Source organism: Phyllostomus discolor, chromosome 2, assembly GCF_004126475.2.
Source record: "Phyllostomus discolor isolate MPI-MPIP mPhyDis1 chromosome 2, mPhyDis1.pri.v3, whole genome shotgun sequence".
NCBI lineage: Eukaryota > Metazoa > Chordata > Mammalia > Chiroptera > Phyllostomidae > Phyllostomus > Phyllostomus discolor.
The window spans coordinates 62513771-62585859 of NC_040904.2; the positions used below are offsets into that span (position 1 = coordinate 62513771).

The window sequence follows — 72089 nt, forward strand, 5'->3', positions numbered from 1 at the left end:
ACTAAAGGCAGAAGTAGTGATACAGTTGTCTGGGGAGAAGTGTATTATAGTCCGAGGCCTGTGGACAGAGTAGGGTGCATGAAGGGGAGTCACAGGAAGTGAGGTCAGAGTAGGGAGCTACTAGGCAGTTTTGAGCAGAGGGCTGACCGAGTATAACATTTTCAGAATCACTTTGGTTGTTATGTTAAAAATGGAAGTAAGGAAAGCAGGAGGGAAAAATTGCATATTAAATATATATTCTTTGAATCAATGTGTCATTTTTAAAGCCCCAAACCTTGTTCAAGATATCCATACCTATACACCAAAAGGTTGCAGGTTCAATTCTTGGTCACAGCAAATTCCCAGGTTGTGGTTCAGTCCCTGGTGGGGGCATGCATGTGACAACCATTCGATGTTTTTCACATCAATGTTTTTCTCTCTTTCTCTGTTTCTTTTGCTCTTCCCCTATACTTCTCTCCTTCTCCTTCCACTCTCTCTCTCTAAAACCAATAATCGTATCCTCGGGTAAGGGTTAAAAAAAAGAAAAAGAAATACATAACAAGGATGGATGGTGTAGGTTTAGTTCATGTCCATTTCCAAGACCATGTGACATGATCTTTCTGTAGGGCATGTGTTGTTGACAACTACCGTAAATTTCTTCACCTCAACTTCTTCAGTGTTGTGAAGCCTGTAGTTAATGCTCAAGCATATCATTCAGTAGCAATCTAAGCCAAGAGAAAGAATCACTACAATATATCTTATGTGATACATAGGTATATATGATGAGTCTGTTCAGAAAGTATCCAGCCATGTACTATGAAAAATAGAGGCATTTATTGAAGAAGATACAAGATACAGGAAACACTGTACATTGAACAATGATGCTTCAGTCCCCTTCAAAGTAGGTACCTTGGGACCTCACACAGGTCTCCCAGTGTCTCTTCTACTGTTCAAAACACTCTGCAAAATCGATTCTTAGAATCAACATCAGCTGCCCCATTGTATTTTCCTGAATCTCATTTATGGTCTGAAAGCTCTTCTATTTCAAATGTAATTTTAGTTTTGTGTAAAGCCAGAAGTCACAGGGTGCCAAATCTGGGCTGTAGTGGGGCTGAGTCGCCTGAGTGATTTGATGTTTTGCCAAAACATCTCTGAAGGAGATGAGATGTGTGAGCATGGGTGTTGTCATGATGAAGAAGCCAATCACCAGTTGCCCATAGCTGTGGCCATTTCATCATATTGCATCTCTTAACCAATGAAGAACATTGGGTAGTACTACTTATTAATTGTTTGGCCTGGAGGGGTATACTCACGATGGACAACACCTTCCCAATAAAAAACACAGTTAACATGGTCTTGATCTTGGTGAGACTTTGCCACGCCCTCTTTGGGCCTGGAGAACCTGGCACCTTCCATTGGGACTACTGGGCCTTCCTTTCCAGATCATAGCTATAAATCCAAATTCATCTCCGGTTATGACCTCCTTAAAGAAATTTAGTTCATTGGTAGCTATTTGAATCAAGTATCAGCAACTGCAGCACGAGGATGCAAAACAAATTTTGCCATGACACGTTTCATGCCAAGATCCTGCATCAAAATCTAGAACACAGTATTTGGAACCACCAGATCAGCTTCTAGTTCTAGCACTGTCCGTCGCTGATCTTTGTTGATCAGCATTCAACATTCTCAGGTGTTCTGCTTGTTGCAGGCCTTCCAGAACATGGATCCCTTTCAAAAGATTCTTGACCATCTTTGAAGCATTTGTGCCACACTTTTATTTGTGCTGCACTTATTGCATCATCTGCAAAAGCCTTCTGAATCATCTGAATAGTTTTTGTGAAAGAATGTTCAAGCTTAATGCAAAATTTGGCGCAGATTCATTGCTCTACTCACTCAGTTATTTTGAATGAGACAGCCACACAGTACACGTGCTCTCTCAGCAGTCTGCTGCCCCCATTGACTAGTGCAGAGAACACATGTGCCTTCCAGTCCACTCTCCATGGCTGCCAAGTTATAGTGATGTCGCAGAAACCATTCTAGTTATATTAACAATGGCTGGACTTTTTCAAGACAGACCTTGTATATATAAATACATAATCAGGATGAGTGGCTTTCCTCTTGAAGAGGAATTAGTCTAAGGTACCTTTTAGTCAGATTATTGCACTTGTTTTTATTTAACAAGGATACAACACATAGCTAAGATTTTCAGTGTGTAGTGTACACATAAAATGCTGAGAACACCTCATAAAGTACCTTTCATATTATAGGTACTCAAATATTTAGATAAAAAAAATTTGATTTAGAACATCATTAACATTTCTAACTTAGAATTTTTAAACTATTATCTTGCATGAAGTAGGTATTGCTTGATAATATGTGCCCTACCTATAATGCAAAGTTATTGAGAAAATTGAATTATAATTGTTTTTTCATATAAAAGTACTATTAAATATATGTAAAATTATTTATCGGGCAAATAAATTTTGCTTTTTAAAATGGATTAGGCTTTTCTCATTACACTTTTGCAAGTCAGGGTAAATATATGACTGATGGCCTCTATGACCAATGAGGGGTAACGTTTTTATTTAGTGGAGAAATACTGTTTGTTCAGAACATGAGTTTATTGAGTTACTTCAGTTTGCCTGTTTCTCCTGTTAAGTAATTTTTGCCAAATGACTGTCTCCCATGAGAGAGGTCTGCAAATTTGCAATAATTAAGGAAGCATTTATGCTAGTTTTATTTGAGACCAGATTGATAGTAGATATGAATTAGCCTCATTCTTTGATTGACCAAGCTGTAAGTTTTTATCTATAAGTCTGCTTCAAGTTCTTTGGGGTGTATCTCTATGTACTCCTTTATTTTTATTTTTTAAAAAGTAGAGTTAGGAAAATCTTTTGCCTGACAATTAGCATTTGTTCATGTGTGCAAATTATTCCCTAAACATGTTATTGTCAAACTCTAATTTGCTTCAAGATAGCAGCTTATATTTTATTATAAAACAGTAATATATTTAAATTATTGGAGCACAATATTAAAATGATCTCCCAAGAACCCACCAACCCACATGGAAGCAGAACTCTATGCAGACGGTGTGTGTGCCTCTCCTTGACTGGGCCTTTGCCCGTGCTGCCCTCCCAGACCCCTTACACTTCAGTTTTGTGTTATTTACTTTCTTTTTAGTGATACTGATTTTATCATGTGGGTCTTTAAATAATATGCTGTTTAATTTTACATTTTAAGTTTGTAAAAATTTTAGATTCTGTAAGTAGTCTGAGACTTGCGTTTTAAATTTTTTTTATTTATTTATATCGTATGTAGTTGTAGTTAATCTACCTCACTGCTGAGTAATATTCCACTGTATGAATTTATTTATTCTATTGGTAGATAGCTGGGTTAGTATTGTATTACTTGTTTTATTTCCTTTTGATGTAGCTCTGTTGATGCATTGGTACAAATACCTATGTATGCATGTGTGCATGCGTGTATAGCTACTTTATATTCAGGGTAGGGCAAAAGTAGGTATACAGTTCATATGAAAACTAATACAATAATTAACAAATAATAATACAAGAATAAACTCTGTGTTTTACATATTCACAAACTATAAACCTACTTTTATCCCATACTTTAACAAGCATTGCTAATGTTAGTGTTCTTTTACATGTGTTCTGGTGCACATGTGTAGGGCTCCAGGAAATACATCTAAGAGTAGAAGTGTAGAGAATGTTCAGTTGTATGAGATAATGCCAAATTATTTTCCAAAGTCATTGTATGAATTTACATTCATACATTTCTAATAATATCTCAGAAGCTCATATTGAGCCATTATCATTGGCAAAACATGGAAGTGCCAGGCTTCCTAAGTTTTCTTGATGTAGTGGCTACAAAATGCTGTCTTACTGTGGTCTTAATTTGTTTTTTCGTTATTGTTAGTGAGGTTAAACATCTTCTCATGTGATTACTCACCAGTGGTATTATTCTTTCACAAAATGCTTGTGTATGTCTTTGTCTGTTATGTACCTAAAACTACACATTAAATGAATTCATTTTTATATTTTTAAGTTTTTAAATAACAACACACAGAAAAGTTGCAAGCATGATAAAGAGTAAATTTTCCTTCAAAGATTTGATTTGATGCCCCATCACCTCTGAATAAACAAGTGTATATTTTCTGCAAACAAGGACATTGTCCTATAAACCACAATAAAAACATCAAAATAAGGAAATTAACATTGATGCATTACTACCATCTAATCTTCAGATCTCATTCAGTTTTCACAAGTCATCCCAGTAATGTCCTTTGTAGCACAGTGATCCAGTTTAAAATCACACCTTGCGTTTACTTGCCAACGTCTTTTCATTCACCTTCTGTGTGGAACAGTTCTTCAGTCTTTCTTTGTTTGACTTTCAAGACATTGGCACTTTTCAAGACTTATATAGGCCAATTATTTTGTAGAATGTCTCTTTCTTTTGGGGTGTCTGCTGTTTCCTAATGATTAAATGCAAGTTATGAATATTTATTTGGCACTAATATCACCAGTGTTGTAGTGCGCCTTCTCTTTGTATCTTATCAGGTGCCACACAGCTTTCATTTTGATACATTTCTGTTTGCCATTCACTTGGATTACTTGATTAAGACGGAATCTGCCACGTTTCTCTACTGTGAAATTGCTTACATCTCTTCTGTGTTTTATGTGGAGGTACTTTAAAATTATGTAAATATCCCCTTCCTGCTCAAACTGTCATTTCATTAATTTATTTGTACCAGTATGAGTTTACAATTCAGTATTTTACTCAGAGAACTGTAATCGATTACTGTTGTTACTTGTTTTGATGCTCTTCTTCCCTTGGCTTAGCCACTGGAGTTCCTTTCAAGTTGGCTTCTGTGTTCTTTTGACCTATTATTCATCAGTCATATTGCTACCTCCATTTTTGTTCCCACACTGTAAAGTTACATCACATTTTCTCCCTTTTTGTGTCTCTTCTCTCATGGTAAGAAACCGGGCTATCATTAACCTGATTTTTTTTTTTATTTACTTGATTAGTCTCACTGTATGTAATCAATCTGCCATATCTATTATACCTCCTCCCCTCTAAGTTCTATTGGAGCTTCAAAGACCCTTCATGTGGAAGCCCTCCTCACCCTCCTCGGATACCTACATTGTACAGCATGGTGCATCTTTTTATGGGCACCCTCTTCTCCCTGTTCAGGCTTTGGCAGCCGTTGTTGGACCACTGCTATGCAAAGTCGTGCTCCACCACACACCCCGCCTCATTCTGCCTGGGCGGCTAACACCCCTTATCAGGGATAATCTCTGACCATTTTACCCATTTTTAATATAAATGTTACAGGATACACACAAATAGCACACGTTTCAGATACCAAAATTTTTTCTTGCAGTGTGCTTTGTGATGTTATAATTAATTTTTTCACCTTTCTTTGTTGTACTAGTTGATGAGCGGAAGTTTTTAATTAAAATGTAATTGAATTTATTCATTGTATTCTTTATAGTTAGGCCTTCCCATGTCTTAAGAAAACTTTTCCTATTCTCAATGTACAACAGTATTGTTATACTTTACTTAAAAAAGAAACTAAAGATTTACATCTCTGCCTAAAACTTTAATCCCTCTGAAACTTATTTCATATATGATACAATAGAGATTCCATTTTTTGTCTTCAAATGAATAACCAATTGTTCCAGCACTATTGGACTACTCTTCCTTTCATCAGTGATCTGCGGTAAGCTATTGTCAGATACCACTTTTCATGTGTGTGAAGGTCTTTTTCTGGCCAGCAGTCTGTCTTTTTTTCAGGAACACACTAACTTCCTTGGTGCAGCTTTGTAACAAGTCTCAGTCTCGACAGGCCAAGCTCCCTCATGTCTTCTGGTTTCTGGCTGCATGATTTGTCTGCTAGGGGATTTTTATTCCATTATAACTTTTAGAATCAACTTACAAACTTTGTGGATTTTGATTGGCTTTACTACATTAAGTACTGGTTTAATTTGAGGAGAATTTTCATTTTATGATATTCAGTCTTTCTGTCATGAACATAGTATGTCATCCCACTTATTTGGGTTGCATTTAATGTCTTTCAGTATTTTTTCTGTATAGAATTTGCAGGTTACTTTTATTCTTTATGTATATTTTATTGTTGGATATTTTTAAAGTGTTGTTTTCTCTTTGTTCCTTGTATATAAAAATAATTGATTTTAAAGTTATTGGGGGAATAAATGGTAATGGAAAAAATACAATAAAAAATAAACTATAGAAAAAAAGATATTGGAATTACATAGTGATTCTGTGCTGGTATACAAAAAGATATCAAATCAATAGAATAGAGCCCAGACAAAGATAGCATTTAGATTAGTAAAAAAAGAATGAACCATTCAGTAAAAGATATTAAAACAATTAAATCTTCATATAGGGGAAAACAGTCAACCACATTTTTTTAAAAAGTTGATTTTAAGTGATTTATATTTAGCCACAATAATTGAATAAATATAAGCCCATTCATGTAAATGTGAGATATGCTCAAGAGCAAATAAATAAGAAGTCCAGGTTTTTACCATAAAATTATTTTGATATTTTAATAAGTACAAGGTAAAAAGTTATCTTTTTTACAGCTTTATTCAGATAGACTTCACATACAACAAAATTCACCCATTTAAAAAGCATTATAGTCGTGTAGGTGTGCACCCATCACCACCTAATTTTGAACATGTTTTATGACCTAACAAAGAACCTCATACCCGTTAGCACTCCATTCCCACCCCATCCTCCCCGACTCATGGCTCTAGGCAGCTATCTTACTAAGTTTGCTTTCTGTCTCTGAACTCGCCAGTTCTAGATATTTCACATACGGTAAATGGAATTATATAATGTGTGTGTGTGTGTGTGTGTGTGTGTGTAACTGGTTTCCTTCATTTAGCATAATAATTTTTAAGGTTCATCCGAGTTGCAGCATGTATCAGTACTTCACTCCTTTTTATGGTTAAATAATAATATTCCATTGTGTTGCATATATCACATTTTGTTTATCCATTTATCAGTCAATGGACACGTAGGTTTTTGCAGTTTTGGCCATTATGAGCATGCATCAACATATATTTTCATGTGAATGTTAAGTTTCCATTTCCCTTCTCTTTATACCTAGGAGTAAGAATTCCTGGTTCAAGTGACAACTCTTCATTTAACTTTTTAAGGTACTGCCAAATTGTTTTCTTTAGTGATTGTACCACTTTACATTTCTACCAGCAGTGTGAGAGAGGTGAATAATCATCTTAAATCTATTTTTGCATTCTCCATAAAATAGTTGTTATGTATCTGGTTTATCTTAAATTATGATTATTTTAAATAATGAGAGAAATGACAACTTATTTCATATCAGATTCATTTTAAAACAACTTATGATTCTGCATTGAGCATCTTTTTTATTTTTCACAGTCTTGTTGAGGTGTAATTTATATACTGTACAATTCACCCATTTTAAGTACTTAGTATGACGATTTTGAGTCAGCTTATCTGGATGTGCAGCCACCACCACAGTCCAGTGTTAGAACATTCTCATCTCTCTAAAGAATTCTTTTGTGCTCTTTGCAGTCAATTTCTGTTCTCTTCTGTCCTTGGAGTTGGTCTGCTTTCTTTCCCTGTAAGGTTGGCTTTTCTAGACATTTTATATATAAATGGAATCAGACAAATAATTTGTGTCTAGCTTCTGTCACTAAGATTCATTCTTGTTGCCTGCATTTTTAGTTCATTACTTTTTTCTTTTTTGTTAACCACGTTATGTTTATCCCTTTATCACTGATGGATATTTGGGTTCTTCCTAGTTTTGGGCGGTTATGATTGATGCCGCTATGATCATTTGTTTTCATTTCTTTTGGTTAGATACCCAGGAGTGAAATTGCTAGGTTATATGGTTAAGTGTATGTTTAACATTTTAAGAAACTGCCATACTGTTTTCCAAAGTGGAAAATATATAAGGGTTTCAGTTTCTCCTTGTCTTCCCCAACCTTTGAATTGTTTAATCTTTTTAAAAATGTTTATCTGTTTTAATGGTAGTGTAGTGAAATCTCATTATGGTTTTATTTGCATTTCTGTTAATAGGTAATGACATCCTTTTTGTATGGTATGGCTAAGCATTTAGATATCTTTGGTGAAATGTCTTTAAATCTTTCCACCCACTTTTATTTATTTATTTTTATTTTTTTAGTTCTAAAGTTTTAGTATCCTGGGTACCTTTTCTTTGTCATGTATGTGATTTGCAAGCCTTTCCTCTCATTCTGGGGCTTGTCTTTTATCTAAATAATGTCTTTTGAAGAAGTCAATGAAGTCAATTTTTTAAAAATAATAAACTGCATTTTGTTGTTCATATTTAAGAAATCTTTCCCTAACCTAAGGTCACAAGGTTTTGTTTTCTTTTCCTGTGCCTTCTTCTAAAAGTTTTATAGTTTCACTTCTTACAATTCAAACTAATAGCCATTTTTAGTTATTTTTCTATATTGTGAGAGAATGGTTTACATTTATTTATCTATTTATCTATTGATTTATTTTTTATGTGAATATACAGTTATTCCAGGACCACTTACTGAAAACACTGTTCTTTAACCCATTGAATTGTCATGACACATTTGTTAAAACTCAAATAACCATGAATGTGAGGGCTTATCCTGGGTTCTCTGTGCTGTTTCATTAGCTATATGTCAGTATCACATTCTGTTAGTTATTATAGCTTTATAGTAAGTTTTGGCATTAGGTAGTTTAAGTCCTGTAACTTTAATCTTCTTTTTCAAAACTCTTTTGGGTATTCTAAGGCTTTATACTTTTATATGTATCTTAGGATCAGTTTCTACAAAACAAAAGCACAATGAGATTTTGATAGGTCAGTTTGGGAGAACTGCTACCTTTACAATATTGAATCTTCCAGGCCATGAACATGGAATGTATCTTTATTTAGATCTTCTTTAATTTCTTTTAACAGTGTTTTATAGATTTCAGTATGGGTTTTACACTTTTCTTAAATTTACCCTTAAGTCTTATTTTTTTTGTTACTATTATGAGTAAATTCTTTTCATTTTTATTTTTGTACTATTTTAGTATATAGAAATAGTTCATTTTTGTATATGGGTTTTGTATTCTTCAACTCTTCTAAATTTTCTTATTAATTTTTGTAGCTTTTTTGTAGATTCCTTAGAATTACCTACATTCAAGATAATGTTGCCTGCAAATAAAGACAGTTATAACTTCTTTTTCTTTTTTTATTACATTTATTGGGGTGACATTTGTTTAATAAGATTATATAGGTTTCAAATGTACATTTTTATGATGTATGATCTGTATATTGCATTGTGTGCCCATCACCCAAAGTCACATCATTTTCCGTGACAATATATTTGATTCCTTTACCCTTTACTAACCCTGGGAACCCCCCTTCTCTCTGCTAACCAACAGACTGTTGTCCACGTCTGAGTTTTTGCTTGTTTTCCTCGTTTGTTCATTTGTTGCTTTCAGTTTTATAGCACACATATGAGTGAAATCACATGGTTCTTTTTCTCTTTGATTTACTTCACTAAGCATGATATTCTCAGGGTCTACCCATGTTGTCACAAATGCATATTTTATCTTTTCTTATAGCTGAGTAGTATTCCATTGTATGTATGTACCACATATTTTTTTATACAATCATTTATTGAAGGATACCAGTTGTTGGTGCAGTGAATGTGGAGGGCACATGTCTTTGTGAATAAATGTTTTCAGATTTTTTGAGTATATAGCCAGAAGTAGGGTGGGCCATATGGTAACTTTCTATTCATAATATTTTGAGGAACCTCCATACTGTTTTCCATAGTGGCTATACCAGTTTACATTCCCACCAGCAGTAGCAAATAAGGATTTCTTTTCCCCACAACCTCACCAACACTTACTACTTGTCTTGTTGATAACAGACATTCTAACAGGTGTGAAGCGGTATCTCATTGTGGTTCTGATTTGCATTTTGCTAATAGCTAGTAATGGTGAGCATCTTTTCACATACCTGTTGGCTGTTTGTTCAGGTCCTCTTCCCATTTTTTTATTGGATTGTTTGTTTGGTATTGAGTTATACGAGTTCTTCACATACTTTGGATAATAACCCCTTGTGAGATCTGCTGTTTGCAAATATCTTCTCCCATAACTTTTTTCAATATATATGTCTGTATATTTCTTGCCTGATTGCAGTGAGTAGACTCGCCGGTACAGTGTTTTAATAGTAGTACAGCTGGAGTACACATCCTTACCTTTTTTCCAGTATTACTGGGGAAGGCATTCAGTCTTTCACCATTAAGTATGGTGTTAGTCATAAGCACTTACCTCAGAGAGGAAAAGTTCTTTTCACATTGAAACAATAAATTAATGTAATATACCTTATTAATGAATAAAGACTAAGAACCACATGTGTATGTCAGTAGATGCAGATAAAGATATCAAAGACGTAGAAAATAAAATAAAGAGTTTAAACAAATTAAGATGTAGAGAGGAATCTACTTTACATAAAGTGATGAGGAAAATCATCTCTCAGGAAGTGGCATTTAAGCTGACAACCATGAGGCCTAGTCATGCAGCACTTGGGATTGTGCATGTTTTGTTCACTCTGCAGTTCTAACACCTAGCACAGTGCACAGTCCTGAAAATTTGCTTAACAAATGGATAGTTTAGTATCTTGCTTTCTTAACATCATTGTACCATGTTTGTCATTACATATTATTTGAAAACTTGTATTTTAATGATTGCCTAGTATTCCACAGTGTAATTATAACAAAGTTCTTAAAACATTGTCTTATTCACCCTGCCTGGCGTAGCTCAGTGGATTGAGCACGGGCTGCGAACTAAAGTGTCACAGGTTCGATTCCCAGTCAGGGTACGTGCCTGGGTTGCAGGCCATGACCCCCAGCAACTGCACATTGATGTTTCTCTCTCTCTTTCCCCCTCCCTTCCCTCTCTAAAATAAATAAATAAATAAATAAATAATCTTTAAAAAAAACATTGTCTTATTTGTAGACATGCTTCTGTATTCATGATTTAAAGCACATCTGACATACTCAGTTTCATTGACTTGGACTTAAGGCTAGTTTACCTATTCATTAATATAAGACTTTGTGAATATTAATCTGTGAGAGTATTTTATATTATCTTTTCCTAATTTTTATTTAAATTTTTATTTTTTATGTGATCATACATTATGTTCAAAAGGGTTAAAACTGCTTTAATAGACACCAGTGATTAAAACAATTCTAGAATATGGCAAAAATAAGTCATAAATTGTGGGTTCTGGATATTTTTAACTCTTAACACGGAAAATGTATGCTCGAACTTTATGTACCGTTGTTAAGTGTTTTGCACCCCCGGAACTGAGATTGCTGTAGGTGGGTGCAAGTTGAAAAAAGTCAGGGTTTGTGTTCCAGAGAACTGCCAAGGCACCATCTTTATCTCAAGGAAAATATGCCAGAATTTGAATTCTACTTTAAGCTCATACTAGTGTGATTTGGGGTAACCAAAACTTAGTTTTCTCACCTATAAAATGGGGATGTGATAGCAGTCATCTCATAGGGTTGTTTTAAAAGTCATGTATGTGAAGGCCTTGGCAGAGTACCTGACAACATGGCTGGTGTCTCGTAGTCCTGGCATGTTGGGGGGAGTAGTAGCCCTTGTGTTCTCGACGCTTCACCGCCTCGTTAGCAAATACTGACCAGTTCGATGATAACGTTCTTATGAAGATGTTTATATTGTTGAAAGTTGCTCATTTTCTTCACTGACTATGCCTTATTTGAACACTGTTTCTTATTTGCACACAGGCCAAAAAAGATTTAGCCCAAAAGGTAGTACTTTAAAGTACTGTTACAATAGAGCTTTTGACATCAACTTGTAGGTCACTATTTTCAGCATTCATAAATATAGTTATGGGTACTTTCTTTTTTCAACTCTAAAATAAGAGGTAATACCTTTATTTTTCAATTGCAATTGAAAAACTGAACAATTGAATTCTACTTGAATTTCAGTGGTTTAGTAGTTAATGTCAAGAGACCAGATGGGGTTGCCTTCAGTATAACTTCTGAGATTGGGTACTGGAGATTTAGAAAATTCCCCATGTCCCTGGCACATTCTAATAGGAATATTAATGTAATTGCAAATACGGTTATTTGTAAGTTCACATGTAAATCACTGACTTGTAAATTATCAGGAAAAGTGACCACTCCCCACTCCTCTTAGAATTCCTATCAGAATTTATAGTCAAGGCCCAATTTGAGTCCAAAATCTATCAGTTAGGGTCATGACACTTAACCAGCCCTGCTCATTGTCTGTTTTCTTTCTAGAAAGTGGGGTAACGTGTTCTCTGCTCATTGCACTGAGTGACGAAGATCAAATTAGGTCATGTCCATGAAAACACTTTGGAACTGGTCAAGCATGTAGCTTACTAATTATTACTCCTGTTCATCTTGTCAGACCTGCTCTGTTCTCACTACTGTATGGTAGGGTGTTGATGTGGGGTGACATGGTAGCCCAGAAATCTGTTATGTACCACCACTTAGGGGTGCTTCTTTTATACGTGCACTGAGGTATGGACAGTTGATAGACTGCTGCTAGTTTCATCCTTTATTTCGTTACATGTTTATTGTAAAGAAACTAGAAAAGTCAGTAAAAAGGAAAAATTAAAATTACCATTAAATGTAGAAATAATTGCTATAAATTCAGTTTTACTGGACATAATGTTCTTTTCCTGTTTTTATCACTTAATATGTAACAAGTTACATGGAATGATTTACTATAATATATTTTAGTGGACACATTAGTATCCCACTATAACTTATTTAACTAGTTCCAAACTTTTTATTTTGCCATTTAATGGCTATTTTGAACTTTTTACACTAGAAATAATGTATATGATGACATTCTTATGGCTAAATATTTATACATATCCTCATTTTTTTCCACTAGGATAAATCCCAGTCTTGAAAATGCTACATAAAGGGGCATATAACATTTTAAGAAATTTGATTTTTTTCCTGGCTGGCATAGCTCAGTGGATTGAGTGTGGGCTGCAAACCAAAGTGTCGCAGGTTCGATTCCCAGCCAGGGTACATGCCTGGGTTGGAGGCCATAACCCCCAGCAACCGTACATTGATGTTTCTCTCCCTCCCTTCCCTCTCTAAAAATAAATAAATAAAATCTTAAAAAAAAGAAATTTGATTTTTTTAAAGCTTCATTGAGGTGTCATTGACATGTAATAAACTGCACTTATTTAGAGTTTGATAAGTTTTGACATATGTATATGTACCTGTGAACCATCACAATAATTAAGATAATGCCCTTTCATCCCCACTCCCTTCCCTTCCCTTCTCCCTTCTCCATCCTCACACAACCTCTGTTCTGGTTTCTCTCCCTGTAGATTGATTTGCATTTTCTAAATTTTATGCAAATAGAGTAACTATTGTGTTTCTTTTTGTCTGGCTTTGTGCATTCAGCATAATTACTTTTGAAATTCATCCATGTTGTTTATATCAATGGTGTATCCCTTTTTGTTTCTGAGCAGTAAATATTCCATTGTATGGACATACCATAATTCATTCACCTAGTGATAGGCATTTGAATTGTTTTTCATTTTTGGCTATTAAAAATAAAGTTGCTTCTGTGGACATAAGGCACTTGATATACACTATAAATTTTGTGCTGAAGAAGTTACATAGGCAGTATTTTCAAACAGAAAAAGCTTGATATGAAAGAAACTTTAGTTACTGCTTTTTCTCTCATTTTTTTGAACTGTATTTTGGGGAGGATTTAGAATTTTTAGATTTAATTTCATTTACTTAATTTGACAGAAATTTGAAATTAACAAAGATTAGTAAGTATATCTTAGCAACTATAAACCTGTTTTGTAATTTGTTTTCTTGAAGCACCTACTGTTGTCAAGTTAATGTATTGTTTAGAAAGCAAATATCTGTTCCTTTTAATGAACAGTTTATACCTCATAAACACTCTGTATTTCTCTGTCAAATGACTACTTCAACATTGGAATTGATCGAGAAAAGGTACCAGGAACACTTTACAAAACTTTACAGAACATATTCCAGAATCTGGTTTGGAATAAATGACAAACTATCTTTTTCTCCTCTTAACATGTACCCTAGACTGGAGGAGGAGCAGGAATCTGAAGACTCCAGATGACATCAGAGTTACTTTTCAACAGCCTTCTCAGTTTTCTTTCTCTGAAAGCAGAGGCTCAAACCTTGGGCAACAGACGGTGAGAATATTTTTCCTGAGTTATTAAGGTTTAATCATTGTGATTTTAATATATTTTAGGCAATCTTAGAAAAGATTACAAAGTTATAAATTAGTTTATACTCACCAGCTTTGTATTCTCTGATTTATCTGTGCAAATTATTTCACTAGACAATGTTTTTTAAAGAGTGAGTGAGATACAATTCTATAGTTAAGAAGCTTATAGGGCAAGGATAAGTGTAGATAAATAAATTTAATAAAAGAGTAGAAACAGGTTAAATGCTAAAAATATTCTTGAGAATTCAGAAGTGTATATTACTCCTGAAGAGAAGATTGGGAATGTTGAAATAGTATTTGTGTTTGTGACACTTAATTTGTTTTTACCAAAAACCAGAGAAAAATAGATAGTTGATGCAAAACCTGAAATAGCAATTTGATTTCAAATAAAAAGTTAATTATTGTTTTAAAGAAAAATAGAATCATGTTTGGTTGTTGGTTTATTATAGTCTTAAGTCATTGATTACTTTTTGAATTATATAAAACGGTTACTTTCTTACAAGACAAATAGTATATTAGCATTGCTGAGAAATTTTAAAATAATCTGATTAACACAAGTAGGTAGGCAATACAACAGAGGACTGAGTGGTTAATTCTATTTGGATTAACACTCTTGTTATCTAGGATAGCTACAGCCTATAATGAATTTGTCATATCTTAAGCTCTTGAACTTTATGCTGCTTTTGCCAGGGCAGAAGCCATCCAAGTAAACTGGGAAAAGATACAGTGATTGATTATTGTACTCACCATTAGTCGTGAAGAGTTTACTTTAATTTGCTAACTGAAACATCTGGTCAGAAGAGAGATAGATATCAGATAAAATATCCTAAACTTCACAGTGTTGTAATGGACCATGATGTTTCAAAAGGAGAGTTGGCAGATGGGGTTTTTTTGTTTGTTTGTTTCTTACTGTAGCCACAGTGTGGTTGGCACAGTGGTAATACTCCTTTTTTCTGTACTATTCTGATTATATTCAGAACACCTAGTGATAAAGTTTTTACTATAATCATTCTTCTTTTAATATTTTAATCACTCTGATTATCCTTTCTTGTAAGTTAGGCAAGAAAATCTTTAAAAACGTATTTATTAAGTAAAGACAAACTATTTGATTTTTTTAATTATAAAATTAATTTGGTTTCTAGTCATTCTTCACATATTCATGTATTACTTTATTTTCTAAATTGAGATTTTAAAATTAGTCATTTTTTGTAAATATGTAAATAGCATTATTTCATTCCATAATAGTTACGTGTTTATGACTATTTGATAGACCAAAATCTACTCTTATATTTGATGAAACAATTGATATTGAACCCCAGTTTTCAACTTTTAATTTTGTTAAAATGAAAAGTATAACCACACATACTTTTGTTACCTGCACAAATAATTAGTTTTTGTGTTCTTAATTTGTTAGCACCTTTGTTTTACCAAGTAACCAGTGACTGTAAATAAATTGTAGATAGCCAGCTGGTAAATATACATAACAATAAGTTATCCTTGAAAAATGAACAAATTTAGATCTTTCTCCCAGATAGAAAAGAAGATACAATATTGAGAAGGTATAGTGGACAACTTTGAAAGCATGTAAAAATGAATTATTAGTGATTATATTATTTACATGTGTTTAAAAATATTTTAAGATTTTTAAAAGTGTATGTTTTCTAAAAATGTGTTTGGTTAAACAGTTTTTTCCTTTGAGGAATCCATGGTCACATAAGTTTGGAGAAGTTGAATCATGTGATATATCCTTCATTAGGCTTTTCATCAGCCAGGAGACCATCAGTCTCCAAAGAAATCTTGTCTGTATATCTCAGGGGGCTAGTATTCAATAGAATCTGGTTGAAACTCTGAACTAATGTATTTCATGAGGTTTTACTCTAGTTTGTCATACAACTGCACTCTGAAAGTAGTCACATTATATATTTAAATATAGTCATGTTTATCTGAATTAGAGGCCCAAGAGGATGATTAGGAAAAAAGGACAAGATCTGATGAAATGAATATTGCATACCATGGAAAGCATGAAGTGTTTTTAAAGCTTCTTAGTGTCTTAGGCCAGATTTTCCTTACTCATTTGTTAGCTCCCCTTTTGAAGAAATAGTCATCCCATAATACTCACAAAATAAAATCACCCTTCATTGTATTTTATAGGACCCCATATACTTTCTGCACTGTTTATCTCAGAATGTAACATTCATTAGCTAATTTGGATAAATATTGATAATACAAAGAATGGTGAATAACTCTGAATAACTCCGGTGGAATTAGGTAACTGAGTGTAAATCAGTTTAGCTTAAATACTTGAATATACTCATTTTCTCACTAAATGGAGTTTTTTATTGTTTTAGCTCATGATTTCTCACTGGGAAGAGTTCTTTTATTGTATATTTTTTCTAGTTCAATTAAACTGTTATGACTATTTCAACAGATGTCTTAAGAGTGAAAACTTTTATGTCAGAGATAGAAGTATATATATGAAAAGACAAAACTGGCAGTGACTCCACTGGTTCTGACAAATTGGTTTAGCAGGTTGGTGGAGTAAGGCTAGTATCATCTACATGGAATGCCTTCCCCAAACTTTATAAACACTCCTCAAAATAATGTTTTTAATTTAAGAAATAACACTTTGAAAGTGAGTTTAAACTACACAAAGTTTTCATTGAGAACCTCATGGTACTAGTGAAACAATCCAGATCTATCAAGAATCTTGGTAAATCATTTTAGTTAGAGTTAATTGCTATAAACTAACTTGCCTATTTCATTGATGTTCCCTTGTTTCATGGACAACATCGGCAAGAAACTTTGGATGCTTGGCTCAAATAATCATTGTTAATTTCTAGCATTGTTCCCAAGCACTCTTTAATTCTCTTTCCCATCACTGGCATCTTGGTTCAGAGTTCATTTCTAATCTGGAGTATTTGTGCTGCTAAGCCTCTTTACTATGTCCTCGCCCCATTCTCTCATAGACACCAGATTTTTCTAAAACTCCAACTTGCTAGTGTTACTTTTCTAATCAGAATAACTCAGCAATTTCAATAGCATAATGACCCTCAAAAAGTAATAGGCCTTTCTTAATCAACCCTAATTTACTGTTATAGTGGGAAACATTAATATAATTAACATTATTCTAAATTTGGTGTTTTTAAATAATTGATTTTTCTTAAGTGTTTTAATTAATTAATGTCTTAATTGATATAACTAACATCATTTTGGTGGGGGGAGGGGAGAATTCCCCACTATACTAAGCCTCCATGTCAGATCAGGATTTTTCTCTCCATGAAAGGATTCAAATAAAATAATTCAAATAATTTTAAAATGTGTTGATGAAAGTGTCAGTTCCCCTTCTCTTCTTACACAGACCCTTGTCTTTTTTAACTTAAATTAACTGTGCTGCATTTGATATTCTCCTTGATAATCTGCCAGGGTTGCCCTTCAAACATGTGGCCTGTGGTTTGCGTAACAATTAGAGTGATTCTAACAGTAGAGCTTATTATGCATTTTATTTAGATAATTAGAATTTCCCCATTCTGGATTAGAGATGTGCTAGTAATTGTCAAACACCATTTATTTATTTATTTATTTCTGCACCTACTTACAGAAAGATTGTTGACAATACAGTCTATACAGGCTTCTAGCTTAAAGCTTTCATCTCCTGCTGTCACCATTCCTCCACCCTGCCTTCCTGCTGCAGGTGCCCTGAGCTTCTCAGAGTGTCTGTCAGTCATAAAGGACCAGTTTTTGTTTTCATTTTATTTTTTAAATAAATATCTTTTGTTGTATTTTTAAAAGCGCCTATCTACAACAGATTGAAAATTATGAAAAAGAAATATAAATTATAAGTCATATTGAGAATTATAAAAAAGAAATATAAACTATAAGTCCCCATCTTTTATCATTAAACTCAGCAAACATCAAATTACCTTGTCATATTCTATAAAAGTTTCTAATTACTCACAATTTCTGAGGTGTTTTTTTTTTTTTTTTTTTTTTAGTAGATTACTTTAAACTTTCTACAGTGTACTATTGTGTGCTGCTGTGCATGCCTACTGGGGCTGATGTTGCTCCTACTACCTGAGGAATACCTTTTAGCTACTTTTCCAATGGGCAAAGCCTTGATTATTGCTAGGGTCAATTTACATGTCACCTAGGAGGAGTGCCTTCACTAAGAAAAGTGTTCCCTGCCTGTTCGCTTACCTCCTTCCCCAGAATTTGCCCTTCTGTGCCTTTTTCACTTGTTCATGCCTCTTCTTATAGTATCTACTGCATTGATGATCATATTTTTCCTGAGGATTCTGAGCTCACTAAGGGCTAGTTTATCACCTAGTGATCTTTCTGTCTTCAGCTTTTAACACAAGGTGGCTTTTTTCCTTTTTTTTTTTTTTTTTGAACTTATTGGAGTGATACTGGTTACTAAAATTGTATAGGTTTCAGGTGTACAATTTTATAATATATGACCTATATAAGGTCAGCTTTTTTAATAAATATTTGTGGGTTTGTTAATTGTTGTGTTAAATTTAGAGTAGTAGTGACTATACAGATATGGGAGATATTCCATATCCCCTATAGTCATAGCCTACTCATCTTTTTAAAAAGATCTTTTTTTCTTTTGCCTGGAGAGATATCTGCACAGAGGAGCGTATTTGTCTGGCATAGTTAGTTTGAATTTGTGACAATTAAAAACTGGAAATTTTGTGTGTTGCCCAAAATCAATATTGCATTTCTTGATGGTTTATTCCAGGAGACTAACAGCAGTTTTCACTTTCTGGTCTCAGGGCTCTTTTGTATTCTGAAATTATCGAGGACTCAGGAGAGCTCTTGTTTATGGCAACCGTATCAACTACTATTTACCATATTAGAACTTTTAAAGGAAAAAAATTGTAAACACAGGAATGCATAGGGCTGTATTCCATTAGCCACCAGTACAGTGACATACACCATGTAGCCCCTGGACAACTTCACTGCACTTACGAGAGAAAAGGATAAAAGAGGAGATGACAGTTCAGTGTTGTGAAACCAGTCGACCTCGTGTGCCCCCTGCATGGGTCCCGGGGACCTCTGAGGTCTGTGGACCACACTTTGAGGAGAACTGCTTTCAGAAATTTACTCGTCTAATTACCAATAGAATATTAATAATGTTTTAACCCAGCTCATGTGTTTGTGGATTAGTAAATTGTTAGGTTTTTAAAATATCTACACAGCTTATCACATTACCTACTCTTCTATTAATGTCTAGACATAAAATGTGCTGGAACTTGTTGCTGTTGTTGGCTGGGCAGCTATGAGACAGAGATGCTTACTCAAGGAGAAGTCATTTTATTTGTGGATACTTGGTAAGGTCATTTCTCGTTGTGCCCTGTCAGTACCCTGGCTTTCAAGTGCTAGCCCTTTTAATGACTTGTGAACCTCTTTACTTCTCCTGTGATGATTCTTCATACTCCATGGGGCTTGGAGGTCTGCTCATTTTGTTAATGATTTTTCAGAGTGAAGTTTACTTCTTCTGGGGAGCAAGAAGTCCTCCCTTGGAAGTCTTTGCTGCTTCTCTCCTTTGTTTCACCTTCCCCTCCACTTACTTCAACCTGATCCCTGAGGCTGGCTCTCCTTTTCTGGGAGTACAGTCTGCTCTCTGGCAGATAGTTACTTGGCCCTAGTGACTCCTGTTCTTTTTCATTCCCACCCTCTTACCTTGGCTGATACTCTGTTAAATTCTTTCTGAGGTCTTAGCAGGACAGTCAGTCTCTAGAGTATTTGATGACTCTCTTCAAATTGCATGAGTACTGGGTCTTCCCAGAGAGTTCTGGGACTATATTGTGTGTCTGTCAGTGGCATGGGAACGCCAAGATGGCTGCTGGTTCAGACTCTTCATTCACTGACAGCTCAATATTAGTTTTACTCGTCATCTTTGTATTGTGTACTGGTGTCATGGCGTGAGCTGTAATTTAGCAACTTTAGGACCAAATCTGATCAAATCTTGTTTTTTTTTTTAATTTTTAATGCTGTATGTTCTAACATAGTAGGCACTCAGCTAGTGACTGAGTTTATCTTATTCTTATTAGTGTTTGTAGATGAAGATCTTAGCCCCAGCAACCACATTGTGGTTTAAGCCCGACCTCTCTCTTGTAGCCAAGGGAAGTATGCCATCACAGCATTCTGAAGAGGTACATGTTGATGCCTTCCTAAGCAAAATCCTTACCTGATACTTCATGGAAGTTGTTACTTGAAATGTACAAAATTCAAATCTCTAACAATCTGATTCTGACTCTGTTGAATACCTCTATAGAGTTCTTTTGAAACTTTGTACATCATGTCAACTGTTTCACAGTTTCGAGATATAATGATTATGTTTATTATTTTTGATTTAATGAATTTACTAGGGTAAATTTAGGGTATTTAAAATACCCTATTTTATAGCACCATTTTTATTGTACAAACTGCTTTATAAATATTCAAACCAGTCTTCACTGTTTTTCAGTTGTCTTTCTCTTCAACTCTCCTGCCCTTACCTTATTTTGCCTTTTTTCTGCTGTGCACTAAATTGTCTCGGTTTCTTCTGTCTTTCAAAGTCATCAACAATTTTTTTTGTTTTTATTTTTAACATGCATTTAATCATATCATTGCTTGTAAACCTTCTACTGCCTACCCAATAAGGCCAGCTCCTTGGCATAGCCTTGATTCAAAGTCCTTGGTCCCACTTGCATTTCCAGCCTAATCTCTAGTCACATTGGACCATACCCCCTTCCTAGATCGGACTGTCGAACCTGCCTGTGGGTACTACTTCTGCAGCCTACAGTGGCTGCTATTCTCTGCTGTCCTTTCTCATTGTTTGTAACCATCACTGATTACCCTCTAGGGCACATACACACAGGTGCTGAAAACCTAGTTACTGCCCACTCTGTTCCTGGAGCACTTCTAACAGACTTTTTTTTGCATGGTGACTGAATGAGAAATTCATATGTACTGTCACTCTCATATGTTATCTTACTTACTAAGTAGTACTTTTAGTACTTGACTTTTTTCTTGTTCCATTCAGGAAAGCATATCTGAATTCAAGTGAGTGAAAGTATGGTTGTTAGCAGCATAATCTTGAATTTACTTCTTTTTCTAAAAGGGCATAATTTGCAATCTACCAGCCTTTAATGAATTCTTATACCTTACACTAAATAACTTTACAACACTGTTCATGACATATCTTATATCTGCTGATGACAAACTAACATGTAAGAGGTGAGGATACACTGATTTTACAACATTGCATTGCAAGTATTACAGCTATTTGCTCTCCCAGTTTATTTCTCAAGAGCTGTAGCTACTAAATTAAACTTTGAGTGCATTGCCAGGGAATACTCACACTCTTCTGGCATTGATACACCCTCTTTGGGCCCCTGCATTGGAAATAGTACAACACAGGACCAGAACATCATGCTGATTTCTTGTAACAAGACTGAGATCGTTTTATCTTGCTCTACTTAATGTTCACTTTCACTGTTCTGATTCTTTCACCCACTTAACAGTATATCCATCAAGTTAGGAATAAGGCATTGACTAAACATGAGGTACAATTTACCTGTTACAATTTTAGTGAACTATGTAATATGCCTGAAGTTTGTACTTAATAGGCTAAAAGCTATTCTTTAAAAAATTCCAGAGATTGATGTTGATGGAAACATTTCTTTATCTTAACCTATTACTGTTATGCAAATCTTAAAGGTAACAAATAAGAGCTTTAGGATTTACATTCCCTACACTAAAACATGGTCAAGAAAAAAGTCCACCTGATTTCTTTAATAAGCGCAATGGGAGGGTTTAGTTTTGAGGTCGAATAGCGGGCCCCATTTTTTGTGATTGCTTGTTTACATAATTTGTTAGGAAAGAATGCTCCTAGGTAAACTCTCTCTCCAGAATGCTTGTGATTTGTTCTATTCTGCTTGGGAAGGGTTAAGAGGAGACAACATCCTGTCAAAGACCTTGTTTTTAATTTTGCTTCTCTCACTGGCACAGATCCTGCTAGGAGCAGCCCAGATTAGTTCAGAAAACCTTTGAAGAGATTTAAGATGTCCTTCAGCCAGTTTGAAGGTTTTTGTCTTGCAAATCCAGTACAAGGGCGCCTGCAGGCATCTCGACCCTTGCTGTGCTGCTGATGCAGCTCAAGGTCACACTAACCCGCCCTGTGACATTCAACAACAAAAAAAAATTATGCAGTGAAACTGCTTCAGCATTCAGCCAACCAACAACTTCCTTTAGTGAGGAACTAGGAAGAAGTCTTTCCCCCCGCCTTTTTTTCTTTTTGGGGGGACTCTGTGAATTTTTGCTGTAGGAAATAATCCTGGATTTCTGGTGTATGTGATGACAAGGTCATTTCTTAATTAGAACACATGTAAAGAACAAAGCTAAATGGCTTCAAAACAGCTTTGTAGTTGATGGAGAGGATTTAAATTATTTAAAGAGATAGTCACCCATGTATGATGGCAGCTGAATTCTGAAAGCATTAACTCCTTCATTTCTGTCTGCTTGCTATTTCTTCTTTGAATTCCTTATGTATGACTTTAGAAGGTTGGCTTCTAAATTTAAGAAAGTTTATAGATGCCCATTTTTTAAAAGGGTGAAACATTATTTATAAATCAAATTCTCAGATAAACTTTTAATAATGTTTTCTTCCCATAATATTTATCTCCTAGAAATTTTATCAAATGGCTTGACTGGAAACTAGGAATTATAAACTTTTCCCTCTGGTAATTGTAATTTATTTATAATGTGTTGGAGAAAAATGAGTAAAGTGCATCTTTACGTCCTCTCCTCCTCACTTTTATCCTTTTGTGACTTAAAATTGTAGTTGAGCAATTTACCCCTGTTTCTTTAGAGATTGTACCGCATGTCATTCAGGTTTCTCAACTAGCAGAGAAACGGTGTTGAAAAACACATGCTTTTTTTTTTTAGGGAAAAATGTAAATTTATTTTAAAATGGACTTTAAGAAAGTTGTTTCTGAACATATGTAACTTTGTTAAGGCACAAGGAAACCATGTCCGTAAACACTGAACAGCCACTGGGTTTTTTCCTCCTCTGTGGAGCGTGTTTCCCCATTTTGTTCCTCTGCTGCCTGTGGTGCTGACCACCAAAGGCATTAGTTGGACTGAGTCCAAGTGAACTGGCTTTTCTGCACTTGGGACAGTGCATATCACCTCTGTAGGATTAGAATAATCTAGGAGAGAAATTTTATAGTTAACAGTTTATATATACAGGGTCTGGCACAAATAACGCCCCTAGTTATTACAAAATCATAAGCATGTAGTTCTGTAACATAATATCACAGTCAGGCACACCATATAACATTTTAGGTGAAATATTCAAATTAAAACTATAAATTATTACTCCCATCTTATTATCCTACCAACCACACTCAGGCAGGGGTTACTTCTGCCAGACCCTGCATATCAATATGAAAGCACACACCGCAGTTATTTCTGTGTACACAGAGTCACGTGTAGATAATTACGGTATTAGCAGTTTTCTCAGAATTCATATCTAGTTGCTTTCTTTAAAAGATGTTTCCCTTAAGTGTGACTAAAGTAGAATCAGAGCAAGTATTCTGTGAGGTAGATAATATTTTCAATGTGAGTATTTGAACTTATATTTTGAATTTTTGTGGACACACTTAATTTTGTGGGATAACAGTATGGATTGCATAAGAACAATTTAGAATTAACAATGTATTAGTCTGAAAGATTTTCCTCCTATCAAGGAACAATTTATTTGGGTTTCTGTGAAAAGTAAAAAGGTATGTACACTTTAGGTTGTGGGTATTTTAAAGGATTTAGGTTTGCAAAAAGAAAATGCTGGAGGGGAAATCTGTTTGCGAGGCACTGGATGGTGTGATTCTGTACGTCCCTGCCCTTGCCTGCAGTCTGGTGTGCCCTTATGTCGTGTATGACCCAAGCTCACCTGCTAGTAATTTCTAATTTACTGTCCTAATTCATCGATTTGTTATCACTAATTGTTCTTCATTTACTTCTGTGTAGTTTCCAGTACCTAAAGGGTTGAAAGGTTGCTGTAATTGGCACCCACAGCTGCTCTTTCTTTTGACAGGGGATAATTTTGCAGCCTATGCTTTGTGTGACAGCTGCCTAATTGGGCATTCTCCCCTTGTAGCAAGCCTGCCTCCTCCAGCCTCCCTGCTGACAAATGGTGGTGGATTATAGATGAGGACATGCTGACCCATTCGACCTTGCTGAGACAGCGGGGAGGGGCCTCCTGCTACTTGAGGGAGGCTTTAGGTCATTTAGAGGACAAGGTCATGAGCCAGGTGGGGAAATGACATGATATCACATGACAGTAGCCTGATGACATGGTCAGTGTGTCAAGGACAAAAGCATCAGTATCGATTAAACATTATTGCAATACTTTAGTGAAGGCCCTAGTATTTCTTAATTGCTTCTGCTCTTTTTTTTAAAGAAAGAGTACAGAATAAGACGTGTATTTTACCAGTATTAAAGCATTTGCGTACATAAAAAAAGAACTGGTTTAGAAAACTTCCTCATAAGTTTTTCCAGTTATCTAGAGTATTTTGTTCATAATTATTGCTTAGTTCGTAGCCCCTTGGCTGTCAGTGCTGTTCAAGAGTTATTTGAAAATTAAGGCAGGCAAATTAAAATGAGCTAACAAGTGCTGTTAAAAAAATATTTAACAATGCCTGTCATCACTCTACTCAGTGATTGGCATACCTTTTCATATTTTGAATAAAGGAAAAATAAGCCACGTGAAAACGCTTAATTGAAAGGAACCTCAAAACTCTGCACTTACGCAATCAAATATATCATTGTGCTACTATAATTATAGAGCGTTAAAGATGTTTTTAAAATAACTTTCAAGACCTGAAAATATTTTTGAATAGCTTGGGGTTATACTATTTAATGTAAAATCTTCAAGATAAAGGAAAATCTTTTGGACATCTTTTCATTACTGACAATGTACCTGCTTTTCTTGAAGAAGTAGGCTTGAGCTTTTATAGTACCTTTTTAAGTGCAAAATCTTAAGGATCTTTGCTAAGTCTGTTAACCTTATTTTAATACTTGAAACTATAAATCCATGTAAACTCCATTGGGTAGTGTAATTTAGAAAAATGCCATGTTTTAAAAACAGTAAACAGTTTAATGCACAGAATACTGATCATGATTCTAGTTTCTGGAAAAAATATAATTGTTGTTGGGTACTGTTGGATCTAAGTCCACAGTTCAACAGGAGATAATTTTATGTTCCTGAGATTTAAAAAACAAAAACCAAAAAACCTAAAAAAAAAACCTGTCAGTAAAGTGTAATGAATTAGTTCACTGAAGTAGACACATCTGTATTTTCATGGAACGTGCATGGTGAGTGTGTGTGTGTGTATGTGTGTCTGTTTAATTTTGACCCTGCTGTGTATGTATTAGCTGCTCTCAAACCCTGACTCAAGCTTGGTGGAGGTTTAATCCTATGCCCTCATACACGTAGACTTGATTAGTAGTTGTGGTTATCTCAGCAGAAGACATACCGCCCTCCTCCTTGTATTGGTCGGGACCCGGGCATTGGGGAGTCAAGGCAAAGGAGAAAGAAAAGAGATTTTACATTAGTATTCCATGAAAGCCTTACTGTCTGCAGAACAAATTGATTGCTCCGGTGTACCTGTGATTGGCACCACTGCTGTGAAAGAAAGGTAGGGTTGTAATCTGTTTTATTGTATTACATATCGTGACACTCCAGGAATGTTTAACATGTGCTCTTTCTATGGCACGTGCTATAAGTGAAGAAAAAGGATATAAATGAATGGAAAGTATGTGAGAGCGGTGGGCTACGGCTTTATTTACTTCAGTCCATGAGAGTTCATTCTAATAAGATAATTTTGCTGAAAGCGATAACGAAACCCTGTAAAGTGTTCTGAGGCACTAATCTGCATCACTGCTTGAAATGTGTCAGGCAGAGGTGAAATTCAAGCTAATTTTGTAAGATTTTTAACCACAAGATGAATGGGAGAAGTCATAGAGGTGGAAATGGTTTAGTTTAGGGAATGGTTTATAATTATTTTTAAATACATTTTATTGTTAAAGGTCCTACATAACATGATTCAGAGAACAGGAAAGAGATTTTCATTTTAAAAAAATGTAGAGGTAGCTACTACCTTACCTTAAACTATATTAAGGAAATTTTAAAATGTGTGATTTACTTTATATTTTACTAGTTCCATTTGTGTAAACATTGTGCTGATTCTGCTGGGGGAAAGGAAATTGCAATATTTTTTCTAGTTTTTTTTTCTTTTTCTGTGAATTTTTTTTTTTTAGGTAGAGACGTGCTCAGTATGAATTGAATAAACATTTTAACATTTCACAAAGTGATTGAAATATCTGTAATTGGGATTTGCCCCCTTGCCATTTTCAGGCATTCTTGAAATGTTGTCATAGCTGCACTTTTTAGGCTATGTATCAATCTGTACCATGAGGGGAGAGGAGAAATTCCTCCTGTGCAAAGCCTCTAGCCACGTGTGAACTGCAGGTGCCCTTTGCCTCCTCCATCCCCATCCTGATCCTCTGATTATAATCAGAGCACTTGATTTAGGAGAGAGGAGGCAAAATAGCTCACTGATGACACTGAAGGTTACTATTGTTTACTTTTAAATGCTTGAAATTAGTGCTATATAGCTTTACATGTTTTAGATTACATTTCACTTTCCATTTAAATTGTGTGAATGATTGTTCTGTGTATACTAATTATGTATTATAAAAACATCCTGATACAGAAGATCGACATAATCTGAGGCCATGGGCATTGGTTTAGACTTGCTTCCAGATAAATTTATAGAAAATGGGTGAATGGGGACCCATTTTAAAGCATTTTTAAAATAACAAATGCAAATACACCAAATCCTAACCTAAACACTCATTAAAATTAACTATTTGAGCTCATGTTTTTATAAAGGAAAGAGGGTGTTTTTAAAGAACTTTTTAACTTCATGGCAAATTCAAGACTATTAAATACGTTTTCAGTTGAATAGAGGCATCAAAATGATTAGTACCATATTCTTACATATTTACTTGTGTAGGAGATTTTTCTTATTGAATAAAAATATATAAATTGAGAAAATGTGGAGAAAAAATAAGCCATAGAACTAAAAATCAGACTATTTAATTTTCCACAATAAAATATTCTAATCTTTTTCTAGTTTTATTTTTAGTTTTTAATTTTATAATTACTTTACAAATTTGAAAGTTAAAAATCTTTAAACTTTTCAAATGAAGACCCTGGTCTCATATATTTAATATTTAGCAAATTCAAAATGGGAAGACAAGGAGGGAATACCAAGTAAAGGAAATTGATCATTGTTCTCTTGTTGTTGTCCTCCTTTTCTGTTGGTGTGGAGGTTGTTTTTTGTTTATCAAAGTATCCACAATGCTTATCACTGTTACCTGGCACATAATAACTGCTCAATAAATATTTGTTGATCTGGTGAGTAAAGAATACTCAACCTTGCCTTGGCTGGGTAGCTCAGTTGCTTAGAGCATCTTCCTGATACGTCAAGGTTGCAGGCTCAACACACACAAGAATCAACCAATGAATACATGAATAAGTTGAAAACAAATAAATGTTTCTCTCTCTCACTCTCTCTCCATCCTTCCCTCTCTCTCTCTAAAATCAGTAAATTTTAAAAAAATAAAGTACTCAACCAGTCCTCTCACATACACACATACCTTGTTTTTTCTGTCTTGTCACTTTACCATTTTCATTTGTGCTCAGCTCATGGTAGTAAGATTATACACCAGCTTCTCTTCTGAAAATATTCTGTGTTGCAGGAATAAGAATGTAGTCCTGGCCTTAAATTGTTCTTTCTCTGAACATGGACCAACATGTATAGACAAACACGCCTGGAGTTCTTCACCTGACATCGCCTCCATTTTTTTCCTCAAATGCTGACTTACTGTGATGTTGAATTTTTAAAGCTGTGCAGTCTATTTATTAGATTCATTTTGTGAATCTAGGTACATTATATTAACCAATATCAACAAATTACTCTGAAAATTTAACAAAACTGCACACTAACTTTAATCAAAGAGATCTAGGTGTAGTGAATCTGTGGAGAAGACCAACATGTTTGGCCTGTCATTATGACTGTTAAGTCATGCGATGAAAGCCGTCCATGAGGACAACTTTAAATATGTGGGCTACACTTCTTTCGCACAGGTAACGGGTAGATGTTTTTATTATTTGGTGTCCAATATTAGCTTGGCTTGGACCAGAGTTTTTGAGCAGTAAGATCCTTAGAAATTGGTTATATAAATAATACATTTAACAAATGAGAAAATTGGGCTTTAGAAGGTTGCTTACTTGCTCACTGTTATGAAACTATTTAGTAGCTGAACTGGGACTAAAACATAAATTGCCTAGCTTTATAAAAGTGGTCTTTTTTATATAATATCAACTTTTTTACTCAATTTTAATCTTCTAAACTAGTAATTGTTATGTTGATGCTAGCCAAATCTCATACAGCCATAGTAAAATTTAATTTATACCCAAATTGGATGTAAATTAAACTGATATTATATTTTTATATCAGAAAAAGTGACAAAATATTGGGTATCGCTGAGGATAAAAACTAAGAAAAAAACATTGTATAAAGTTATAGTGTTTACAAAAGAAAAAATCAATAGTACAATCACAAATAAATACACTGTAGTCTATTGACATTTAAGACATTTGGCAGTGTTTGTTTTCTTTAATAGTGTAGATGTTGCTGAGCATAGAAAGGCAGGCAACTGAGTCTCAGCCAACTGAGACTCTTGCTGGGTGAGGACCTCCATGGGGAGATACTAGTCAGGCATGGCCTTCTTCAGGCATGTTTAAATACTGAATTGCCAAATACAAGAAATAATCTAATTCAGATTGTTCATGGAGAGATTAAACTCCAGGGGATGGAGTTGAGGTTTGCAGATAGGTCCCAGAAGTACATGTCACTGGGGATCCAAGGCAAAGACTGAGAAGTCCCATCCAGAAATTATTGCCTGATGAGATTAGACTTGTCTTCATCTAGCTGGGCTGAGATCCATAACTAGGTTTTATTTCCAGCAGAGAAATGAACAAGAGCTAGAGACATTGTCAGGAAACCAAATTGACCAAACATTTAGGCAGTGGAGAATCCAGTGGGCAAAAGTGTGGTTTAAGGACTTGGCTATTTATACCCAATTTGTGTATAAATTAAATTTTACTATGGCTGTATTTAAAAAATGAAATTTTTTTGAACAGTAAACTGTTTTTAAGCCTTTCCCTTCAATTAGTGAGGAAAAAAACTTCACACCTATCTCTTTGGTTCAAAAGTTGGGCAGAGCAAAGTTTGTGCACAGACTATTTAATTTCTCTAAGCCTCAGTTTGCCCACCTTCAGAAACAGGATTATTATAATATCTGCCTGTTTACATAATTTAGAAAATTAAATGAGAAAACACGTGTGTATTGCATGGATCTTTACATATATCTGACAAATGTTTGTGGGTTTATGTGTGTGAAGATAAGACAGCTATGCCCTGTGCAGATGTATTCTTTACACCACCACTGATGACAGAAGATTTGACTAGGTAACCGTAATGTCTGTGGTAGAGTGGTTTGGTATTTCAAAATGCATGATAGAGTCTTTCCACTTTTTTATATGCAGTATGGTGAAGCTGTGTATAATTCTTATTCATACTTTTTACCTGTCAATTTAGTCTATTTCAGCCTAAAAAAATAGCCTGTAATTTTAATGATTCCCTCTCAAAAGTACATACTTTTTGTCTTGATCAGTTATATGATTTTTATTTGTATTAACTTTATGAAAATATGTATTAAGAACTGTACATAATTTTCAATGACAACCTTCCATTTAACAGTGTAAAATGCCTAAGTGAATCATTGATCTCGCTTTATCTTTTAATTATATTTTATTATTTATGCTATTACAGTTGTCCCAGATATTCCCCTCTTGTCCCATCTACTGGACACCTCCCACTCCCTCAAGCAATCCCCCACACTATTGTCCATGTCCATGGGTCCTGCATATGTGTTCTTTGACTACTTTATTCCTTATGCTGTGTTTCACATCCCCATGATGATTCTGTAATTACCAATTTGTACTTCTTAATCCCTCACTTTTTTACCCATGCTCCTGACCTCACCTCCCATATGGCTACCATTAAAACACTCTCTGTATCTATGATTCTATTTATGTTCTGCTTGTTTCTTTTGTTTTTTATATTTAATTGTTGATATGTATTGTCATTTTATTGTTCATATTTTTTCTTCTTCTTGCAGAAGACCCTTTAACATTTCATATAATATTCGTTTGGCGATGATGAGTTCCTTTAGCTTTTTCTTGTCTGGGAAGTTCTTTATCTGTCCTTTGATTCTAAATGATGGCTTTACTCAATAGAGTAATCTTAGTTGTAGGTCCTTGCTTTCATAACTTTGAATATTTCTTGCCAATCCTTTCTAGCCTGCAAAGTTTCTTTTGAGAAATCAGCTGCCAGTTTTATGGGGGCTCCCTTGTAGGTAACTAACAGCTTTTCTGTTGCTGCTTTTAAAATTCTCTTTTTGTATTTAGCCTTTGGCATTTTAATTATGATGTGTCTTGGAGTGGGCCTCTCTGGGTCCATCTCATTTGGGGCCCTCTGTGCTTCCTGGCTTGATGTCTATTTTCTTCACCAAGTTAGGCAAGTTTTCTCTCATTATTTTTTTCAAATAGATTTCCAATTTCTTGCTCTTTCTCTTCTCTTTCTGGCACCCCTATGATGTGAATGTTGGTATGCTTGAAGTTGTCCCAGAGGCTCCTTACACTATCCTCACTTTTTTGGATTCTTTTTTCTCTTCTTGTTGTTCTGATTGGTTCTTTTTTTCACTTTATAATTATAGTAAATAATTTGGAAAATGAGAAGCTAGAGCAGGTAAGTTCAGTTTGTTTAAATCTTAGCTATAAAAATGAAGACTTTTTCAACTACTACTCATACTTTTCTCCCTTTAACTAAAAAGATTACTTAGCAATTATAGACTTCTTTAGATCTTTAAGAGATTGAGGTGATCTGAGTTTACAAATGTGAGTGCCAAATAAACAGCAATTAACAGTTTTTACTGTAAGGCACAGAAAAAAAAAGAGAAATGAGTTGTGATGTAACCTGAGTTTAAATAAAGTCTTACTTTTTTAGATAGTACTTATAATTTTAAATGAAGTGATTATTCTTTTAATCTTTATAAAATCAGGAGTTCCTAGAGTTATATCTTATAAGCATCTTTACTTGACTTACATGATAAATTTAAATAATTGTATCTATATTTCTTATGCTTCCTATTGCTTTTCAGTATTATGTATAGAATTAAGAATGAAGAAAAACAAACTACATATAGACATCCACTTATTCAGCAAAAAGTATCTCAATTATGCCTGCAGCAAACAGAATAAAACTAATTCTAGTCCTTATGAAGCAAAAATTACAGTGTAGTGGTGGAAAACAGGCAATAAACAAGTACAAAAATAGAAATAAAGTAAAAAAAAAAAAGATACAAGGAAAACCAAGCAAAAACAATTACAGAGTGAAAGGAATCCTGAAACACCTGTAATCTCTTAGGTACTGTGCTAGGGGAAAAAATGGAAAGACCCATTTACAAAGGCCTTTGAGAGATGACATTTAACCTGAGTTGGAGAAGGAGGCAGGCACTGCCAAAAGAAGAGTCTTCCAGGCAGAGGGATCCATGCATGCAATAACTGATTACTGTGTAGGGCCATTGTGTGAGTGGAGTTTGCATGTCTGTGTGGGTTTTCTCTGGGCGCTCTGGTTTCCTCTCACCTCCCAAAGGTTTATTTGAGGTCAGTGAGCATGTCTGCATTGTCCTACCTGACAATGTGGGGGTATGTGAGTGAGCCCTGTGATGGAAGGGCTTCCTGTCCAGGGTGTGTTCTGCCTTGTGCCGAGCTGCAGGGAGAGGCTTTGACCATCCACCACCCTGAACTGGAATAATTCTTTTGCTCCTTTTCACATCATATTTGTTAAATGTATGTATAGCTTATAGTTACTTCAATATTTAATATTAGAAGTGTCTTTGGATTTTTATTTAGAAGTTTGGCAATGTTTTGTAGCCAGAAATAGGCCTTACAAACTTACTCTTGTTTTATCACTTTGCTTATGGTGAAATTGGTTCATTCTATGTCATTCTGCCTGAAGTCACAATTTCAAAGAATCTATTGACAATGTTAAGGACCTCACTTGTAGTTTAGTTTTTTTTGTTTGTTGTTTTGTTTTGTTTTTGCTTTAGAGGGAAAAATACAGTTTATTTGCTATAAAATCTGCTTCCACTTATGAGCACTTAGAGGATACCAACCACAAGCTATGTACTTTACATGTTTTGTTTTATTAAATCTTTTCTATAGCCCTAGTAAATAGGTAATGTCATCGTCAGACTGTCAGAAAAGATATCCGAACCTAACATGCAAGGCTTGAACTCTTAGCTTCAGTATATATCCAGTCTTAGGTATCTTTTTAAATAAATTAATCCTCATGGCATGCTGTATGGAGCATTCACACTGTCAACAATATTTGCACTGCTTTTTAATACAAAAGCAAAGGTCATTTGAAAATTTGGTTTTTAAAATTTGAATTTTCAAGTATTTAAAAATCACATTATTTAGTGAAGTTAAATTTGATCCCTGTCTCATCACTAACAAGGCTGATACTGTCAGTAAACTGTTTTATTTTCTTCTAGTTAAATGAAAAATAAGGAAAAACAGGTAGTACTCAAGGGTACTCTATTGTACAGGATAAAGGTCCAGTACTTTGCTTTTAATGATGTTCTTACAAACAATGGACAGTGGAATAGTGGAATCTAAACTGTTGTGTCTGAGCAGTGTCATAACTTAACTGACAAGTCATCGTGAAATATGAATATATAGTTCTACGTTAGATTTTTAGCTTCTGTAAGTTAAGAATTAAAAATGCCACATACTTAGTATATGGTATTATTATATAAATGGTAGTTAAAATACTCAAGTACCAAAGCATTACAGTACCACTTTAGTTTTTGTTATACTTTCTGATTTTGGAAATGGTAGATGTCTAATTAATATAAAATTATATTAAAACAATTATGTAAATTAACCGTCAATGTCTACAAGAGATATAAGCAGCACACAAAGGGGAAAAGTAAATTAACATTTGACTTGCTCTTGGATATTTTCTATATGTAATTCAGTCTTCATAACTGTCCCATTAGATAAGTGGCATCATACATATTAAACTGAGGTTCAGGTAGATTTGCCCAGAGTTGCAGAGCTAGTGTGTGAGCCCCAGTGTTAGTGTTCTTAAGGGTCATAGTCTCTTTTAGAAATGAAAACTGGAATGAATTTTTGATGATACGGTTTGTTGGAAGGTGTAAAAAAGAGCTTTTTAGAAGTGAACTGTGGAAAATCTGACTCCTAGATTTTCTTCATTTTAAATTGTTGAAATTGATAGTTGGTGGATTGGAGTGGTGTCTAGTCCTGTGAGTAGCCTATGCAGTGAAACAGTTTATGAAGTCTGGTTTCTTGATCCTGATTTTTGTTGTTACTGGTCTCAATTTTAGCTGGTTACATCCACCAGTCATCTTTTGTTCCTAGGCTCATCACTGATAATACAAAGATGTAAAAACTCAACACTGCAAAATGCAGATTACCCACTGCAACTGTAGAAGTGTTTTTTTTGTCGGCAATTTTTGAATAACTAAAAACTGATAATTGAACAGATGTAAGAAAGTCTAATCATTTTTATCCCTTCTCAGCCATAAATTTATAAATAAGATTTAACTAGTATGAGGTGACCATTTTTTTGATTATGTGTTAAAAGTAGAGATGCAAAGCATAGTTTTATTTAGTTTTGTTTCATTATGCAGGTCTTAATGTATGATTTTGTTCTTGTATTTGGTGTATTACACGGAACTCCACCTAGCCCTCTCACTCAGTATTGCGTCCCAGCCAGCTCTACTCTGTAATGTTGATGCTACTGAGTAATGTTGAGAACAAAAATATTGCCACATTTGGGGGGACGGGGTTCTTAGTACATTATAGATTTTTTAGTATATGGAAGGTTTTTTCCCTCCTTTTTGTGTCACTCTTTCTGATAATATTTCTGTAGTGTACATACATTTTGGGAGTGAGGGAGATGAATGGTAAATCAACTTAGCTAATAATTAGCTAATTATTTTGTAGCAACTCCATGTACAATAAGACTTAGGGGAAAATAGCGGTTTTTTTTGAAAGTTTGAATGGTATTCTTTTATGTAAATGGAGTATAGAAACCTAACACCATTTTTACTAATACATCATAAACCACAAAACTCAAACTGAACTTGTCGGTTAAATTGTTTCAGTGATATTCTTGCCTCTGTAATTTATTTAAAAAACCGGCTGAGTTCCTTAGCTACGGTAACATTCAGAATAAAAGAGAAAACACTGGTGAGAGAAATGGGGAAAAAGAAAAAATTTCTTAAAGGAAAAGCCATTTTTTAAATCCTGGAATAGGTTTTATACCATCCCAGGTATAAATGGACAACATTTGTAGTCATGTTCCACTTTAATATTGGGAGTAAGTAGTTTGCCAAATCTTTGTCACCTGTCTGGACTGTAAGAATGTCATGGGGAAAGCAAATGGAATAACAAGCAGCATGTTTTCTCTGACTTTTTTTTTTTTCTCATAGAAGAATATATTAATTTTTTGTATTCAGTTTTTTTAAATCTTTTTTTTATGTAGGTACATTTATGTAGGTGCAGTTGATCCTTGAACAACATGGGGGTTGTGGGTGCTGACCCCTGTGCATTTGGACATTTGAGTATAACTTTCAGCTCCTCAGAAACTTAATATACCCTTGGTATCTGCAGGGGATTTGTTTCAGGGCATCCCTTTAAGTCCTGCAGACACCAAAATCTGTAGTCCTTTTAAAGAAGGACTTTAAAATAAGGAGCTAAGATTATTAGAGCCTGGAGAGAAACCATAGAATCCTGCTGAACCTTCTGCTTTTAAATGAGTGAAATGAGGCACAAAGAGGTAATAATAATAACATATGGTCACTTTTTTCTTTCTTCCATATAGCTCATAGTCCGAGAGTTCCAGGTGCTGGTCCACAAGGCTAGATTCATCGTCTTACTTTTGTTGATGCCATCTAGGTCCTGTTGATAAGAAAAGGCGCTTTACATGATAATGCCGGAAGGAATTGAGTGAGTAGTAGTTGTGGAAGTATAGCAGTATAGCCTCCTATCTCTTTCTTCTTGTTTATTCCACCATGGAATAATTGTTACTTCTGACTCCTGCCTTTGGGCATTATTGTCAAAACATTTTGGGCCAAGGCTGTAATCTAGGATCAGAAGCTGCCAAAGTTTATTTCAGAAGAATTGGGGACGGGTAGAAAGAAACCCAATAGTTTATAGTAGCACAGGAAACAAGAGAAGCATTTGGAGCCCTTAGGTACAACCTGGCCTTACCTGACCCAGGGTGACCCTGTATCCCGCACCACTTCACTAATGAACTTTGACTGCAGGCACTGTAACAGTGTGATGCTGCTCACTGGTAGATGCCACGCCCTGCCCATGTCCCATCAGAAACGGGGCACATTTGGTTAGAGATGGTAGACCTGAATCAAGATCCGCTTATCTAATATTGTAGTATCTAGCCTATGAGAAAGAACCATCTGGTCTTTATTTGCTTGTAAACTTCGATATAACCCATTCACCAGCCCTTTGTGCTAGGACATTCATTTTCTGGAATCACTCACACATATAGTTTGAATATCAGTGTCTCCCTTAAGATTTCATTCCCTCTTGTCTGATTCCTGCTATAGTTCCTTAATGGACCCTTATCCTCTTCAAATTAATGGGCTTAGTACCTAGCTTGTATATTGGTTAAAAGTGTTCTTCTAAGCTGGACTTTCTTCCATCCATCTATCCATTCATTCTCAAGGTATTAAAACTTGCTCAAAGCTTGTCATCTAGGGCTTGGACAAGTCTAGTTTGACCCACAGTTGGACATTAATTCTTGTATTATTAAGTATTAATAACCCACTCCATCCCACCCCTATACACAATTCCCAATGTAGGAAACGTGGCCTTCATACCAGTATCAGGAGACTTCGTAGTTCTGAATACCAGCAGCATTCATGAGTAACACCAGTAGAATTAATTTAAGACTTAAGAATTGAAAGATGTAAAAAAAAAGAGGAAGAGTAAATAATTTGGGAGAAGGGAGTGGTAAAGCAAGGCAGGAAGAGAGAAGGAATGGGGGTACATGCTGAACCTTAGTCCATGGCAGGGTTAGAGTCAGGATTTGAACCCACTCGATGGTTATGAATCTGACTCTGAGGTCTTAGGACAGGGGTGTCAAACTGACTTTCACTGGGGCCACATCAGCCTTGTGGTTGCCTTCACGGAGCCAAAGTAATTTTACTACTATATAAATGTAACTACTAGTTAACTGTTAAGGAGTCGAAATTACATTTGGCCCTTTGAAGGCAATCATGAGGCTTATGTGGCCCCCAGTGAAAATGAGTTTGACACCCCTGTCTTATGAGGTTCTCTTAAATTTAATCTAGATTTGTTTTCATTTTACCAAAATTATAATGTGGAAGAAGTCAGGAATGGACAAGGAAATAGGCTGTTCATAGTTCCTTCTTTCATTGATTGAGAGAAAGATCAAATATTTTGTTTTAATTTTCATGTTCATTAGTGAAGCTGAGTGAGTTATCCTGGGTTAGGTAAGGTCAGGTTGTACCTGAAGGCTCTGACTGCTTCATTTCTTTTCTAGTGGCCATGGTCTAAATGAATTGCCTTCTTTTTAATAGGAGAGATTATTTTTAACATCAGAAAATTTGTTTCTCTGCCCATATACATACACAGAATATATATGTTCATGTAGTCAGTTCAGAATCAGTTAAACTCTTTGGCTAACATGAAAATAAAGATTTCTCTACTTTTAAATTTAATAGAGTAGAAAGAAATGATAAAACAAATTAAACTGTGAAGTTCTTCAACATCAGTGTTTCACACAGCTGCAGGGATAACTTGACGAAAGGACATGTTCATCCAGATGGCCTGTGCTGGCCTGCTTCCCATTCCTGCAAAAGATATGTTATTCACTCCCAGGGTAGCTCAGGGAAAGCTGATTATGGAATTAAAACAACCAATGTCCAATTAACCCCTGTTTTGGTCAATGTTTTCTACACAGTTTGGATAATTGGCATACTTTAGTTCCATCAAGGGAGGCAGCTGGTTTATTGGTTAGTTCAGGCTCCTGGGAATAAGAAATCTGAAATTCTCTTACCAGCTCTGCTCCTACAAACTCACAAGTATGACCTTGGACATTTTATTTACCTCTTTGCGTCATTAGCTTTCCCCATTTGAAAATTGGAGATCTATATTGCTCTTAGACCATACATGAGGCAAAAATACTGTAGGAAGAGTGAGGGAAGCAGTGTTGGTATTTGTAGAGGTCTTTAGGGCCATGGATTAAAAGGTGCAGTTTGTCTTACATATTATCTCTACAATATCTTAATAATAGGGATGCTGTGATTACACAGAAGCCCACTCAACAAAGCTTAAACACAGGGTTTTTTATTAGAGATACACAGTAGGCTCTTTTGGGACCAGTTATAGGAGTACATTGCACCTTCTTAAAACTGGAAAACTATTCAGCCACTCCTTGCTTTCTTTTCTCTCTTCCTTTTGTCTTCCTCATTTCTGCTTCTCTGTAGGCAACTACTTTGTTCTTTCAGCATACTGACACCTCTGCATACTTATCTGTGAGATTGGCCTCATTAAAGCAATCCAAAAATGAAGGATTTAGTTTCTTTGAATTTCAGATCCCAAGAGAGGAAATGAATTGGTCCAGTTTAGTCAGGTTCTCGAAGTTTCTCCATTCCTCTGTGGCTAGTGGACTGGGAATAGGTTCTTTAAGAAAAAGGTATAGGGAGAAAGAAAGATAGGCATCCTTTGTACATGAAATTATTCTTTGGTTTAAGTAAACATGTTTTAAAATTATAAAATCAAAGAATTAACTAGCTCGGTTATTAAATTATTTTATAGATCCAAAGTATTTTTTGTTTTGTTTTTAGGATATATAGAGAATATGTTAAAGCATTCAACAGATAATTTGGAGTGACTCTTAGCTATCCGGCATGGAGATACAAATGCAAAACACAATCCCACATCTCAAGGGACTTTATGTGAGTGCCTGGCAAGAAAAGGATTTGGGGGAGGTGGGGGAAAATCATTTGGTGTGGTGCTATATCCCTGAGTAATAGAATAGTTAACATTAAACAAGTACTTATAAAATGCCAGCTGTTATATATTTTACATGCATATCACATTTAATACAATAGCTTTGTGAGCTAGATACTATTTGATACTATTTTACAGCTAACGTGAGTTCCAGATGGGTAGGTAACTGGACCAAAATCACCCACTGATGAATTTCAGAGTCAGGAATCCAAAGACTGTGTGTTCTCTTAACTACTGAGCTTTGTGGCCTTTCTAATAAAAAAACAAGAGACTTAAAACAGAGACAAGGTTTCAGAAAGTCGGAAAAGCAGTCCAAAGTTTTCAAAGTGCTGCAAAAACATTTGCCTTATCAAATGTTTCCAAATTCACTTTTGTCATAGTCTGTGGCAATGTACTACAGTAAGAAGGGCTAGAACTCACAAGACCCTAATATGGTTTTGATGAGCCTCTTACTGGCCAATTTAACCAATCATTCCATTGCTTTGACCTTTAGTATTCTTGTTTGTTAAAATGTAAATGAGGATAATACAATATTCTGCCAATGTCATGAGGAGAAATGAATTAAATACACCTTTGTATTTTGAGGAGGAAGTATGGCTTAAAGCACTTGGGGGAAAAGCAGGGCTTTTTTAATGTATGGTGAACTCCACAGGAGTCAGCAGTCTGTGGCAGAGAGCTCCCAGGAGCTTTTTGCACATTTTTGACCAGTCAAGAATTTGTATCTTGACTGGTCAAGATACAAATTGTATCAAGAGCTTGTATCAAGAGCTGCATCTTTGCTGCACCCACCACAGACTGGTGCCCAGGAATGTTCCTCTTTGTTTGCCCTTTGCTAGACTATTGTCAACAGTGGAATTTAACTATCTTATCTAGATGTTAACAGTGTGATAGACTTAGTGGAATATAGCAGCTATTTTCTAGTGTTTGAAGGATAACTGAAGGATTAGTTTTGTTTTCTGTGTCCCCAAAAGGACCAGGGAGGGATCAGACTGACAGGAGATAGATTATAGCCCAGTGCAGGGAAGAATTTTATACTGTGGCAGTTGTGCAAATATGGAACAAGTTCTCTGAATAATGGATAATGCTGTTGAGTACCTGATTGGTGTGTAGGCACTCTGCTGAGCATTATGTGAACATTGTCATATTTAATCCTTGAGGCCCATGAAAGAGGATTGGTTTTTGCACGTTTATAAACAAAACTTTCAAGAGCAGTTAACTTGCCTAAGGTCAAACAGCTGGTAACTGGAAGAGCCAGAAATTGAACCCAGAGTCACATGATCCCAAAAAATACCATATTGGGAGATAGTCCAGGGTCATTAGAGGTTTCCAGAAATAAACTATACAACTAGAGTTAGCAAATAGGTTATAAAGGATGATTGGTTAGGCAGATGACCTTTGAACTAAATTTTAACCTTAAAGTCTGTGATCCTACCGTGATTGTAGAATCAGTTTGCAAGATGTACTATGGAATCACTATAGGAAAATAGGTTTCTTTTCATAAAAGGTAGCAGCTGCTCTGCAAGCTTCATCATACAAGTTCTATTAATTTTTATTCCCAGTATTATGGAGGCTAGGATGTTTGTTACTTTAGTTTTTTAAAAAGTCATTATTCCAAGTAACTAAAGTGTCTGCCAAAAAAACAATTATAACGATAGGCAAGGAAATTTGATTTGAATGGTGTATTATCTTTACGCAGATGCCTAAATAAATAGCTTTTATATATAAGATTTGTTTTGTTTTTAATACATATTTAACAATATCTTGCTGTACATTTTAGAAAATTGAGCTTTGAAAATCTTATACATCTACATCAAAGTTAGATATTTCATCAAAGTTAGATATTTCATGGACTCACATGACTTTTTAGTCTTCTTGAACCTGAGAAACATCATTTAGGTTTAATACCACGCCACGAAGCAGGAGGAAACCTGAAGCTTACCCATCAGTGTAGGTCGAAGGAGTGAATGCTGGTGTGGAGAGAGGAGAAAAGGCATGACAGTGACAGGCTGGCTCTTGTGGCACTTTTCAAGAGTTGGTTGGCTGATGTTTCTTTTTGTTGAGTTGGTTTTAGTTTTTCAAGTTTAAAGTATTTAAAAAGCAATTTTACGTAAAAGAGTACTTCTATGTATTCTAATTGAGTCTCTTTATGGTAGCATAATGTTTTTATTTAGCCACACAGTGAAAGCTCATAATTGAAACTCTCCAACAAATACAGCTTCAGATGAAACAGATCATTCAAAGAGTAGCTTTGACCAGCTTGATTTGGTCTATCGCACAATGGATAGGGTTCAGGCTCTCTAGTACAGCATGACTATTTACTCAGTGATTGAGTTTTTAAAATGGGGCTAGGGAAGCAGTGTCTCCATTGTGGTTGACACAGTACAAAGTTAATTCATAAAGGCTTTCTTTCCCCATTTTGTCATAACTGTTTTTGAGGCTGAATTGTATTTATGTGGTTTTAGGGAATAAATATTTTGAGAAAATTTAACAAAATATATGTAAATATGAAATGTTTTGTTCAACTTTTTTAGAGTGAGTTGTTTGAGAGGGAAAGATGCATTTTGAAACATTTGCTCATTCTTGGTATAGACCCTGGGCATATTAGATCTTAGAAACCTTGCCTGGGAGATGCCATTAAAGGAAACTAAATGAATATGATTATTTTTTCCAAACTGATAATAAAACAAAGACCTCTTATAAAAACCTTAAAATCTTCTAAAAATATATATTTCTGAAATGTTTATATCTTGTGTTCTAACAGAATACTAGTCACATGTTTTCCAAACTCACAGAACTGCCTGTGTATGATAAAATACTTTAATTACTCTTGAATTTTGTGATCTTTTTGTTAATTTATATTCGAGGGGGGATATCTTGAATTTAAAACAAAACATTATAAATAACATCATACCATTTTAAATCGCAAGTTACCTTAGAATTATGACAGCCCACCTCTCATTTCACAGACTCAGGAGGCTTCAGAGGTTGACTTGCTGCCTGCACTACGAGGAGTGCTCTCTTCGCCAGGTGCTGGGACGTAAGGATGACAAATACGTAATTTTTGCCTTTAAAGAGTTTACACTGTAGGTAAGGGCCAGGCATAAGCCAAAAAAATTTAATTAATCTAATCTAATTAATTAATTTGTTTTTAGAGACAGGGTAAGGGAAGGAGAAAGAGAGGGAAACATCAAGGTGTGGTGGCCTCTCATGCACCGCCTACTGGGGACCTGGCCTGCAATCCAGCCAGACATGTGCCCTGACTGGAAGTTGAAGCTAGGACCCTTTGGTTCACAGGCTACACTCAATCCACTGAGCCACACCAGCCAGGGCAGCAAAATTTTTAAAAAATATTAATGCAATTATGAAAGATCCACTGAGTCCTGTGGGGTTCCAGAGGTGAAAAACTACCCTAAGCCTGTGGAGTTCAGGGAAGGCTGTCCAAGTAGGTGTGAGTGCTCAGCTGAAACTCAGAATAAAAAAGATTTGTTAGCTTGATTATAGGCAAATGGGGCTTATTATATGATTAAAGTGCATTATATGATGCATTTTTAAGTTTGATGTATTTCATGAAGTGATGATAGTACGGATTGTATGGGGGAATGTGGGGAGGGCACTAAGCAAGAGGTTTACTTTATTCTATACCACATTATTTTTCCCACTGTTAAATCTTAACCTTTATCATTGTATATAATGACAAGAATGTAGAACAAATTATTTATATAAATGCTGCAACTGAAAGCACAGTAAGGATCAAAACAAGAAAGCAATATAGCAACAGTAGGAAATGTTGATGTAAAATGTTAAGTAATTGATACTAGGGCTGAACAAACTATGAAACAGAGAAGTGAAAAGCATACTATTTATGTGCCATTTCACTTATCATTCTGTCTCCAGAAAAACACAAAAAGGCAGGGAAAATGTACATAATAAAAATTGATATTCTTGTAAAGCATTTAATTTTTTAAAAGGTTGCTAATAGTAGATGGTAGTAGTTGTTTTTAATGATTTTAACTGCTAATGTTATTTTAATAAGTCAGAAAAAGCCTGACCTTGTTCCCTAGGCTGTGGTTCTAGTTTCTTCCATAGTTCATAGTGGCCTCTTCTAAAACCTCCTCACTACCGCCCGCCTCTTCAGTCTACATCTGCATCTAAGTGTCAGGTGCCCTGGCACGGGCCACGTGCATGGTCCTGGACAGCAGTGAAGCTGGGCCGCAGATTGTCAGTTACTGGTTGTGGTTGCTGATATGATTACTGCAGACCGTTGCTTATGTGTACAGATGGGCAAAAGAAAGGTCAGGGGGGAAATGTGGTGGTAATTTCTTCATTAAAAACAAAAACATTTAAAGTAAATAGCCTACTGATGGTGTGCCAGTAGCTTTATTTTCCTATTTGAAGAATGTATTTTAAAGTTACCTGTGACTGTTTAAAGACAGAGATTCTCCAGGTACATTGTGAATATTCTTATTTTTTTGATTCTTAGTCCTCTTTCTAGTTTGTTGAATTCATATTGACAGGCATCATCAGTCTCTCTGTCCAGGGATGGTATCGGCAGTGATGTTTCTCTGTGACAATCTGACCAAAATCTTCGAACTAGAAAGCTTTGTGTTCTGGGACATTATGGGCAAGAGTGATGTCAAAGTTCATGTTTTATTCACAACAAGGCAGCATAGCATATAAAGAAGACATTTATTAATTGATAAGTACTCCTTCCAAATACACCTTTAAAGAATTGTTTTGAAATACACCTAAAAAGAATTCTATTTTAAAAGAAAATAAGGCAATAGATTTTGTGATCAAAGGTTGATGTATAAAATTAGTATCCATTACTAGTAATTTTGATATACCCACATTTGGTTGTTCCTGGTCAAGTAGATTCCATTTTCAGCGGTATTTAATTGGAAAACTTGATATAAATATATTTTCTTTTGACTTTGTTATTGAGAATCACCATCAGTATTTCTATGATATATCAGTTCTGTTTTTTTTTTTTATTCGAACCTATTTAATTCATGAAAACATATTTTTACAAAATGGAAAACTGATCATTGAGAAAATTTACAGTTCGTGTATCATAATTTGAAAATTATATAAAAAAAGCTGTTTAAGAAAAAAATGTGAGTTATCAAGGAAAGCTGTTATATTATAAAATGACTTCAAAAGCATTATGTATACTTAAAATGGTTTTTTGATTGGACTACTTAAATAACAAAATTTATCACATAATTTTTAGTTTATTAAATGTAATTTAAGGCAAATTTAATATCTTGTTTGAATAGCTGAAGCAATTTATGGTTTAGTTACATATTGCATTGTTTAGTAATACATCCGTTAAGAATCACTTTTATTGCTGCTGTTGATAACCAGAGTTTTTACTTATATGTATATTTTGGAAAGTCTCATGGAAGATTATGGATACATTATAAAACTTCTGATGAACAAGTTTTTAGCAGTTAAACCTATGTATTTGGGAAGAAGTGGCCCAAGATATTAAGCAATATATAATTAATTTCCATCTTAGCTAATGTAAACGTTTGGATGTGGGGGGGGAGCTTGGTTGATTCAAGGATCTGCAAGTTAAATTAATTTCAAAATTGTCACATGACAGTGATTGGTTTTAATGTAGGTATGCAGACATATACACACATACATACACACATGTAAAACTCATGATTCTAAAACACACGGATATGCTTTATAACAAAAGTACATGAAGATCTTGTCTTCAGAGATGGAGAACATTTTTAAAACAGAGTGTACCCTATGAGTAAATGCGGTGTCTGGTAAGTGTACTAAAAACCCCAGGAGCTTTGATCAAATGCCAGCTGTTACATCAGTTCTGTTGGCAATTTTTCTTCCTGATCTGTGACCTTGACCTTGTGCTGTGCCTGTATGTCAAATGTATTTTAGGGATGGGAGGACCATAGTTGAGTTCAATAGTATTTAGGCCCCAATCTTAAAGAATCTGTGTGTATGTATTTAAATTCCAGAAAGTACAAAAACACATTTTCCATTATAGCTCATATTTTGATAAAGATTGGAAACTGTTATGCTTTTAAAAACTGATAGGAAGCACTAGTCACTTTAAAGAACTATTGGAAGAACTATACCTACTGTTTGTTTTATATTTAAATGTTTTTGTCACACTATGTGATACCAAAATAATTTGTTAATCATAATTTTGTTTCTTCAGAGAAACTATTGTAGAAGGCAGTGAACAGTAGAAGGCAGTGAACAGACATTAGTATTAATGCTAAATAAATATCATATGTATTTTTATCATGTAATAATTCTCTCCCTGTATTGTTACAACTGTAGTTAATTTTATTTAGCAATTTCTAGTTTGCTGTGTATCTAAGACATTGCAACACAGCATCCAGAAGGTACTGAATTTTTGGAATAGAAATTGTGTGGCAGTTAGGTTCTTTCTCTAGTTCCTTTGATTCTGTGAGCCTTTTTAACTTAAAATTTCCAACTTTTTCATCTTAATTTTTATTTGAAATTAATTTTTTAAATAAATTGTAGAGGCAGAGGTAAATAGATGGTGGATTTTATTGAGTCTGATTCATATACCTAAGCCTTCTGACAATAGTTCAGAACAAAGAAGCTCTTATTAATTCTCTGTATCAGCTATAGGGGATATGTGTGTCTGTTGCCAGGAAATTATTTCACCTCTCTCATGAATTTATCTGTTATTAGGGATCCTAAATCCTTACTATTGCATGTTATTCAGTACGTAGTCATTGTGAGGTAAGCAAAAGATCCTGTTTGAATATAAGCTCATATTTAGCTTATAAATAAACATCTTTTTGAAATTTGATGAGTCCATTGAAGAAAGTAGTAGGGATATAACTTTTGGAGATTTCATGTAAAGGGTATGGCTATTTCAAAATCATTTCATTCCCCTAGAATTCACTAAAAAGTTTATAAAGCATATTGGTCACGGCTGTTTATACAACTTTTTGACAACATTTTTTTGGTTAAAATGCATGTCATTTTTATCAACTACAATTTGAAAAATGGAATCATAAAAATAAAATTTTAAATTTGAAGAGGTCTCAAGAGACATAGGTCCTTGTGTTGAACACTGAGTCAGTGAAGCACTTGTGTGACCTAGTGAGTCTCTTTTAATAGGAATGTGAATGACAGTATTTCACTCCTATGGAAGCAGCTGACAGCAAGTTAAAGCTGATGGACCTGGAAGTTTGAAGCAAATTTGGCCTTGAGCAAAAATGTGTAAGTCCCTCAGGTTACAATGGAGAGTCTGGGCCTCTGTTTTATTGCCGTGTCAGTAGTTTCTGTCACCAACCTCTGAAGACCATTTTCATCTAAAATTCAAGCCCCTGGGAGAGGGCAAGAAGCTCTTAAGGTCTAATTGCTAATGTTGAGGCTCTCACTTGAACAAAATGTTTTTAAATAAATTTATTTTCTTGGCACCCATCAAATTGTACAACCACATATCTATCTTTTGGTAAAGATAATACCTCCAAGAAAGTTATTTTCAAAGGCATACAATGATTTTGATAACTTCTTTTTCAAGAATAGAAATATATCTGCTAAATGGAATTTCAGGCTTACTTTTTTACTATGTGCTCATTATTTCCTGCTGTGAAATGGCGACAATTGAGTGTTTGTTTTATTCTTTTTCTTTTTTTTTCAAAAACATATAATTTATGACGATTTACTACAGTCTCTGGTTTTCAGTGAAGCCCTAGAACCCTTATCTGAAGTGTTATTTTTCTTTTCTTATTCTGTGAAATTAAGTATTGGGATTTATTAACTGTTCATTGGTCCTTGGAAAGTTAATCTTACCTATTTTGATAAAATTGTTGTTATATCTTCTTGATTAATTGTTCTTGAGTTTTTGTTTGCTGTTCAACTTTTAAAACTTTCTAAGTCTCACCTTAGAGAACATCAAGAGTTCTTGCTGTAATTTCTCTGCATTTGAATTGCTTAAATAAAAGGATCAATAATTAAAACTGTGTACTAAAATATTTTTTCTAATCTTTAGTAAAACATCATAATGTTTTTCTTATCCTTTGTATCAAAAGCATCTCCTAAATAATCCATAGTGTAATTTAGATAATATTGTTTGATAGGAATTATTCTTGAATGCCACAATTAAATAGCCTTTCAATTACTTCTGCATTTTGAGGAACCAGAGCCAAGAATCCAAAGAATCATTAACACAGCATTGCAGAAATACTTTGAAACTAAATACTCATATAGGTATTACTTGATAATGCAGAAGAAATTGGAGTAGATTTCATGGAAACAATCACAAAACATGAGCTATTCATTAGACACAATTTTAAATAGCATACTAAGTGACTTTGTACAATGTGTTTTTAATGGAGAATTTGATTGCAAGTAAGATAATTTTTTCCTTAAAACAGCTGGAGAAAAACCTTTCTCATTACTTATCGGTCAACTAAAAGTAGTCTCACATATAAGAATCCTACTAGAGGCATTTTTCATTTACCCAAGTAAAATCTTATTACTTGGATTTTTATTTTAAAAAGTGTTTTAAAATGTAGCAAACTTTTCCTTTGCTGAATAAAACATTTTCAAATACATGTCAATGGAAATAGTTTAACTACTTGAGAGAATCAATATAACATTTACTTGGAAACTATTCACTTGTGAAATATTTATAACTGTCTTATTGATTAAAGTTCTGAAGAAAGTTTCAGTTTCAACATAATTTCATATTTTTTAGGTATTTAAAAAAAGAAAATGTAGCTTTTTTAAAAGCTTCATTATGAACCCAAGCATTTGACTAGATATTTCATTAAACTGGTCTTTGCATTGAAATTTGGATCTTTCCTAAAATCTGTAAGTGTATATGGTCAAAATTCCATGGAATTCTTTCATAGTTTAGTTTGATTTTATTAATTTAAAAATAATTCTGCCTGGCCATTAGAGGAATTATTTTTTTACTACATACTAGGACCAGTAAAGTCTCAATGATCTAAAATCTAAGAAGTATTTTTATGTTTGTAAATAATTTTAAATTAATAAAAGGAAGTTTATAACTTGAACACTGTGAAAGTAGTTGAGCATGAATTTTATTAAATTGTCATGGAATACATTAACCTTCAATCTACTATCTAGGTTCTTGGGACCCCAGTGTCAGTTTTTCTTAGTTTTTTTTTTTTATTATTTTTAACGAGTAGGAAGGACTATGTTACATGATATATATTCTTTTTTTAAAAGGTTTTAATGAGTGTGTTTTAATAGAAAAAAATATTGTATCTTGCTATTAGCATATATTTTAAACCTTTTATAAACCAAAGATACATTATGGAATCTCAGTGATCTTACCATTCCTCTATCTTTAAGCATTTTGTAATTTTATCTTGGGAATTAATTTCTTTCGCTGTGTCAAATAAAGACTAAAATAGTAAGTCAACAGAAAAATTTGAAAGTGCCTCGAAGGATGATGTGGTAGTGAAATAAGTTATTATTATTGGTTTTCTTATTGTGTAGCCTATTAATACTATATCATCTTTCAAGAAATGAATTTTTAATGTTCAGTGAAGAAATTTACCTTTACTTTGCCTGTCATATCCACCATCCTAATGTTTGAAGACAAGATTAATATAATTTTTTTAGTTTCTAAATGAAATCTTTTCTTCTAAAATCCCATGAGTTGCAAAATTGATAAGGTGTTCATTTGAATTTTTTTACCCTTTTTTCCCTGCCCCATCCTTACTTTTACTCTCTTTAGTCACACTTACCCTCCATAAACCAAATTTCTTGAATAATTCTATTCCCTTTACACAGAAGTAATTTAACAAGTATATGCCATACAAGTAGAGTCTATGAAGAAAATGAAAAGAATGTTGAGAATCTTTAAATAGACGTGTACACAAACTCCAGTAAAGTTCCTGTTGAAGTTAGGGACAAGCCAGTGGGTCCACTGACAGGCCAGTGAATCACATTATTTTATAAATACTCTAGTTATAAATATATTCCTTGCAAGTTTAAAGTTGGCTAATTCTTTTATTTTTTTATTTGATGTTAACTTTCACATGTTGTTTTGTGTAATATGATTGCTATTGAAGCAATATTTATCATTACATCATTGTAGTACAATAGTGTCTGAATTCATTATACAGTGCAATAGATCTCTATGGCTTCTTTACTGCTGGTTACATGTTTGTACCCTTAAACACCGTCAGTCATATCTCCTCATCCCCTATCCTCTTGCAACCCTATTTTATTCTCAGTTGTTTTTTTTACAAGTTGACTTTTTTAGATTCTGCAAGTCATGCTATATAGTACTTACGTTTCTCTCACTTGCCTCACTTAGCATATGCTCAGGGGTTATCTGTGTTTCCCCGTTTCCCATAGCTGAGTAATATCCATTACATATTACATCTTTTTTATCCCCTTACCCGCGGATGGGCATTCAGGTTGTTTTCGTATCTTGACTGCTGTCAATAACGCTACAGTTAATACAGGCATGCATTTAGATTGGGTATAGAAGAAGCCAAGTCCTTAAATGTGTTAATGTTTGGGTATTTTTAACTGAATATACTCAAGTAGTGTTAAAAACATCAGGTGACATTCTGAAGTAATATGTGTATAAAATCAAGCAAGCGAACTGTATGTTGGTGATTGAGGATAATGTGGTTGTCTTTTTACTAAAAGAAAATGAGTCAGGCTAATCCTAACTTAAAAGTAAATTATTTAATATTAAGTATATTTAATAGGCAGTAGTAATATTTTACATTCTTGATACCCTAATACCTTGTAGGTCCCAATGCACTGTATGTATCCAAGTATTATACCTCCTTTTTTTTCCTGAATTTCTCACTTAAAGTCTGTGCTATCAAACTGAAAAGGCAACACTTAGAAAATATGTAAGGATAATGATTTTTCACACTTTTGTTGTTTAAAGGAAAGAAAAGGAAGTTACCTAAAGAAATTTGGCTCAGTTTCCTGAAGTTTTTAATTGTGCTGAGGCTTGGATCTTTCCTAAGGGTCTGAGTAAATTTAGGCCTAAGCTTAGTCTCAGAATTACAGCTTTCTTAGGCACTGCATTTTCTACTGGAATGGCAGCAGGTGTTGCTGCTGAGTAACACCTGAAGCAGTCTCTTAGGAGAGAGCCTCCTGAAAGTTTGGTTTACTGATTTTTCTGTTAAAAAAAAAACAGGTTCCAGCCCTGGCTGGCGTAGCTCAGTGGATTGAGCGTAGACTGGGAACCAAAGTGTCCCAGGTTCAATTCCCAGCCAGGGTACATGCCTGGGTTGCGGGCCATAACCCCCAGCAACCGCACATTGATGTTTCTCTCTCTCTCTATCTCCCTCCCTTCCCCTCTAAAAATAACAAATAATATCTTTAAAAAAATAAAATAAAAAAATAAATAAGGTTTCTAGGAGAAGCTCTTTTTCTCTGCTACATGTGTTGGTGCTGTTTATAAAATTTCTTTTCAAAGAAATCAGTGAAAAATAACCATCATGACTTAGACAAAATTTTCTGGAAGCTATTATTCATCTTCCCTTCAACTCTGTTTTAAGTTGTTTCTTGCTACTTTTCTACAGGATAATATGCTAGCTTTGTGTAGAGTCATAGTTACATGTGTATGCATTACAGTCACCATATTCTCTAAACTAAAAATTAGTGCAAGCACCCTAAAACATTTTTTAATTGTTTTTCATTTAAAATTTTTTTAAATCACAGATAATATTTTGATTTATTATGCTTATTGATACAGACTCACAAAAAAAGAAATGACATGGGTCGGGAGAAGAGCATTTTATATTAGAAACATCTTACAAAATTATGGTTACAGGTTTACCTGTAACCTGCCTCCTTCCATCTGGTAGGAATGGACCTCACATTAAAATTTCTACATAGAACACATAAAGATTTAAAATTTGACACATTAAACATTTGATAGATCTGAATGATTACATAAATAATCATTCTCTGCTGTTTTTAATGTCATGGTAAAAGGTAAAATTGTGATTATATGTAAATGTTTATGAATATGACTAAGACTGTAAACACTGCAAAGACCTACAAAATAATCTTATAGTTATTAGTGATTTTATTTCTTTGTAAACAGAAATTCTAAATATTACTTAATGGAATATCTGAAGTTTGGAGGATGATGTTAGAAGTTAGTTGGTTCTGAAGGCCTCAGCCCCACATCAGACTCATCAGATGGGTCTGTGTCATGTTCATCTTTTCCCTGTGTCTGCACTTCTGCCTGTGTTCCTTCCTAAGCTCAGGTGAGGTAAGGAAGCTAAATCCAGCTCCCTTATAGAGCTGTATTGCCATAAAGTAAACTTAGTATTCACATTACTTTGCAGAAGTGTGCTTATAAAATTCAAAAACTTGGTGGCCTTTGAAGACAGTTATATAATATTAAAGTATTTAATTGATTTGATCATTTTTTATAGTATGATTTAATTCATAGCATTTCCAGTAGAGATTTCTAATTTAACACATTGTATGCAGGAAACATATTTATATGTTTTACGTTGACTGGTAGTAGAGCGCGCGATAAAAACTACCCACAAACAATGTGTTAATAGGAGTGGCAATAATTACTAAAGAAGTGACAAATGCATTTATATATGTTCTACATATATGTATACATAAAAAATACAAGTACTATTTTTTGCTTATAGTTATCATAGCACAATTCTAATTTTCACCTCCTTTACTTTTTTGTTTTTTTTTTTTAGAACACTGATATTTCCATTTACTGAAGAACAGAAGATGAAAAAGGAGAATCAGGATATTCACTAAGGATTAAATCTGCTTGCTGCTGTACACCTATGTGTTAAGAACTTCTGCTTCTTCTTGCTTAGAAGTCGATCATCTCTGTGGTCAGACTGCATTAGAGTTTGCCTCTTATCTTGTCATTGCCAGAAGAAATCCTGGTCAGAATGGAACAGTACATCACTATTTAATTATTATGGAAGATGATAAACTGACACTCGTTTATTAAAGTTATATCTCTCTCACCCACAGAAAACATTCTTTAAAGTGAATAGAAACCTAGCCCTCGTGAACACTTCTATTGAACATGACTCATGGAGAAGAGCTTGGCTCTGATGTGCACCAGGATTCTATTGTTTTAACTTACCTAGAAGGATTACTAATGCATCAGGCAGCAGAAGGGTCAGGTACGGCCGTTGACAAAAAGTCTGCTGAGCGCAATGAAGAAGATCAGAACTTTAACGTTTCTGGTAATGCATATCCTACCTGTCACAGTAATGGTCCAGTTCTCAATACACATACATATCAGGGATCTGGCATGCTGCATCTCAAAAAAGCTCGACTGTTGCAGTCTTCTGAGGACTGGAATGCAGCAAAGCGGAAAAGGCTGTCTGATTCCATCGTAAATTTAAACGTAAAGAAGGAAGCTTTGCTAGCTGGCATGGTTGACAATGTACCTAAAGGCAAACAGGATAGCACATTACTGGCCTCTTTGCTTCAGTCATTCAGCTCTAGGCTGCAGACTGTTGCTCTGTCACAGCAAATTAGGCAGAGCCTCAAGGAGCAAGGATATGCCCTCAGTCATGATTCTTTAAAAGTAGAGAAAGATTTAAGGTGCTATGGTGTTGCATCAAGTCACTTAAAAACTTTGTTGAAGAAAAGTAAAGCTAAAGATCAAAAGCCTGATACCAATCTTCCTGACGTAACTAAAAGCCTCATCAGAGATAGGTTTGTGGAATCACCTCATCATATTGGACAAAGTGGAGCAAAGGTCATGAGTGAACCCTTATCCTGTGCTGCAAGACTACAGGCCGTTGCAAGCATGGTGGAAAAAAGGGCTAGTCCTGCCACTTCACCCAAACCTAGTGTTGCTTGTAGTCAATTAGCATTACTCTTTCAAGTGAAGCCCATTTACAGCAGTATTCTCGAGAACATGCTTTAAAAACACAAAATGCAAATCAAGCAGCAAGTGAAAGACTTGCTGCTATGGCCAGGTTACAAGAAAATGGCCAGAAGGATGTCAGCAGTTTCCAGCTCTCAAAAGGAATGTCAGGCCATCTTAATGGTCAAGCAAGAACATCATCAAGCAAACTAATGGCTAACAAAAGTACATTTCAAAATCCATGGGTACTGTTCCTTCTTCCCCCAAAAATGCAAGCTATAAGAACTCACAGGAAAGAAACAACATAAAACAAGCTGCTAGCAATAGCTTGCTTTTACATCTTCTTAAAAGCCAGACCATACCTAAGCCAGAATGGACACAATCACAGTGAGAGAGGAAGCATATTTGAGGATAGTAGTACACCTACAACTATTGATGAATATTCAGATAATAACCCTAGTTTCACAGATGATAGCAGTGGTGATGAAAGTTCTTATTCCAACTGTGTTCCCATAGACTTGTCTTGCAAACACAGAATTGAAAAACCAGAACCTGACCAGCCTGTTTCTCTGGATAACTTAACTCAATCGTTGCTGAACACTTGGGATCCAAAAGTCCCTGATGTAGATATCAAAGAAGATCAAGATACCTCAAAGAATTCTAAGCTAAATTCACACCAGAAAGTAACACTTCTTCAATTGCTACTTGGCCATAAGAATGAAGAAAATGTAGAAAGAAACAACAGCCCTCAGGAAGTACAGAGTGATGTGACAAAGTTCGGTAAACAGACTTATGCCAGGACGTCTGTAATAGAAAGCCCCAGTACACATAGGACTACTCCAGTGAGCACTCCTCCATTACTTGCATCCACCAAAGCGGAGTCTCCCATCAATCTTTCTCAGCACTCTCTGGTCATCAAATGGAATTCCTCACCGTATGCCTGCAGCACTCAGTCTGAAAAGCCAACAAATACCACATCTAACCACTTGATGGACCTCACAAAAAGCAAAGAATCACAAGAAGAGAAACCAGTGCAAAATGAAAGTGCACAGAACTCTGCGACTTTCAGTGCAAGTAAACTGTTACAGAATTTAGCGCAGTGTGGAATGCAGCCTTCCACTTCAGGGGAAGAGCAGAGACCCAGTAAACAGCTCAGCATAAATACGGATAAACCTGTTGGTATGATCGATAGATTTGGTAGCCCTCTGCTCTCAAATAAAACAAATGCAGTTGAAGAAAAAAAGCCTTCAGTTGTCAAGCAACAGGTTCTGAACCAAGACTTTCTGGTTCTGAAATAGAAAATCTTCTTGAAAGGCGCACTGTTCTTCAGTTGCTCCTGGGAAACCCCAACAAAGGGAAGAGTGAAAAAAAAGAGAAAATTCCTTTAAGAGATGAAAGTACTCAGGAACATACAGATAGAGCTTTAAGTGAACAAATATTGATGGTAAAAATAAAATCTGAGCCTTGCGATGACTTACATATTCATAATACAAATGTGCACTTGAGCCATGATGCTAAGGGTGCCCCATTCTTAGGTGTGGCTCCTCCTGTGCAGAGAAGCACAGCTGCCTTACCAGCTTCCGAGGACTTTAAATCGGAGCCCATTTCACCTCAGGATTTTTCTTTCTCAAAGAATGGTCTGTTAAGTCGATTGCTGAGACAAAATCAAGAGAGTTACCCAGCGGATGATCTGGACAGCAGTCACAGGAACAGTGAACTGACACTTTTAGAATCTAAGAATCTTTGCATGGTCCCTAAAAAAAGGAAGCTTTACACTGAGCCATTAGAAAACTCACTTAAAAAGATGAAAAATAACAGTGGCCCAGAGGTACTGTATGGGTCCTTGGTTAACCAACAAGAGCTGAAATTTACCAGAAATAATCTAGAATTTAAATACCCTGCCAGTCATGGTTCAGCCAGTGAAAGTGAACATAGGAGTTGGACCAGAGAGAGCAAAAGCTTCAATGTTCTGAAACAGCTGCTTCTCTCCGAAAATTGTGTTAGAGACTGTCCCAGCACAGGAGTAACTCTGTCGTCGAGAATAAAAAGAAAGGACACAAAAATAATGTGACCAATAGCAAACCTGACTTGAGCGTTTCTTCTGTAAATGGACTGATGTACAGTTCTGCTCAGCCCAACAGTTGCATGGATAACAGGACATTTCCGTACCCAGGAGTAGTAAAAACTCCCATGAGTCCTCCTTTTCCTGAGCACTTGGGCTGTGCGGGGTCTAGACCGGAGTCTGGGCTTTTGAATGGGTGTTCCACGCCCAGTGACAAGGGACCCATTAAGTGGGTTATTGCAGATGTGGATAAGAGTGAGTATGAAAAAGACTCTCCTAGACTAACCAAACTAACCCAATACTGTATTACATGCTCCAAAAAGGAGGCAATTCTGTTACCAGTCGAGAAACACAGGACAGAGACATTTGGAGGGAGCCTTCATCTGTTGAAAGTGTCCCACAGGTTACAATCAAAGAAGAGTTACTTCCTACTGCAGAAACTAAAGCTTCTTTCTTCAATTTAAGAAGCCCTTATAATAGCCATATGGGAAATAATGCCTCTTGCCCACACAGCACAAATGGAGAAGTTTATGGACTTCTGGGAAATATGCTAACAATAAAAAAGAATCAGAATAAAATTTACCTGATATCAGCTTTGGATTTTTTAAAACTAATTAGTATGAACTTGAGATCTGTATAAATAAGAGCATGATTTGAGAAAAGCATGGTATAACAAACTTTTTTCATTTTGAAAAGTATTGGTTACTGGTGATGTTTAAATTTGCATTCTGCTTTTTGCTTTATGTTAGATGTCATAAGGAAACAACTGAATTAGCAATTGGTTGTTTAACACTTCTGTATGCATCAGATGACAACTGTGAGTAGCCTATCAATGAAATTCTTTATAATCACAGTAGGCATAAATTAAAATGTAAATTTCCATCCATAATGGATAAATGCATTTTGCTGACTTTATGAGGGTACTTTATTTTGCTTTTCAGAAGTCAGGCTACATAACATTTTTTTCAGCCCAAACTGTTAAATAACTCTCTAAAGGATAATTATTGAATAAAAAACTTAGTGCTGATTCACTTTTCATTATCAATTCAAAAGTAAATTAGAAAAAAATGTGCTTACATTTTTCACTTTTGCTAAAAACAAACAAACATTTATTTTTAACTCTTGGAAAGGATTTTGTGGTTCCCATTGTGTCTTCCCCACCCTGGTCCTTTGCAATATCTATTTCTTTAAACCTTGTACTACTTAGTAAAAATTGATACCAATTGATTGAAGTTTGATAGATCCTTTAAAAAAAAGGGGCAGATTTTCAGTTTTGTATTTTAACTACTTTATTAAATTAATATTCCTCCTTTTACAGAATTAAGAAAGTTAACATTTATCTTCAGGTGGTTTCCTGAATAGCTGAAAATTTAAGAAGTTGTTTTTAACAGAAGCAAAATGGCTTTTCTTTGGGCAGTTTCACCATCTCTGGTCCCTGTGAGTCTTATGGCCAAAGTTTCTTAAAGCTAGACTCAGGCCACCTGCATTAGAACCATCCGGAGTATTTATTTTAAAATGTGCATTCCTAGGCAGCGCCTCAGAGCTACAGAACAAGAATCTCTGCTAATGGACCTGGGAGTCTTCCATCTGCATCTGAACACATTTAAGAAGCCCCCTAGGTGTTTCTTCTACACACTGAAGTTTGAGAACCATTGCTTATAACTTCACAGAACACAGGACTATAAAAAAAAAACAAAAAAAACCATTTGATGCCTATATTTTCCCCAGTACAGTCACATACTAACTAAATATTTGCAATATTGTAGTTTATATTATCGTTATATCTTTGGAAATCGGGTTCAGAGCACTTTTTATGACAAAAAAAATGGGTGGAGGGGAAACTTTCATATCTGGCTCAACAACTCAGGAAAATCTGTGATTTATGTGTTCTAATGAGTAACATCTACTTAATTAGCCTTAGGGAATGGAATAACAGGGCCACTTACCAAACTCAGGTGATTTTAGGATGGTTTAGAAACTTCTCCTGAATACATCCTTAACTTCTATTAAAATCATTATTCTAAGAACAATGTTGACAAACATGGAACATTTATTTCAAACCCAAGAAAGGCACTAAACTCAGCTCAACTAAAAAGAAAAGTGCAAAGGGCACATATACATGACAGAATAGAATTCCACACAGTCACTGCACTGATGTGCTTTACAGTAGTGGTTAAAAGTAAGCATCGATGTTGTCTTGGAAGAATGTATACATTATTGAGCCACCTGGGGTTTCGATCTTGAAACAAGTCCGTGTTTTTAAGTTCAGTTTCCACAATTCACAATTCTTTCACCAGATACTTTTGTTTTTAATTGCGAACAGGTTAACAACTGACCTATCAAAAATTTTGTTATATAATCAACTATTAGAAGGAATTCTCTTTGAAGTTGTTCTACTTGAAGTTGTTTCTAAGATTTTTATATTAAAAATGGGCGTTATTTCCTAATATGATCTAAAACCCTAAATTTATTTTTTTTCTCAGAGTGATTTGTAAATAGTTACTGAATATATTATGAAATAATAGGAGGGAATATTATGCTACATCATGGGGAAATGAAGTCATGCTTATTCTGAAATGAAAATCCCACTGGCCAGTGCGCCTGTTCCGCTCCATCCCATACTGATGCTGTGGCAATCATGTTGTCTACACTATTTCAGTAAGCTTTTAAACAAGTCATTTTTTTCTGCCATTGTGAAATAATCTGGAGCCTTGGAGGTACGCTAGGAAAAAATGAGCTTTTAAAAAAGCATGAAATCTAGGTCAGGGAAAAGAACATCAAGGGCCAGCATTGCTGTTATTTTGTGTGTGTGTTTCTTTGGTTGGTTAGTTGTTTCTGTTGTTACTAACAGTTAAAGGAATGAGGATATGTAATACATGAACATGACCACACAGAATGCTGTTCTAATTTACTGAAGGTCCCCAATTTGAGTTTAAGGTAATTTTAAAGAAAAGCAGTGAGAAAGGCATATACCCATAAATTCACTTTGTTTATGCCTATGTAGGTACAGGGGTACACATACGCACATTTTCAAGGACTATTTTAGATATCTAGACAATTTCCTGATGAAGTCATTTGTGAAAGGTACTACAGCTCTCATTGACATCAGTAAGGTAGCATTACCAGTTTATTCTCTGCTGCATCCTACAGAAGAGTAAACTGGTGAGAGTATATATTTTATATATATATATATATATATATAATATATTGACTTGTTACATGAAGATGTTAAAATCGGTTTTTAAAGGTGATGTAAATAGTGATTTCCTTAATGAGAAATACGTATTTTGTATTGTTCTAATGCAACTGAAAAGCCTTTTAATCTCTTTGCTTTCTGTATATTTCCATGTATAAGTGTAAATATAATCAGACAGGTTTAAAATCGTGCATGTATGTATACAGTTGCAAGTCTGGACAAATGTATAGAATAAACCTTTTATTTAAGTTGTGATTACCTGCTGCATGAAAAGTGCATGGGGGGGACCCTGTGCAGTTGTGATTACCTGCTGCATGAAAAGTGCATGGGGGACCCTGTGCATCTCTGCATTTGGCAAAATGTCTTCAGTCAAATCAGATGTTCATCCCAACATGACAGTATTCCATTTCTGGACATGACTTCTGTGGTTTAAATTTGTGAAAGAATGTGCTTTGAATCCAAGGGTCTTAAAACTTTTTAAAATCAAGTCAACCACTTTTCAACATAAAGAGTTCACACAACTACTTTCATGAGTTTTTTAATCCCATTGGAACATTATACCAGGAGTGTTCCAGTACGCTGGAATGCAGGCACATTACCATTCATGGTATGAATTCTGGGGTTTACACAACCAATTTTGATGCGCTCTCAGTATATAATTTGTCATTTTTATTAGAAACTTAATTTCTTCATGTGATGTCATGAAAATGTACATACTGCAGTGTGAATTTTTTGTTTTGTTTTTTAATCTTTTAGTGTTTACCTCCTGCAGTGAATTTGAATAAATGAGAAAAATGCATTACTTTTGGTTTGAAATGACTTATTTTGTGGGTTTTCTCTGAATTTGGATTTTTCATAAACATACAAGCCTGTGGTCATGCAAATAGCAGTAAGCCTTCCAGGATTCTTTGCCCTTCCCAGAAAAATAAAGGAATAAAAGAGGAAGGTGGCCAGTGAGTTAGTGTATCTAAAGATAGGGCAGTTGAAGCTCATAGCCAAAAAGACAGCCAGCCTGTCCTACCTAGCCTTAATTCTGTTACTCATTAGGTAACCAGAATGACCACTGCAGAGTTTTAATATGGGAGTTTGTACACTGTCCAAGGTAAATTTAATTTGATATATACTTATTTTAAGACCTTACTAGAATGTTTTAATCCAAATTTCAGTGGGTGTTAAATTTATTTTAAATAAAAGTTTTCAGTCATTTTTCATTAAAGAATGTATACACATGTAAAAATACTGTGTATCAAGAATGAGTACTTGAAATGATGAGCAATAATACAAAAATAAGTAATTGAGAACAATTTATTTTTAAAAAGAAATTTTGCGAACTGATGGCCTGGGGATTTTATTGTTATATTATTAATGGTAACTTAGTGTAGGAGAAAGGTATCTTCCCAAAGATGAGTTTCTATTTTCTGGAACAAAAATGGGCCCATTGTTATCTAACAGTGAAAATTTTGCAGTCTCTCCTAACAGGTTTATAAATACTGTCTAAAAAATACCCAGTAATAGAAGTAAGTCCAACTTTTCTACATTATTAAAATGTTGAAATGTTATGCCTTGCTGTATGTGTACACACTTATCAGAATCAGAGTTCTGCAGCCATGCTTTTTGTTGACTTGGTAAAAAAGCATGACAAATACATCAAGTAATACATTGTCCAAGAGGGATTTTTAAGAGAACCACCAATGAGTGATTCTTGACTCTAAGGTCGTGGCAATGGCTTTAATATGGGGGTCTTTAGTAATCAAATGAGAGTGTGATCACCCATGATGTGCAAAGTCAATATAGGCTTACTAATGTGGAAATCCCAACAAAGAAATAATTTTGAGTTTTGTTTTACCACTGATACCACTAAGCTGTGGCCTGTTTGGTTACAGAAAATAGGTTTTAAATGTTATTAGCCATGCCATTTTAGTTTATTCTATAAAACGTAGGAAGGATCTAACACTCGCTCCTTGTAAGGGTTGGTTGGTAGAGGCATCTGCATCACTTAGCATTAATGTACTGCTTTGTTTCTCTACGTGGTTGGTACAGTAATATTTAGTTTTAAAGATGCCATCTTCATAGGTAAGTGCCCCTCCTCTGAAGAAGAAAAAAAATCAGAATTAATGTTCTCTTCAGTTGATAGAGAGTAATCGGAACTATTCAAATTCCATTAAATCCATTAGTTCTGAGGAAATGTTACTTCACTTACAATGCCCTCTTTTTAAGAGTCTAAAAGTAAATATATAAACCTTTCCAACAATAACCCAAAATTTTAAATAGTGTATTTCTGCAGTCAAGAAGAGAGGGTATTTGACCATTCTCTTCTTACAGCTTTTTGATTGACACAAGGACTTGGAGAAGCTTCTACTTCCCAGTCTACTTTTACCAGTCCTTGGTACATCCTCTAACCTTGGAGAAAAGTTCACAATCTTTATGGACTGTCTGTTTTTGCTGATAAACATTCACCTCTGGGATGCACCTGGAAAAGAACATGACCTAACATAGTATGAGTGTTAATTTGTTTTTTGAAAGCTGTACCAACAGGGCCACAGAGTAGAGCCACAGTGCAGGCATTTTCTGAGATTGTATTTCCTCTTAGCTAATGACAGGAAATGACCATTTAAGGATAGAGCAGTGAGACGATTTCTTATGATTGAGGCTAATCTTTTCATAAGCAAATCTTGCAAGACTTCACCACCTCATTGGGTGCACCACCTAGCCTTGCTGCATTTTGTAGTGTGCCCTTTGATTTCTGGCCTTACTTGTCACACCTTCAGCAGATTTTCCCACCATCAAACACCTTACTGCCAAGTATCACCAATCATTCCAGGTTTCCAACCTCCCCTTCTCTGTTTCCTGAACATGTCTACCATCTTGGTCTTGAAATCAGTGCCTTCAGTCATGTAACATCGTCTATCTAAAATATCGCCCTCCTTTGCTCTCTCTTCCATGTACACATCTTGGTCTGTTAAAAATTAACAAAGCTCACCTCCATAAAGTAACCCTCCCTGTGTGATTTTTCTAGGCAAAGTTGTTCAGCTCTCCACAACCCCATAGTGCTTTGTGTAGACCTCCCTCATTGTACTGCTTAGAGAGGTTAACCTATCTTGTATTTCTAACGGCAAATAGTGTGTCTTCTTAATCTTACATTCAGTACTAAGTCCAAAGATACATAGAAGTTAATAAATGGATGCCCAGTCAGAGAAAGAAGGAGATCTCTTGCCACACCCACAAAAATGAAAGACTGCTTTTCCTCCCTGGTTTCCCAAGCCAACAAAGTGATTTATAAGATAGGAACACTTCCATTTCCGAAACAATGCCAAGCCTCCCCGCTATTGCTAACCCTGGGGTTGTGAACTGTGGACCAATCCAAATATTCTTCCTCTGTCTTCTCTAATCTGCATAAATGTTATCTGCCAGAAGCTCCTGACAAAAGTTGATTCTTAAAAGGAGAATGGGAACTTTAGGAGTTTTGTCAATATAAGGCTAATTACCTGTTGTACAGTATCTTCCTACAAACAGCAGGAAGCATCTTAGAAGCTTTGCCTTTAGCAAGGGAGCTATCACCATTTCCCAACACACTGTGCTGATAGTCCTGAAACAAAAATGCATGGCCTCTCCCCCTAATCATAAAATTGTTCATGCTGCAAAGGGCTACATTCTCCTGAACTATATGGAATCAAACCCAGGCAGAAAATGCTCTCTGATAAACAACTCTCGGTGAGTGTAGTACAACTAACTCCTTGATAAGAACCTCACCAGGGTAGAAGCAGCATTTAGTATTAGGCTACTTCAGACCCTCAAGGAAATCTGGGTGCCTGTGGTATGGAAATGCTAGGAACCAGTGCCACACATAAACTAAACTACTGGCATTAATATTCAGTGATTAGAGGGCTTTGACGGTGACAGCCATCAGAACAAGTCAGGTTTAAAGAGTAAAAGAGTAATACATATGTTCCACTGAATAAAAACCATCAGTAGGTCCTAAAAAGTGTGTTAAACTGTATGAAAAAGGCTCATCTCTCATATATGTGGAATTGAGTTAGTACATGTAATATCCTTTTATTCTGATACAAAATTAATAAACATTTTTTAACTACTGCATTTTGTCTAGAAAAATCACACTTCCTGTTCTAAGCCCCAAAGAAGAAATAAGGTCTTGGATGAAGTCATGCTTGTAATGTGTCTGAAATCCAAATATAGAGCATATTCAGGAGGAAATTGGTTTGCAGTGAGAATGGAATAGTTCCCTTTCCTCACCAAGTAGAACTGATAAACAGGACTCTTGATTTCTGCCCAGTATAAGACTGTGGGGAAGAAACAGATGGTAACCTCTGGCTTCAAGAGTGTCCATCTCAAATAAAGGGGAGATTTTCACAACGGTGTCTGTGCAATTAGAGGGAACTTAGAAACAGATGTATTTAGAGGAAGGACGGAGAAATTTGAAGCACAGTGTCCCTAATTTTGCTTAGGAAGAGGGGACCCTCCCTAATCTGTTCTCTTCCTATAAATCCTTCCTAGTTTGAGCAAATCAAGAAGGCTATTAATCCTAACTATTTTAATATGATATAATCATGCTGAAACTTTCATCAAAGAAAAGGAACTTCTAGTGAGAGCAGACATTTAGAATCACATTTTTCCTAGCATTCCTTCATCTTTTTTTAACTATTTTTCAAAAGAGAGAATGGGAGAAAAACATCAATGTAAGAGAGAAAACATCAGTCAGTTGCCTCTCATTCATGCCCCAACTGGACCGAACCTGCAGCCTAGACACGTGCACTGACCAGTAATCGAATAGGCAACCTTTCACTTTGTGGGATGATGCCCAAATAACTGAGCAACTGGTCAGGGCTCTTCACCTTAGGTAAGGTTGTAGACTTGTACAACTGGGGTGTGATGTATTAAGGGAGAGGTAATCACACTTAAGTTGTACTCCAGGACTCTCATTTGCTTCAAATTGTAACTGAAAGTAATGTGAGGAAGGTTTCCAGAAGCCAAGGTCTCTGAGTAGTCAAAGTGCATCTCGTAAGATAACAGTGACATTGATGCCACTAGATGAATGGGACCATATAATAGTGTTACCTCGGTACTTGTTGTTACTTTATTCCAGAACTCATGACAAGTGCCCAAACTAGCTAGCACCAAATGATGAAGCATTTTCTCTTACAGGGTGGCATTGTGAAGTGTGACAAGTTCCAAGCAATGCCAAGTGCTGAAACATTTTTTTTTCTTGTCAAAATGTGATGAGTACAGGGTTTGGTGAGTTCTGAGGCCAATGAGTACTGAGGTATGACTGTATAGTATTTAGACACTACTTCTGATCATCACCAAGTAAAATTTTGCTCAAGCAGGAATAGACCAGAGCATCCTACTTATCAGAGTGCTTCCTCCTTCCCTCCCACTCCCTCTTTCTCTCTCCTGCCCTCTATGTAATTAATTTAGGAAGATGTAATTGATATACTGTATAATTCACTCATTTAAAGTATATAATTAAATGATTTTTAATTATTCACAAAGTTACTATAATCAATTTAGGAACATTTTTCTCACCCCAAAAAGAAATTCCATTTCTTCCCATTGCCTTAGATAATCACTAATCCAGTTTCTGTCTCGTGGATTTATGTATTCTAGATGCTTCATATAAATGGAATCATAATGTGTGATCTTTTGTGAACAGCTCCTTTGACTTTTAGCTTAAAGTTTTCAAGGTTTGTGGCATGTGGCATGTATCAGTACTTCATTCTCTTGAGATAAATTAGTAAGACAAGACAAGTGGAATAGAGAAATTGAGAAACAGATAATTAAATGACCAAGCAGTAGAAAAATTCTATCTTCCCTAACCAAGGACACTTAAGAGTAAATGGTTACACTTCTCTCCAACCAGAGCATAAATAGCTTAAATCACCTTACCCGGGGGATGGGAGGAGAGAGAGAGAGAGAGAGAGAGAGAGAGAGAGCGAGCGAGCATGCAGAAATCCAATTAGTGCTAGGGAGTCTCATTTTGGCACTTCTGTATAAAGCTGATAAATATTCTATTGAGATTCTCCTCTAAGATACCCCCTAAAATTCTGCCTTTAGAAAATAGATAAAAACTCTCAAGACAAAGACCCAGCTCAGACTCTCTCTGGAGCATACTTTCTTCCTCTCAGGTGTGCATCTTACTTCTATCTCCTAACCTCTGAGAATTCCCACCAAGACTTGCAACAGGGGAGCAGCAGCAGCAGCAGATTATTCCAGGCTAACCCCATGAACCTCTCTCCAAGGCCCCCTTTCTCTGACTTTTCAGTGAGCCCCAAAGCAGCCCTGCCTTGGCTCACTCCTTTCCTATGATGCATCTAGAGAGCCAAAGCACAGCACCGTCTAGGTTCTCTCCTGTTGCTTTCTTCTACCCTAAGCCCTTTCTTTGTTCACTGTCCCAGCTTCATAAACATACTCTCAAATCACCTGGACTCATTCGTGAAATTTTTTCTGGACAGGTCAAGAAACCCACATACTACTTGGCCAGTCTGAGGCAGATCTGCTTCAGGCCCAGCCCCCTTTCTGGTGACACTCTGCTGCTGAATAATTTCCCCATATGTGTATATGCCATATTCTACTTATCCATTTATCAGTTGATAGACATTTGGGTTGTTTACATTTTAGCTATTATAAATCATTGTGCTGAGAACTTTGTTGTTGTAATCAAGATACCAAGAAATCTGATCAGACCAATGGGGAAAAGTAGGGAGGTGCTGTAGAAGGGATTTGCCCAAGGCAATGGTAAACAAGCCTAAGATGGGATTGGCTGAGAAGCTGAATGCCTCCAGAGCACAAGGAATTAAGGGCAAGAAGATGTGGAATAAAAGAAGTACTCTTGGGCTCTTGGATGGGTGCCAACAAGTGGTATTTTGACTGGGAAGGAACCTCAGGCACAGTCTAGGATGGGGCTGGCTGGCAGAGGGTGGCATGTTATTCTTCTTTGAGTGTTCTAGAAGAGAAGACCTCTGAGGCAGAACTCTGACATTCTTCCAAAATTGTGTAACTTCTGTATCTTATGTTGTTTTAGTTGTAAACTAACCTATAGAAATAAGATAAAACTAACAGGGGAGGAAGGGGAGGCAGGAAATGCTAGGAGAATTCAGGTGTTAGAGTTTAGACTTAATTGATAGGTTTTAAGTGACTAGTGTATTGGAAGGCTGTTATTCCAAAATTATGAAGCTTTTGAATAAAGACTCCTTTCCTTTATCACCAAAGCTTTGCCTCCGGAATTTTGCCTGGAGGGTGGCCAAGGACAGCAGGACCCCAATTGCTGTCCAGTAACAGTCACTCTTCCAAAGCAGGATGGACACCCTACCAAAATTTGGTTTGGATATTGCCACACATGCACCATGAAGACATAATTTTAATTATAAATATGAAGGTCTATTTCTGGTCTCTCTATTCTGTTCCACTGATTTATATAAATATTTGTATGCCAGTACCACACCATCTTGGTGACAGTAGCTTTGTAGTTATTTTTGAGATCAGAAGTGAGTACTCCAAATGGTTTGTTTTTTTCAAGATTATTGTTTGCTATTGTTGGTTTTGTAAATTTACATACGAATTTTAGAATAAGATTGACCATTTCTGTGAAAATGAGAGCTAGGATTTTGCTGAGGGTTGTGTTGAATCTATAGATCAGTTTGGGGAGTGCCATCATTTTAATCAAATCTTCCAATCCATGAACATAGGGTGCCTTTCTGAATATTTAGTTTTTCTTCAATTTCTGTCAGCACATCACCAGATTGGGGGAGGGCTACCTTGGACAGTCCTTACTCTGATTTCTCAGTTAAATGAAACTGCTCTTTTTGGTGCTACACCCAGCTGTTAGGCTCCACTAACTGTTTATTGTTCTATTGTATTGGCCAATGCCTAGGGACATAAATGTCTCCATTGTCTGATCCAATTAAATTTGGGCCTCTTTTTTTGTGACTTTAGGGGTAGAAGAAGCAATATTAGAAAGACTAGATGGGGCTGCTTTGGCACTTTAGAAACATTACAGGAAAAAAGTTAGCCTAAGTGGGACTGCTGTCAGCTCACTGGAGCATCAGAGAAAAGGGATCCTTGGGGACAGGTTCAGGGGTTTAGCCCAAGAACTGCTGCTGCTCACTGCTCCCCTGGTTGCAAGTCTCACGGGGTCTCCTAGAGTTTAGGAGTGCACACCTCTGGGGAAAGGAGAGGGAGTAGGGATGGGCACAGTTTGCTCTCAGAAGAGAGAGCGTGCACGGGCTCTTTTCAAGAGTAGTGTTTGAGGGCCAATCTTTGGGATTTGTTCTGTTTCCAATATAGCTCTTCTTTGCCATCTCTTTCCCTGGATCTCTCTGGTAAACTAGCTTGCCTATGGTTTAGCTTGTTCTCATGAAGCTACCAGCGTCTTTCACTTGCTTACCACCAAGATCCTTATTGTTTTTGAGAACTCTTTAAGCTTGAACCTCCTCACACTCTGTCCTTAGGGAAGGAGGAGTTTTGGAGCTCTACCCATATTGCCTGCCTCTGTCTTGTGGGCAAAATTCCTGAGCTGCTGCTCCATTTCTGTGGTAAAGATAATGGCCTGCTCTTTCAGAGTAACACTCCTGCTTTACAAGCAGGGTGCTGGGTGGGGATGATCACCTCTGGTCTTCTCAGGTAACTGTTACTGAACTCCAGTAATTAAGTCTGTGTGCCCGCACACTCTGACCAACAAATGTGACCAGGGGTTTGCAGTAAAAATAAAAAAAATTTAAAAAAGGAATTAGTTTATTAGAATTGGCCAGTCCTGAGATGGGTAAGCTTATGCTCTGAAACACCCAACATCATACACAGCAAAATCATAAGATGCTGTGGGTTAGGGGCTTGGGGTCATCTTAGGAGCTGATTTGTCAGAAGTCAGATAAGGATAATAAATCCTTTCTCCATGTTTTGAGGACAACTCCAAGGTCATCTCTAGAGTCCAGAACTGGTTTCAAGGAAAGGTAGCCAAGGGGTCATCCCACTTTAGGGCCTAGGAGCTGCAACATAATTTAGGTTAAGATGTTATCTTTAGCCTGCCAGGGGCTTCAATCTTCTGAGCATTAGTCAGAACCAGGCTATTGTCTTCTGCTGCCTCAGGGGTCAATGGTCATCAAGGTGAGAGACTAAGATCAGGTCAGCGAAGTGTGCTGAGAGAGAAGGGAAATTTTGTTTTAAACCTATAGTTTAAATCAAATCAGAATTATGAGGACCTTTGTTTCAGTGCCATTCCTGATAGGGAACCTTTACCCTGTGACCAAGCTGGAGGTAGAGGAATCCAAGCCAAGTATTCTTGGACTGCCACACTTAGGGCAGACTTTCTGTCCTTAGAGTAGAGGTTGGGTAGAGGAAAAGCACCCTTGACCTTCAGCAGCACTCATCTGGAATTTAGCCTTTATAACACAGAACTTTGCCCAGGCATGAGAAATACTGGCAACCTCGCCCTTCCAAGGAGATATTGACACCTTTAACTGGGAGCTGGAGAAAGAGATCCCCTTCTTCCTAACCACAAAGTGGACAAAAAAAGGGGAGGAAGTAAGAAAAGTAACTTCACAGGGTGGTTGGGTCATACATTACTAGCTGAGTAGATCATGGTGGGTAGCATGCCCCAAGAATTTAACTTCTTTAGAAAAAGTCTCATGTCTTTGCTTGAAGTCAGCCCTGTCCATTGTTTCTGTGCACCTAGTTTAACACGCCTTTGAAATAACAGGAGCAACACCCCTTGAAGGCCTCAAGAAAGCATATACTCTTATGAACTATCCTGTAATCCAATCCCTTCTTGCTTTCTCCCACCTCCAAATGCATGAAAGAAGCTGTAAAACTGTTATTATCCACAGCATTTGAGATCTTGCTCCCTAGCTTATGTCATCAGCTTGGCTCAAATAAACTCATAAAAAAACCCTCTGCAGGTTCTTAGGTTGACATACCCAAATTGAGCTGAGCTATCATCATCCTGAACTGAGACTCGAGAATGAGTAGGTCCTGGCTCAAATGCCACAGACTCTCATTGCCCTTACCAAGATTTAATACACATGTTCTTGTATAAATGTTTCTTTTTCTTTTTTGAAAAAGATTTTAATTTATTTATTTTACAGAGGGGGAAAGGAGGGCTAGAGGGAAGGAAACATTGGTGTGAGAGACAAACCAATTCGGTTGCCTCTTACGCAGCCCCAGCTGTGGACCTGGGGGACAATCCAGCATGTGAACTAACCAGCAACCTTTCAGTTCACAGGCTGGTGCTCAGTCCACTGAGCCACACCAGCCAGGGCTGGAAACAATTTTAACTCAGAGGACAATTTTGGTTTAGGTCAAACTTGTTCAATTGCTCTTGAATTCTTAAGCTAAATAGATGCCTTCTTTTTTTAAACTTGTTGAAGAATATTTTTATTGTTGACTGCTTTTCTTTTTGTTTTTTTTATTAACTTTTTTACGTTATTATATTTTTTTCCATTACCATTTAATCCCCTTACACCCACACCCTACCCCAATCACCACACTTATTCATGACAACTTCTTTTTTTCAAGATTTGTTGGTGATTTCTGATTTATCAGCATTCACCTTATGAAAATCCTTTCTTTATTTAAGATCAGCTCCTAGAACTAGGAACTCACCCCTTTACGAGTCCACTTCCAGAAACTTCCCTTCCTTACAGAAACTGCGGTGCTTGGGAAGATCAACCCTGCTACCTTTCTCCTCATCTATTCTCAGCATCGCCATGGTCACGATGAAGACTGCCCCTGCCCCCACCTGTGCTATTTGAGCCTTAGTGGACAGGCGCCCAAACTGTCTCTATAACTCCTCTCCACTGCAACAGAATTCTCCCACGTCCCCATCCCAAACTTCTGCATTCGCCATTTTTTCCCCTGAACTTTATCAGAAACTTCTCAAAGGTTTTTAATTTTCCTTCTTCCCAACACCTACCTCTAGAGCAAAACTGAAGGCATAGAGAGGGAGCAGAAAGCATCTTTTTATCACTACAAAAAGAAGAAAGAAGATGGCAGAAGAGATTAACCCCTTGGGGTAGTAAGTATATTGGCTGTCATTTCCAACTCATTTTTAAGGAGAAACCACAAGAACTAAGGTACAATGGAAAATGAACCTTTGGGATCAAAAGCCTGGACTTGGAATCCAGACCAACCACAAATTAGCTGTGAACCATCTTATTCTCAGATTCTTGGACTGAAAATGAGTTTAGCACCTCTTGTCCACTGGATTATTGCTAGGATCACATGGTATATTACATACGAAAATGTTTAAAGTGCTGTTCATGAATTTCCTTTCCAAAAATGTCTATATTTTCAATAATAACAATTATATATACTCATAAAATTTATGGGAAACTCATAAAAGTACACAAAGAAGAAATTAAATTTACAAGTCTACCACAAGTTACTATTAAGATAAAATGTTTTACTTGTCTTTCTTCTAATCTGCTAGTAATTAAATATGTGTATTTAACATCGTTAGGATTATGCTCTATATATATCTTGTGTCCTTGTGTAGCAGACTGTATTTTCCAAAACGGGCCATAAGACATTTTTTGGTGCCAGAACTTTACTTCTCCATCAAGAAGTGGGGTCTTGTTTTCCCTTCATATATAACTGGCTGGGGCTTGCAGCTGCCTTGATGAACAGAATTCGGGGGAAGTGATGTTGCGTTGCTGTAAGCCTAGGTAACAAAAGGTGATACAGCTTCTGTCTGGCCCTCGTTTTTAAGATACTGGCTCTTGAAGCTCATCCATATGTTGTGAGGAAGTCTAGGTCCCATGGAGAACCTGTGTATAGGGATTCTGACCAACAACATCAATCACTGGACATATGAGCTAGAGGCCCTTCAGACGATTCCAGCCTTTGGAGCAGCTAGAGAGAAGCTGTCTCCTGTAAGCCCAACCCAAATAACAAACTCACAAACAGAACAAATATGGCCATCGTTTATTTCACTTAAGATATGGATGCACATTTTCTAATGTATTTACCAGTTTTTACATCAATTTAAGATGGCCAAATATTATTTCATTATGTGGATATTCTATAATTTATATTATACTTCCCTCATTGTTTATTTCTTAAAGTTCTCTCTCCCATCCTTTTATTTTTTAAAAAATTATTGATTGATCTGAGACAGACACTAATTTGTTGTTCCACTCATTTATGCATTGAACCTAGATCCTTGGCATATTGGGACAATGCTCTAATTAACTGAGCTAACTAAGCTACATGGCCAAGGTTCTCCTATCCTCATTTTATGCTATGATACATAATGTTGCCAAAACCACCTTTGTATACACATTCTGAGTTTTGCTTTTCTGATTGTTTCCATGGGGTAGATTTTTAGAAGATAAAAGTAAACAATTTCTATACTTCAGTTATATTGAATTACCTTTTGTGGCTCATGAGAATAAAAACTACCTTGACTGTTATTTTTATAGAGAAGTGTTCTAAGATCCAAACATTACACAACTGCCTCACAAAATTTGGTAACACAATCATCTTCCAAAATCAAAGACCTCTTTTTGCACTGATTTCTGAATCACGGTCAGCATGACATTTTTATTGAGAATGGTTCTTTCTGCCATGGCTTATACCTATTACCTTTGATTTCCCTTGGATGACTCGTATCCCAGAAGAAATTTGTTTTTATAAGATGATGTTTTTACTACCTATGGTAGGCTAAATGTAGCCTTCAAAAGGATCATCATATCTGAATCCCTGGAATGCATATTATATGATAAAGTAGAATTTGCAGATGTGACTAAGATTTTGAGATAGAAAGTTCATCAAAGATTATCCAGAAGGCTATGAAATACAGTCGTAAGTGAGAGGCAGAAGAGAGACTGAATGCAGACAGAAGAAGGCAATGCGACTATGGAGGCAGAGACTGGGGTAATGTAGCTGCAAGCCAAGGCATCCCATCAGCCATGAGGAGCTGGAAGAAGCAAGACACAGATTGTCCTCAAGAGCCTTTGAAGGGACTGTGGCTATACCCAGCTATACCTAAATTTTGGCTCAGTGAAACTGATTTTGGACTTCTGGCCTCTAGAGCACTGACAGAATAAATTACTGTTGTTTTAAAGCCCCCCGTTTGTGGTGATTGGTTATAGCAGCCCTAGGACATTTATACATCACTTGTTGCTACCTATGAAACATGAAATTACAAAGGAGTCAATTTAAAAAATATTTATTCTTAGAGAAAGGGGAAGTGAGGGAGAAAGAGAGGGATACAAACATCAACCAGTTTCCTCCTGCATGAGCCCCAACTGGGGACCAGGCCTGCAACCCAGGCATGTGCACTGGCGGGGAATCAAATTGGTGACCTTTCACTTGGTGGGATGACACCCAACCAACTGAGCCACACCAATCAGGGCCAAAAGAGTACATTTCAGTGCTCCAAATTCTGTTCCTCAAATATCTTCCCAGAGGTGGTACAGGCTCCAGTGAACATGCACAAAATACATTAGAAATCTTTGTGTTTTATGGGTGTGAAGATTTAAATATCACATGTTTGCTGTCTTGGGGAGAGAATAATAAAGCAAAAATAACATTCCCATACTTGAAGTATTTATATTCTATCCTGGATGTACAACAAACAACACACACACAGCACTCACACAACACCTAGAGTTTCCTCAGACTCCACCTTGAGGTACACACTTTGAAATATGTCAGAATTCACAGCACATAAACATGAAACTATAGCTTGAATATCCCCCCCACCACACCCTACCCCCACCACCATTTAGAGATAATTGCACTTGTAGAAAGGAAAATAACAAGGAGTCACAGATAATAGGGCCCCAAAGAGCTCAAAGAAATAGGTTAATCTCTCTGTGGATCCTAGCTTGTCATAAAATATCAGTGTGCACTAGCTTCTCTTTCCTTTCCTTGGTTAAAAATGTCCCTTTATTGTCAAGGTCTAAAAAAAGTCAAGATATAACAAATGAATCCGCAGTGATGTTTGAAAAATATGCCCTGACACATTTGGAACATACCCACTGTTCAAAATCTGCCAGCTAAGAGAAGCTGATTAGAACCCCTGATGGCCCGCGGGGAGCCCCGTCCAGGTGCCTGTTACCTGCTGCTGTCAGCTCTGCCTTTGGGCCAGCATGAACAGAGTGTCCAGTTGCTTCTCATCTTTATGTAAACACCAGACCAGGAGGCAGCCACCGCTGCTGATAGAAACATGAAGGCAAGGTCACGCTGCTGGAGACTAGGCGAGGCCCCTCCCCTTCTCTTGCTTGGCATGAGACTTTAGTTGGGCCTCTTCAGTGATGAAAGCATCATCCTTTTCTTAAAGAAGTGCCTTGACTTGGCAGTGTTTTTGTTCCTTCACTTGGAGTCAGAACACATCCACTCTACACACTCCCCTGAAGCTCAGAACTGAGAGAGACTTAAAATGATCATCACTGTTGGTACCTGCATTTTAAATTGAAAGGACAATTCT

At 35.8% G+C, this 72089-nt stretch overlaps 1 protein-coding gene and 1 long non-coding RNA gene across 2 annotated transcripts; one reads left to right on the plus strand and one right to left on the minus strand.

The window, feature by feature from the left end:
- Positions 1-18182: 18182 nt before the first annotated feature.
- Positions 18183-56282, plus strand: NRIP1 (nuclear receptor interacting protein 1). Its single transcript, XM_028504689.2, is given in 8 exon segments — positions 18183-19619; positions 51256-52401; positions 52404-52634; positions 52637-52763; positions 52765-53630; positions 53633-54400; positions 54403-54741; positions 54744-56282. Coding segments are annotated over 7 exon segments (3486 nt in total). The 5' UTR covers positions 18183-19619; positions 51256-51599; the 3' UTR covers positions 55097-56282.
- On the minus strand, positions 55433-58444 carry LOC118498863. Its single transcript, XR_004901351.1, has 2 exons — positions 57960-58444; positions 55433-57911 (listed from the first exon to the last, which is right to left on the minus strand). It is a non-coding gene; the product is annotated as an uncharacterized LOC118498863 (long non-coding RNA).
- Positions 58445-72089: the final 13645 nt, after the last annotated feature.